The sequence below is a fragment of the Ranitomeya variabilis genome, chromosome 7 (genome assembly GCF_051348905.1).
Source record: "Ranitomeya variabilis isolate aRanVar5 chromosome 7, aRanVar5.hap1, whole genome shotgun sequence".
Taxonomy (NCBI): domain Eukaryota; kingdom Metazoa; phylum Chordata; class Amphibia; order Anura; family Dendrobatidae; genus Ranitomeya; species Ranitomeya variabilis.
In genome coordinates this window covers 210979500-211051588 of record NC_135238.1, presented here as the reverse complement: position 1 = coordinate 211051588, position 72089 = coordinate 210979500, and positions in this window count along the sequence as shown.

Sequence of the window (72089 nt, the reverse complement as noted above, 5' to 3'; positions counted from 1 at the left end):
TCAAAAATTTAAGGGAGATTCACAAGGAGTAGACTGCTGCTGGAGTCATTGCTTTAAGAGCCACCACACACAAACGTAGCCAGGACATGGGCTACAAGTGTCGCATTCCTTGTGTCAAGCCACTCATGACCAATAGATGCCAGAAGTGTCTTACCTGGGCCAAGGATAAAACGAACTGGACTGTTTCTCAGTGGTCCAATGTGTTGTTTTCAGATGAAAGTAAATTTTGCATTTCATTTGTCTAGAAGAAGAGTGGAGAAACCACAATCCAAGCTGATTGAGGTCTAATGAGAAGTTTCCACAATCATTGATGGTTTGGGGAGCCATGTTATATGGTAGTGTAGGTCCACTGTGTTTTATCAAGACCGAAAACAGCGCAGCCGTCTACCAGGAAACTTTAGAGCACTTCATGCTTCCCTCTGCCGACAAGCTTTATGGAGATGGAAATTTCATTCTCCAGCAAGATTTGGCACCTGTCCACACTGCCAAAAATACCAATATACCTGTTTTAAAAGCAACAGTATCACTGTGCTTGATTGGCCAGCAGCTCGCCTGACCTTAACCTTATAGAGAATCTATGGGGTTTTGTCAAGAGGAAAATGATAGACATCAAACCCAATAATGCAGACGAGCAGAAGGCTGCTATCAAAGCAACCTGGGCTTCCATAACACCTCAGCAGTGCCACAGGCTGATCGCCTCCATGCCAAGCCGCCTTGATTCAGTAATTGATGTAAAAGGAGCTCCGACCAATTATTGAGTGCATTTACTGAAAATACATTTCAGTAGGCCAACATTTCAGATTTTAAAATCATTTTCTAAGCTGGTGTTATAAAGTATTCTAAATTTCTGAGATAATGACTTTTGGGTTTTCATTGGCTGTAAGCCAAAATCATCAACATTAACAGAAATAAACACTTGAAATAGATCACTCTGCTTGTCCTAACTCGATACAATATAAGTTTCACTTTTTGTCTTGAAGAACTGAAACAAATTAACTTTTTGATGATATTCTAATTTTGTGAGAAGCTCCTGTATGTCCTTAACTGCTCTTGGACAGCCCATAGACATTAAGCGTCTTGGTGGTCTCGCTCCTACTCTGCACTGACGTTCTACAATGTCACTGCATAGTATAAAAGAAAATCATGCAGCTACGGGAGCAGGAATCTGGCTGTCAGCGATTGCTGGAGTCCCCATAGAGAAGGCAGAAATAGTTTAATACCATCTATATCCTTATCAATGTATCCACAGTGTGTGCAGTAAGAGGAAGTGCTGACGTGTATAGACAGGGATCAGGAGCTGCTGGCTCATAGAAAACCCAGATTGCTCTGATATATTCAGCCAGCAGGCAGAATTCCTCCTGTAACTAGAGCTAATATACGTGCCCCAGTTGCAAGGTAAATAAAATAAAAATAAACATATTGAAATACTCCCAAAAGGTCATGGGAGCAAAATAAATGAAAAATAAATGCATAGAAAATTCCAAGTAAAATAAATAAACTGCCTCTATAGAGCCAAATCGTTGTTACTAGCCCAGTCCCCTTATAATAAAAGCATGTCCAATATACAGTGTAAAAATAATTGTTTCAGAATTGGGAATAACTTTTTAAATATATTTTATTGGTTCTTTGTGGTCATTAAAAAATTGGAAAGCTGATCCTTATTTCTCTTATTTTCCTATCGATATCTCCAGATTGAAGCAAAGACAAAAAGAGAATATGACAGTGATGTAAAAATGAATCTCCATGTATAACGAAAAAAAGGGACAAAATTTACTTGAATTTCCAAATGAGAAAAACATGTACGGCTCTTTAAACCACATGTAATAATTAAAAATAATATGTGGCTAATTAGGAATTGGAGTAAATGGCCTTGTTCTCAACCAGTTTTAAAGGGGTTGTGTACCTTTGTGGCTTTTTTTATGCATGCATTTGAGGCAAAAAACATTTTTGAAATTGGATTTCATTAGAAATTTAGCACTCTTTGTCTTTTATACCTTATGCGTTGCACTATTTATTGCTGGCTGCAGAATGAGTTAATCTGAAAATCTGTCAGTGAGCCCACTATGATAAGTTTTTGCTTATGTTTCTGTCTTTTTTTGAGTTCCTCTCTGCTGATTAATGATCACAGATCACATCAAAGTTAAATCCAAGTTGAATAAGCAGATAACAAAGAGCATGTGAAAGCAAAGCAGTGCAAAATTTTAGTAATTCCCAATGGCAAGAAAGATTTTTAGCCCTAAATATATGTGTTTAAGTGAAGAAAAAAAGTCCCCAAAAGCGGAATACCCTTTTAAGACTAAAGGTTTGAGGAGATAGGGGCAAAAACCTGAATCCGAGAAAACCCCTTAGGTTACAAAGTGAGAGCACAATAGGCATTTTATACATTTATGGCACATCTGTAGACAATTTGGGGTTAATTCTCCCAGCCACCTTTTAGAAATATGTTTGCCATAATTTAGGGTAATCTGAATTGTATTAAGCTTCGACAGTAGGTTCAAAATATATCCTGCGATGGTAATATTTTCATTGTGTGTAATATGGCCATTATCAGCATTCACTGATATGCTGTATATCTTGGTTTACTCACTCAATGTTGGCTCTAAACGATTTATATTATCTGTAATAATTGGAAACAAAACCAGAAAAAAAATCACAATAACCACCACTTAAGTTGTTTTCTCATCAAATTGACCTTATATCCCAGTGCACTTTCCTTACAGTTGAGATCATGCCATCATTGGTTGAGCTGTTGCAGGAAGTCCTACCGCAAAATCAATCAAAATACTTCAGTCAACAAGAAACATGAGGTAAACCCAAAAGCTTTTACATCACCATGTCTTGTATGTGACTTCTTTCTTCAGTAGTATTCCTCGTAACCTTTTATGGATATTACTATAACAGTAATATGTTATTAATAGAGCTGAGCAAATCTCCCGAAATAGATTTGTGGTAGAATTGCCCCAATTAGCCAGCAGATGTGATCAGGTCTGGAACAAATTTGGAGAAAAATGTAAATGCTCCAAAAATATATTTTATGCTCCCTTAGCATAATAACTGGAGGGTGTGGAAGGATTTATAAAAAATAAATAAAATATTATACCAACCATTCCTAAGCTAGCCCCTCACTTGTCCTGCTGCTGATGCTCCCCTACCATTCCTCTGCTCGTTCCCTTCAGTCTTCACACTTTCAATCTTCTGGTGATTATTAGTTCTCATCTGGTCACATGTGACATGATGCATATCATTGAGGGATGGGTCTAGAACAAGTAGGACAAGAAAGTTTAATCTTTCATTTTTTTACCTCTTCCTGTACCTATTAATAATATGTCTGGATGCCATTTGGTTGGATTGTTCCTATATGAAATTTTCAAGTGATGTGTCAAAAAAGGGCCTATACAGAGTTAGATGATCATGGCACCACAGCCACATGCATGTCAGTCAAAATACCGTATATACTCGAATATAAGCCGACTCGAGTATAAGCCGACCCCCCCAAATTTTGCCACAAAAAACTGGGAAAACTTATTGACTCTAGTATAAGCCTAGGGTGGAAAATGCAGCAGCTACCGGTGAATTTCAAAAATAAAAATAGATGCTCCATACCATTCATTATTGCCCCATAGATGCTCCATATAAAGCTGTGCCATATATAATGCTCCATACCATTGATTATTGCCCCATATATTATCCATATATAGCTGTGCCATATAGAATGCTCTGCACCGTTCATTATGGCCCCATAGATGCTCCATATAAAGCTGTGCCCCATATACAATGCTCTGCACTGTTCATTATGGCCCTATAGATGCTCCATATAAAGCTGTGCCATATATGCTCTGCACCGTTCAGTTTGGCCCCATAGATGCTCATTATAAAGCTGTGCCCTATATGCTCTGCACCGTTCAGTTTGGCCCCATAGATGCTCATTATAAAGCTGTGCCCTATATGCTCTGCACCGTTCAGTTTGGCCCCATAGATGCTCCTTATATAGCTGTGCCCTATATGCTCTGCACCGTTCAGTTTGGCCCCATAGATGCTCCTTATAAAGTTGTGCCATATATAATGCTCTGCACCGTTCATTATGGCCCTATAGATGCTCTATATAAAGCTGTGCCATATATGCTCTGCACCGTTCAGTTTGGCCCCATAGATGCTCATTATAAAGTTGTGCCATATATGCTCTGCACCATTCAGTTTGGCCCCATAGATGCTCATTATAAAGCTGCCCCATATGGAATGCTCTGCACCGTTCAGTTTGGCCCCATAGATGCTCCACATAAATCTGTGCCATATATAACGCTGCAGCTGCTGCAATAAAAAAAACAAAACACATACTCACCTCTCTTGCTTGCAGCTCCCCAGCGTCCGGTCCCGGCGTCTCTCCGCACTGACTGATCAGGCAGAGAGCGCCGCGCACACTATATGCGTCATCGCGCCCTCTGACCTGAACAGTCAGAGGGGAGAGACACCGGGAAGACAGAGCGGCGCCCGGCGTGTGGATCATGGACAGGTAAATATGCGATACTTACCTGCTCCCGGCGTCCCGCTCCTTCCCCCGGACAGCTGGTCTCCGGGTGCCGCAGCCTCTTCCTCTATCAGCGGTCACCGGCACCGCTGATTAGAGAAATGAATATTAATTTCTCTAATGAGCGGTCCCACGTGACCGCTGTACAGGGGAAGAGCTGCGGCACCCGAAGACAGTGTGACGGGCAGGGGGAGCGTCAGGATCGCCGGGACTAGGTAAGTATGCCTCAGCGCTCTCTCCCCCTCACCCGCCGACCCTGCCACAGACCGTGACTCGAGTATAAGCCGAGAGGGGCACTTTCAGCCCAAAAATTTGGGCTGAAAATCTCGGCTTATACTCGAGTATATACGGTAAGTCAAAATCATTGAACTTACAGTGAGGAAAATAAGTATTTGATGCACTGCCGATTTTGCACGTTTTCCCACCTACATAGAAAGGAGAGGTCTGTAATTTTTATCGTAGATGCACTTCACCTGCAAGAGACAGAATCTTAAGTAAAAAAAAACAGAAAATCACATTGTATGATTTTTACATAATTAATTTGCATTTTATTGGATGAAATATGTATTTTGATACAAAAGAAAAACAGAACTTAACATTTGGTACAGAAACCTTTGTTTGCAATTACAGTGGTCAGATGTTTCCTGTAGTTCTTAACCAAGTTTGCTTACACTGCATCAGGGATTTTGGCCCTCTCCTCCATGCAGATCTTCTCCAGATCTTTCTGGTCTGGGGGCTGTTGCTGAGAAACATTGAGTTTCATCTCCCACCAAAGATTATCTATTGGGTTCAGGTCTGGAGATAGCCTAGGGCACTCCAGGACCATTGAAATGCTTCTCATGGAGCCACTCTTTAGTTTTCCTGGCTGTGTGTTTCAGGTCATTGTCATGCTGGTCGATCCAGCCATGACCCATCTTCAATTCTCTTACTGAGGGTAGAAGGTTGTTGGCCAAAATCTTGAAATATATGACCCCATCAATGCTCCCTTCAATACTGTGTAGTCCTCCTGTCCCCTTTGCAGAATCGCACCCAAACAGTATGGTGTTTCCCTCACCATGATTCAGAGTTGGGACGGTGTTCTTAGGGTTGTGCTTATCTTTCTTCTTCCTGAAAAAACAGCAAGTGGAGTTGATACCAAAAAGGTCTATTTTGGCCTCATCTAACCACCTGCTCCCATGCCTCCTCTGAATCATCCAGATGGTTATTGGCAAACTTCTAATAGGCCTGGACATGTCTTGGCGTTGGCAAGGGAACTTTGTGTGCCGTGCAGGATTTTATTCCAAGATGACCTAGTGTGTTACTAATGGTAATGTTCAAAACTATTATCCTAGTTCTCTTTGGCTCAATGACCAGGTCCTACTATGTAGTTCTGGTCTGATCCCCGACCTTTCTCAGAATCATCCTTATCCGACGAGGTGAGATATTGCATGGAGCCTCAGACCAAGGAACATTGACATTCACCTTGTGTTTCTTCCATTTTCTAACAATAACAGTTGTTGCCTTCTCACCAAGCTTCTTGCCTATTGTCCTGTAGCCCATCCCAGCCTTATACAAGTCTACAATTTTGTCCCGGGTGTCCTTAGACAGCTCTTTAGTCTTGGCTATGGTAGAGAGGTTGGAGTGTGATTGATTGAGTGTGTAGCCAGATGTCTTTCATACAGGTAAAGAGATCAAACATATGCAATTAATACAGGTAAATTTCTTAGCCATACGGTATTCTGTGGTCTGTGGTACATTTTTGTGATTTATAACACTCCAATAAAAAGTTTAACATTTTTGTTGGGTTAAATTTCTCACCCGTACACTATTGTGTGGTTTGGGGTATATTTCTGTGGTATAAACTCTCCGATAAAGTGTTTAAAATGTTTTCTGCATTCAATTAGTCATCCATAAAGTGTAATGTGTTTAGTGGGTGACAAATATGGCTGAAACACCCGAGACTTCTGAGGGAGTGACCAAAGGAGTATTGGAGACAGACAACACCAGAGATGTTGACACAACACCAGAGATGGCAGGAGCCTGTGGTCTTGACCTGGCCGATTTCTCTGAACCTCCAAGGCCGGACCCAGGGTACACACTTTATCTCTGGAGTTCTTGCGGACAGGAAAGCCAGGATCCGGGAACTGTTGAGTGGACTGAGGGGCCGAGGCTGGTCGGAAGGAGGCGAGCCAGTACAGGTCTGGAGAAATGTTTTTGGGCTCGCTACCTGCAAGGTACCGAGAGTTGGCATCCTGGGGGTGGTTGTTGCTTATGAAGGTCAGAGGAGAAGGGGGTCCATTGAAGAGTTTGGAACCTGTGATCACATCTCGTTCAACAATCAGGCAGTAGAGACGGAACACTTGTATCAAAGGCTGCAAGAGCTGATGGCTGGAATTAGGGTCGCGTTCCTCAAAATAGAGGGGCAACATTACTGGCATGCAGTGGGTTTGATCCCAGAAGGAAGGGAGTATGATAAACCCTTCTTGAGAAATGAATGGGTCTGAGAGAGGTTTCTTGGGGTGGCTGGAGACACGGCTACTACCGTTGAGTTCCCCACATCCTTTGCAGGAGCAAGTGATGATGCAGGTGACATAGGGGATTGTTGCCCATTTCTGTATGTCAGGGGCTCCAGCACTACCGGAAGCTGGGTCACTTGCAACCCAGACACCTGGGAACTGGGCTCCAGGAAGCAGGTGGAGGCAGTCACCTCAATCTCCTGAGGAAGGAGAAGAAGAAACCAGACACCTGAAGACGATTATTGTATTAACCTCTTTATAATTTTTTACTGGCTTTGCAGTTTGTGCTAATTCTTTATCAGTGTAGGAGAACAGCAACTACACTTTAAAAATATTTGAGTGAGGCCTGTCATTTGTTGCCCCTTAGGGGTCTAATAATGACCCTCCTTATAGTTTTTTTTCCAGGCTTTGCTCTTTCTGCAATGCCTTTGAGTGTAGAAATACATAAACTACAGTTTCAAAATCTTCTTGGGTGCAATTCGGTGGTATCTAACCTTCCAAAAATTGTTCAAAATTATATTGGTATTACAGTGGGTACGGAAAGTATTCAAACCCCTTTAAATTTTTCACTCTTTGTTTCATTGCAGCCATTTGGTAAATTCAAAAAAGTTCATTTTTTTTCTCATTAATATACAATCTGCACCCCATCTTGACTGGTAAAAAAACAGAAATATAGTAATATCACATGGTCATAAGTATTCAGACCTTTAGCTCAGTAATGAGTTGAAGCATCCTTTTGAGCTAGTACAGCCATGAGTCTTCTTGGGCATGATACAACAAGTTTTTCACACCTGGATTTGGGGATCCTCTGCCATTTTTCCCTGCTGATCCTCTCCAGTTTTGTCAAGCTGGATGGTGAACATTGGTGGTCAGCCATTTTCAGGTCTCTCCAGAGATGCTCAATTGGGTTTAGGTCAGGGCTCTGGCTGGGCCAGTCAAAAATGGTCACAAAGTTTATCTGAAGCCACTCCTTTGTTATTGTATCTGTCTGCTTAGGGTCATTGTCTTGTTGGAAGGTGAAGCTTCACAAAGTCTGAGGTCCAGAGCACTCTGGAAGAGGTTTTCATCCATGATATCTCTGTACCTGGCTTCATTCATGTTTCCTTCAATGACATCCAGTCATCCCATCCCTGCAGCTGAAAAACACCCCCATAGCATGATTCTGCAACCACCATGTTTCACTGTTGTGATTGTATTGGGCAAGTAATGAGCAGTGCCTGGTTTTCTCCACACATACCACTTAGAATTATCACCAAAAAGGTCTTTCTTCATCTCATCAGACCAGAGAATCTTATTTCTCATAGTCTGGGAGTCCGTCATGAGTTTTTTAGCAAACTCTATGTGGGCTTTCATATGTCTTGCACTGAGGAGAGGCTTCTGTCAGGCCACTCTGTCATAAAGGCCAGGTCTAGGAAGACTTCTGGTGGTCCCAAACTTCTTCCATTTAAGGATTATGGAGGCCACTGTGCTCTTAGGAACCTTGAGTACTGCAGAAATTCTGTTGTGACCTTGGCCATATGTGAGCCTTGCCACAATTCTGTCTCTGAGCTCCTTGGCCAGTTCCTTTGACCTCATGATTCTCATTTGGTCTGACATGCACTGTGAGCTGTGAGGTCTTATATAGACATATATATATATATGTGTGGCTTTCAAAATCAAGTCCTATCAGTTTAATTAAACACAGATGGACTCTAATGAAGGAATAGAACCATCTCAAGGAGGATCACAAGGAAATGGACAGCATGTGATTTAAATATGAGTGTCTGAGCAAATGGTCTGAATACTTATAACCATGTGATATTTCAGTTTTTCTTTTTTAATGACTTTGCAAAAATGTCAACATTTCTGTTTTTTCAGTCAAAATGGGGTGGAGAGTGTTAGGAGTCGAGTTTCCTCTGCTGCACAGGGGGAATCTCGATCCGTCTCTGCTGCGGTCTCCCATTCTCCATCGGCCGCAGTGGAGCCTGCCCAGTGGAGACGTCAGTCTCAGTGTCTCACTGAGTATGATTCAGTGCAAATGGTTTTTGCTGCCTCTCCAGGCTCTGCTATTGTACACTGCACTGATCTACGGCGAACAGGCTTTTCTGGGACTAAGTCCTGCTTTGCACACACTGAGCATGCCCAGGGTAAGATCTCTCAGTGGAGATCAAGGGTCACATGTTCAGGTACTGCAGCCAAGTCTATTGGTCTTTCTAGGAAGGTCCTGTAGGTACGCGGACTCAGTAGTAGTCTCTCATTGGTCCTCTTTTTTAAGGTCCTGTACGTGCTGCAGCTATTTAAGGCTCGCATAGCCGCATGGCCATGCGCTAGTATCTTCTAAAGTTACATGCTTTGCGCAACTGTGGTCATATGTGTGAATGTGTTCAGGGACCCGGCTGAAATAAGCCCCTAGAATGCTGGCACCTCCGGCGAGGAGATTATGTATGAGACTATTCAGGGACCCGGCTGAAATAAGCCCCTAGAATGCTGGCACCTCCGGCGAGGAGTGTTGTGTGCATGCATGACCACTGACTGCTCTCTTCTGGGTAGTTAGCCTGTGTCTCTGTGAGAGTTAACAGGGCACAGAGCTTTGCATTCTCGGCCGCTCTGTGAAGCTAACAGAGCTGGTTAATACCGCCATATTGTGCCGCCATTTACTTAGTGGCAGGATATTTCCTGCACGGTGGATCCCGGGTTGCGAACGCACCAATCACATCAATAAATATATTCGGTGCGTTCCGCAAACCCTAACAGAGAGTGAACATTAATGAGAAAAAATATGAACTTTTTTGAATTTACTACAATAAAACAAAGAGTGAAAAATTTAAAGGGGTCTGAATACTTTCCGTACCCACTGTATATTTCTCATTCACATCATTCATAGAGTTTTACATGTTCTTGGGTAGATTTCAGTGGTATCTCTAACCCTCCCAAAAATTGTTCAAAAATTTAGCAGAATTATATTGCTCATCCATAGAGTTTACATGTTCTTGGGTAGATTTTGGTGGTATCTATCCCTCCAAAATATTGCTCAAAAATATATTGTTATTATACTGCTCATTCATACAGTATTACATGTTCTTGGTAGATTTCAGTGGTATCTAAACCGTCCAAAAAATTGTTAAAAAATGTGTCAGTATTATATTGCTCATTCATAGTTTTGTGTGTTCTCGGGTACATTTCATTGGTATCTAACCCACCAAAAAATTGTTAATAAATGAATCAGTATTATGTTGCTCATCCATATAGTGTTACATCTTCATGGGTGCGTTTCGGTTGTATCTAACCCTCAAAAAAATTGTTCAAAAATGTATGAGTATTATATTGTGCATCCGTAGAGTTTTCTATATTCTTGGGCAAATTTCTGTTGCATCTATCCATTCAAAAAATTGGTCAAAAATATATAGGTGTCATATTGCTCATCCATATAGTATTACATGTTCTTGGGTAGATTTTGGTGGTATCTATCACTCAAAAAAATTGGTTAAAAAATGTATGATATTATATTACTCATCCATAGAGTATTATGTCATCTTGGTTGCCTCTGGGTGCTATCTAGCTCTCCAAAAAATTGTTCAAAAATGTATCAGTATTATATTGCACATCCATAGAGTATTGCATGTTCTCGGGTGCATTTGGGTGGTATCTAAACCTCCCAAACAATGTTCAACAGTTTTTCAGTATTATATTGCTCATCCATAATGAATTACATATTCTTGGATATAGTTCAGTAGTATATAACACTCAAAACAAGTTGTCATTTTTTTTGGTATTATATTGCTCATTCATACAGTATTACTGTGAGGGCTGGCGAAACGCACCTAATAAATATGGAGATAGTATAGGTGCACTCGCAGCCCGGGGTCCACCATGCAGGAGTGGAACCTGCTGCTAGTAAATGGCGGCACTATATGGCAGTACTATGCCTGAATAGACACGGGTTCCGTCACCTGGTCCGTATAGGAGCGAACTCTGTTGCTTCACAGAGTCACCAGGATTAACAGTAACGCTGTGCTCTGTTAACCTCACAAAGGATCACAGCTCACTAACAGAGCAGGTAGCATACAGTGGTCTTACAGTCAGCAACAGCACACAAACAACTCCTCTGCGGAGGTGCCGGAATTTTAGTGGCTATACGCCAGCCCTAAGTTCATACACACAAACTCCTCTCCAGAGGTGCCGGAATTCTAGTGGCTATACAGCTGACCCTGAGCACATGCTGACACAGACCACAAAGTAGCTAAGCTCAAACACACAAGAACATAAGTTGACACTAGCGCATGGCCGTGCGGCCATGCAAATCTTTTATAGAAAAAGCTTTCCAGGACCTTCCTAGTGGTCCAATAGGAATTGCTTCAGGACGTGAGCATGTGACCCCCGACCTCCAATAAGAGGTCATCTCTTGGGCATGCTCAGATAGAGGAAAAGCAGGTCTTAGTCCCAGGAGCATCCGCTCACCGCTGAACAGTGCTGGCTACAATGGCCAAGCCTGGAAGATCAGCAGCAACCAAGCGCACAGTATCTGACTGAACTAGACGCTGGGACCGATGTCTCCGCTGAGCAGGCTCCACTGCAGCTGAAGAAGAATGGGAGACTGCAGCGGAGGTGGCTCAAGTTTCCCCCTGTGCAGCGGCGGGAACTCAATACCTAACAATTACATATTTTTAGGTTCATTTCAGTGGTATATGTAGCACTAAAAAAAGCAGAGAGAAATTTGTCTAGATTCAATTACTCATCCACACAGTTTTACGTGCTTTCTGTTACATTTTGGTGTTATATAAACTGAAAATAAAATATTTAAAAAATTGTATTGATTAAATTACTGATCAATACAGTATTATGTGCTTTCTGTTATATTTCCGTGTTACATAAAAATCCTCCAAAAATTGAGAAAATGTATGTAGCTTCATTCATATACTGTAATGTGGTTCTTCATACATTTTGCTGGCATATTAAACTCCAAAATAGCCTTCCAAAACTTTTTATGGATTCAAGGATTCATCTATACACTGTAGAGTGGCTGATTCTTGCTAAATTTTGCTTGTAAGTTAAACTCACAAAAACCCTCCCAAAACTTTTAAGGGATTCAATTAATCATTCATACATTCTAACGTAGTTCTTGTTTTACATTTCGCTGGTATATTAAACTATAAAAAAAAAGCTTCCAAAACTTTTAAGGGATTCTAGGATTCTTTCATACACTGTAATGTGGTTCCTGTTACATATTTACATTTTGCTGGTATATAAAACTAACAAAATACTTTCCAAAACTTTTTATGTATTGAATGATTCATCCATGCAATGTAACACGATTCTTGCTACGTTTTGCTGGTAAAATAAACTCTAAAAAACCTTCCAAAACTTTTTATGGATTCAAGGATTCATCCATACAATGTAACGTGATTCTTGTTACATTCTGCTGGTATCTTAAACTCACAAAAATCCTTTCAAAACTTTTTAGAGATTAAATTAGTTATCAATACACTCTAACTCGGTTCTTGCTACATTTCGTCGGCATATTAAAAGTTAAAAAAAAGCTTCCAAAACTTTTTATGGATTTAAGGGTTCATCCATACACTGTAATGTTGTTCTTCTTACATTTCAATGGTATATTAAACTCACAAAAACCCTTACAAAACTTTTTAAAGATTCAATTATTCATCCATACTCTGTAATGCGGTTCTTGTCACATTTCGCTGGTATATTAAACTGTAAGAAAAGGTTCCAAATATGCGTACTGATTCAATGATTCATGCATATAGTTTAGCATGCCTTGTGTTAAACTACGGTGGATTCAAAATGGTAAAATGGTAAAAACCACTTTGCCTCGTACAGCTTACAAAATATTTTTGGTCAAAAAATTGACTATTGTCATATATACTGAAGATCCTGCTTTGTGCGAAATTTGGTTGGAAATAAAAAACAAAATTGACCTGCTACAAGTGTATACTTTCCTAATATTTTAATGAGGCCATCAAGTTGTTGATTTCAAGGATGTATAGATGACCCTTCTTGTAATTTTTGGAAGGCATTTCACTCTGCATAATTTTTAGGATTGTACAAATACCACAACTGTACTTTGCTCACAATATTTAATGAGGTACTACAGTTGGTGCCTTCAAGACTGTATGGATGATCATGCTTCTAATCTTTGGCAGGCTTTGCACTGTGTAGAACTTTTATGAGTGGAGGAGTACCACAACTATACTTTGCATACAATATTTGAATGAGGTACTACTACCAACCTGTTGGTAATTTTTGGCAAGCTTTGAATGTTTTTTTTTGTCAGTCCTTAAAGTGGAGTAAAAGTGTGACACCATTGTTCGCAGCAGGGATCTGGGAGTCAGAGATGCTTCCACGGGTCTTCTCCATCCAGTTCACCTTCCATTCGGCACTTTTTCTATCCATTTCAACATTTTCACTGCCGCCCAGACCTCTTTGTAGGGTCTGCCGGAAAAATACTCGGATTTACCATTGACTCTTACTATACTTGTTACTTGAATCAAGCATTCGAGCATTAGGAATTGCTTGGTTCGAGTACAACCTCCAATGTGATGTACATGATAATATGTATAAGGTGCCCTGGAGATATCTATATTGGGGAAACCATGCAAAAACTACAAACAAGGATGAATCTACACAGACACCCTATCGGGAATGAGCTGGACATGCCTGTGGGAAAACATTTCTCTGGACCTGGACACAGTATGACTGATTTAAAAGTCTTAATACTAAAGGGTCATTTTAAGGATGACAAAGAGAGACAAATTTGGGAGTTCAAACTGATACAAAAATTCAATTCTTTGACACTAGGACTCAATTTAACACCTGGATTTATGACTCACTACATGGATACAGTTCACACCTCCACCAGACTGACTCCAGGTAACTAAGAACAACCATTCCAACTGCCTTTCCATCTGCAGCAAAATGCCTAATTTGATTTCCTTGGCTTATCTTTAGGAGGCATCACCCCTCCCACCTCATGAACAAATGTCTTGCTGTAATAACTCTTAAATGTTGTGCTTTTGTCTTATTAATTCATTTGTAATCCTGCCTGAAGAGCCTGATGAGGGAGCCTCTGGGCTCTGAAAGCTTGCAAATATATATATATATATATATATATATATATATATATATATATATATTTTGTTAGCCAATAGTGGTATCACTCTGAGAATTTTGTCAGAAAAGTATTTACATCAAATACCAAGAACAACTCTTGGTTTAAATGTTAGACAAAACATTATTCTCCAATATATCTAAATCCTTGTTTTTGGTACCATTTTTTTATGCATATGTAATGAAATGTCTGTATATCCACTATGTTTTTAATATGTTTGTTTCAACAGGTGCTGATTTGATTCGCCCCTTATATTCATTGACTGTTTATCTGACATATGATCCCTGTCAGATGCTATTTAAAAAAGGCTCTTCGAACATAAGGCTGTGTATCAGCCGAAACGCATAGGTTTGTGATGTGTGTGGAGGCACTGCCATATATTTTAATGCAGAAATAGACATGAAGTTTTATATCTACTTACTTGTTCATCACTCGAGGATTATTTTAGTTTCTTAAACGGGGTGACTTGTGGGTGGTTTCCACTGATTAGGCACATTATCTGCTGTTTAAATTCGACATAACGCCCACAGACCATTCCATCAAAGTCTGCATTCCAAAATGTCACTCTTTCCATTTAAAGCACTGCCATGCACCCAAGGGTCTAGTTTCCAAAATGGTGTCACTTGTGGGGGCTTTTCATTATTTAGGCATATCAGGGGCTCTCCGAATGCAGCAAGGCTTCTGATATCGATTAAAGCCAATTTTCCATTCAAAAAGTTGACCGGTGCTACTTGCCTTCCGAGCTCTGCCATGCACGTGAACAGTAGCTTTCTCCCATACAAGGGGTATTGATGTACTCAGGAAAAATTGCACAACAATTTTGGGGTCCATTTTCTCCTGTTACCCTTGTGGAAAAAAATGGGACTAAACTAACATTTTTGTGAGAAAAAGTTAAATGCTCATTTTTTCCTTCTGCATTGCTTCAGTTTATGTGAAGCATCTGAGGTTAACAAGCTTCTTTATTGTGATTTTGAGCACCATGAGAATTTATTTTCGTTTTGATGTAGTGGCGGCTGAATGACCTTTATTAAACCTTTTTATTCTGCATATTTAACCCAGGATCCATCCTGGAGCTATCCGTGCATTGTTCCCTATCTGCAATTCCTCCTTTGCTGCTGAGCTGATTATTTTTATTTTTTACCCTTCCTCACATTATTTTAATTGCTATCTTTCCTGTAATGTCTTGGTACCATTACATCACATGGTATAGCATAGACAAACATAGCCTATATAAAAGCAGAGGCTGGGAATGCAGCAGTGATTTTGGGGAGGATCTGGTTAGTGAGAGGATGTCACAACTCACAGATTAGTTATAGAGATAGTAAGAGAAAGCCATAAATACTGAATAAACTGTACAGATAGTGTGTGAGGACATAGCACAATGTAGATTTGATTGATAGTGAGAGAGTTAGAAAAGTTAGTGTGTTACTGGCTACCATCCATTTACACATAGCCATATATATGTTAAATAATTTTGAAATGCCAAATCTGTGTTGCATTAATGAGCTTTAACCCCTTTCTGACCTCGGACGGGATAGTACGTCCAAGGTCAGAAGCCCTTATTTGATGCGGGCTCCGGCGGTGAGCCCGCATCAAAGCTGGGACATGTCAGCTGTTTTGAACAGCTGACATGTGCCCGTAATAGGCGTGGGCAGAATCGCGATCTGCCCGCGCCTATTAACTAGTTACATGCCACTGTCAAACGCAGACAGCGGCATTTAACCTGCTCTTCCGGCCGGGCGGCCGGAAATGAGCGCATCGCCGACCCCCGTCACATGATCGGAGGTCGGCGATGCTTGTACATTGTAACCATAGAGGTCCTTGAGACCTCTATGGTTACTGATCCACGGTAGCTGTGAGCACCACCCTGTGGTCGGCGCTCACAGCACACCTGATTTTCTGCTACATAGTAGCGAACATAAGATCGCTGCTATGTAACAGAGGCGATCAAGTTGTGCCTGCTTCTAGCCTTCTATGGAGGCTATAGAAGCATGGCAAAAGTAAAAGAAAAAAGTTAAAAAAAATGTGAAAAAAATAAAAAAATATAAAAGTTTAAATCACCCCCCTTTCGCCCCATTCAAAATAAATCAATAAAAAAAATTCAAACCTACACATATTTGGTATCACCGCGTTCAGAATCGCCCGATCTATCAATAAAAATAAAGCATTAACCTGATTGCTAAACAGCGTAGCGAGAAAAAAATTCGAAACGCCAGAATTAAATTTTTTTGGTCGCCACGACATTGCATTAAAATGCAATAACGGGCGATCAAAAGAACGTATCTGCACCGAAATTGTATCATTAAAAACGCCAGCTCAGCACGCAAAACATAAGCCCTCAACCGACCCCAGATCATGAAAAATGGAAACGCTATGGATATCGGAAAATGGCGCAATTTTTTTTTTTTTTAGCAAACTTTGGAATTTCTTTTCACCACTTAGATAAAAGAGAACCTAGTCATGTTAGGTGTCTATGAACTCATAATGACCTGTAGAATCATAATGGCAGGTCAGTTTTAGCATATAGTGAACATAGCAAAAAAGCCAAACAAAAAACAAGTGTGGGATTGCACTTTTTTTTAAATTTCACCGCCCTTGGAATTTTTTTCCCATTTTCAAGTACACGACATGGTAAAACCAATGATGTCTTTCAAAAGTACAACTTGTCCCGCCAAAAATAAGCCCTCACATGGCCATATGGATGGAGAAATAAAAAAGTCATGGCTCTGGGAAGGAGGGGAGCGAAAAATGAACACGAAAAAACGGAAAATCCCAAGGTCATGAAGGGGTTAAAATGCTTGGCTATGGTGCTAGGAGACCTCAGAGTGTTGCACACATACTATTAGTTCAATTGGAGGCTTTGTAATACTTTTGATTCTCAGTGAATTGACTTACCTTGAATCAAATTTACTTGAAAAATTCAGCAAAGCTGATGAATCTGAATTTGTACAGATTTGGAAAGGGATAAAAAATTTAAAAGATATATTTTAAGTAAAAAATATTTTGCAGTAGAAAAGAAAATTCTGCAAAGGCATCCATGGATAATAGATATAAAAAATGTCATTGTCAATGCATTAAAAAATGAAAAAAACACATACAGGGGGTTAGAAAAACTGACACGTTTTGAGCGGAGAATCGCTCATGGCATGCTATGATTAAGAGTGGTTCTCTTCTCGATACACATAATTTTTTTATGTCCCCCTGTATTTTTTGTTCCTTTTTTAAATGATCAAAAATAATATATATATTTTTTATATTACCCAAGGATGGCTGTGCGGAATTTCCTTTTTCACTGCCTATTATCATTGTAGTCTGGCAGCTGAATACTGCACCCGCCATATTGGATTATTTCAGTGGATAATTAGCAGCATTGGTAACATAAGATTTCCACCTTTTTTTTAGAAAATATTTCCTATCATTAATTTCCATTGGGTCATTATTAAGTAGATATTTATGACTGAACAATGAGTCTACCTATTGCAAGACTTGATACCTCCATATTGAAGGTATAATACAATTACATAATGATTTTCAGAATGTCTTATCTACTGTTTGAGTCTTCTTGAACCTATGGTGTGATCATGGAATTAGTAGCATAGCAAGTTTTCCAAAACCTATGGTGTGATCATAGCCTTGTACAGGCAGATTCCCTCCTTAGAATAAAATCTTTAATTAATGATTTATTAAAAATCTGTCTAAAGATGCTTTCTCTGTAAGTTCCCTCTGCATTTTGAATTAAGTTGAGTGTATAAAATAGCAGAAAGTAATCTTAACAAATTCTTCATCCTTAGGTCAACTTTACCAACAAATACAAGATTTTCTGTGTAGCTAATTAAAATAACAAGAATTCATTAGACAAACGATGTCCTTATTTTCTTGTTTTCTCTTCTTCTTCATTATATAATATTTTAATTTTAATTATCAATTAGAGGTAACTCATAACATTGTTAAAATGAAGCAGTGTGCATCTTAATCTTAAATTGACAATCATTTTTATGCATCAAAATGACATCAATTAACATGTTTGTGCAAATATAGTAAAGTAGCAGAGATAATTAAGTGTCAATATCATCTGTTGGCCAGTACCATTTATAGAAGCGAAAATAGTTCCTGTTAAAAAGGAAACATATTTTCACCTATCCGCCCAGGAATGAAATTAATTCAACAAAATGTCATTCTCAAGTTAGACTATTTGAGTTCACTTCACTGCAGTCATTGAAACACCTTAGCACATCGAGCTTCATACTGAGCGATACCTTGAAAATAACAGAAAAGGAAAGTCTTTTGAGATGAAAAACATAACCAAAGAATGGAAAATGGTTTGTGTTAATCTGAAACTGGCTCTTAGGGGGCTCACTTCCCTGCAGTCATCGAGAAACAGTATTTTCGCAGTGGAGCTTCTGTAGAAATATACCTTAAAATGAAAGAGAGGAAAGAAACTTATTTTAGATGAGAAGGATGAAAGCAAAAGACAAGGCCTGAAGTGCTCTTTTATTTGGACATTTTGAGACTTTCACTATTATTAAAACATTGGCCAAAATGCTCTATGTTCAAAAATTAGGGTGCTTAAATCCAAGAATTGATGCCACCAATACGTCCCATCATTATGAGGAACTTCTAAATATATTTATACTATATATTTTGATGATTTTTTGGTCATTGCATCATCACTCCCACTCCCGTCTCCAAGACTTCTCATGTGCTGCTCCAATTCTTTGGAATGCACTACCCAGGTAAATCCGATTAATCCCCAATCCACACAGTTTTAAGTGTGCCCTAAAAACGCATTTGTTCAGATGAGGCGGTAGGCCAAACGCTTTAACCTAACTATCCCTGTGTTGCCCATCAAAATTTTTACCATAACCAGGTTCCTCGCATCATGGTATCTGGACCCGTGGAAGTGTGAATAACGCGAAACGGACATCATCCTGTTCCTCTTTTCTGCATAATCTGTCCTTGCCCGCATAACCTTGTCCATACAATTGTTTGTAAAGTAAAGGGCTAAGGATTTTTTTTCACCAACATTTGGAGTGTTGCTGCTATTTTTCTTCATTTTGGGATTTCTTCATGTGGCTTTCCAGCAAGCACCTTCAACAGCGTGATTCAACCACTGTATTGTGTCCGTGATTCCACGTCTACTCTGCGATAATAGTAAGTAAAGTGCGCTACTCAGTGCCATTCACTTTTTTCTTGCTTTTGGATATTTATACTATATATTTTGATGATTTTTTGCTCATTGTATCATCACTCCTACTCCCGTCTCCCAGACTTCTCTCGTGCTGCTCCAATTTTTTGGAATGCATTACCCAGATAAATACGATTAATCCCCAATCCACACAGTTTTAAGTGTGCCCTAAAAATGCATTTGTTCAGATTGGCCTACTGCCTCAACACTTTAACCTAACTATCCCTGTGTTGCCCATCAAAATTTTTACCATAACCAGGTTCCTCGCATCATGTTCTCACACGCTTTATGCAGTTAATAGCCCTCTGTGTCTGTACTGTTACATACTTAGGCCAATAGCCGGTTCATGCAGCATTTATTAGACTATGGCTGGTCCGAATAACGAAAGCAATTGTTACCATCCACGTTTCGTGTCTCCCCTTTTTCCTCATAGATTGTAAGCTTGCGAGCAGGGCCCTCATTCCTCTTGGTATCTGTTTTGATCTATGTGTTTATTGTTATGCTGTAATGTCTATTGTCTGTACAAGTCCACACTAAAATGTAAAGTGCTGTGGAATATGTTGGCACTAGAGAATTAAAATATTATCATTATTATTATCATCATCTGATGAAAACACACTTTTAGTAATCAAACCAGGTCTAGATATAGTTGTCCCAAGACCAGGCGCTCCTTCCCTGTCACTAACTCTAGGGGACGCATTAGCTCGCCCTGTTCCTTGGGTTGCTTCTAATGGTGAAGATGCTGGGGCCATGAACCATGCCTTAACTCCTTAATCCGCCCTTTGTCTGTACTCTTCCACCACCCAGGGAAGAGGGGAGTATTATTGTATCGTAATACGCCAACCAGACTTAACAAGGTAACACGAACAGGGGTAATGGAAAATACCAAACATACAAATATACACACATATAACAAAGGTATACACCGTGGAATGGAGGATGAGGTTAAACAAAAGTAGGAGAAGAAAGGATATTGTCACACACTCAAAACCAAGCAGCAGTCACAAATAATTCCACCAACGATCTACTCAAATAACCACCAACACAAACCTCCAAGCCATGCAGCAAAATCTAGCTCTGACGATGTGTGTTAGCCAGGACCCAGATTATATAGGAGATGGAGGTAGCTAACAGTGCACAGCTGAGAGCCTTAGCTCCAAGAGCTCTCAACAGAGCAAATTAACCCCTGCACAGTCCAAAGAAATTTACACTGTTTAATATGAAGGTGAAGTGCTTCTATTCAGTATAGGAGTAGGAGAAATCAGACGCTGCGGTCTTCTGGCTCCTCTCTTTCATGGTAAACTGTGACAGATAGCCACATATTGCAAAATGTTCTTCCAATAATGATGGTAGCCTTCCTATTGTTGGGATCATTAGTTAGTCACCAAAAAGCGAGGTAAATTTGAAACTGACTAAATTCCCAGCTTTAGATACATTAAAAACATAAATAACTTTAAAAGGGTTTTTTTGTAGGCTCACAAGATCTAAATACTAGATATGAAATATACGGTTTTGATAGATACATTGTAAGTAAGAAAAATTATTTTATTTAAATTTAGGAAAAAATATAAAATTTCTCAAGATTAATAAACAATTAAAGGGGCATTTTAAATACATAATGGTCTGGATATCAATTTGGGTAATATACTTGCTAATCTAATTTCAATGGTTGCTACCTGAACCTTGCCTAATGACTGACATCGGATAAAAAAGACTGGGCAGAAATTTTTATGTCTGATTTTATTTTTTTTATCTTTTTATTTTGCCAAATTTTGAGATTAAAATAAAAATTAAAATGTTCTCACTTTTTTTTTGTTTCTGCAGTTGTATTCACTCCTAGGTTTAGCATCTGTGCCAGGACGTTGTCTGTAGAGGCACACAAAATGGGCCTTCAGGAAAAGGGAGAGGTAAACTTCTGCACATTTGGTCTTGAGTCTCAACTGTTGGGGATATTTATTGGGGTCTGTATTAGTTTATGGTTTAATTATAGGTATAGTTTATTTTTGTATTTGGAGTTTGGTATGGATGGAGTCTGTACATGACAAAACAATCTAATCTGTATTACTTTACAATGTCTACATTAATTTGGGGGTTTGATAATCATATGTACCATTTGGAAGAGAGTATTCATGGTTCAGAAAAATGTCATCCTTGGATTGCCATTTTGCCAAATCCACACGGGTGTGAATTACATAAAAAAGTGCATTTTAGGAAAACAAATGATTGTAGAATTCGAGATTCGAGCAGAATTAATTTCCACTTGAATTTATTCGCCCATCTCTCGTAGTCAGTCTAGGTTCGCATGAATCAAATTTCAACACTTTTGTGCAATTTGAGGTTAACGATAGAGGACAAATAGAAAGTTAAAAGACAATTTTAGCTCTGCAACATGTAAAATAAAAAATAATAAAGTCAGACTACCACATACGTAATAATACCAATCTTCCATTCTGGTCACATTTTAGCATACTTGCTGTACTCTACCATCAGATGTCCTTTGTCATGCCTTGCTTTTATCAGTAGGAACAGTACAATAAATGACTTCATTTCTTCAATCTTTCTGCAAAAAAAAAAAATCAAAGAGGATTACATTTGGTGGCAATTAAAATGCAAAGCCCATCATTTACTTTGCAGTTCATTTAAAGGCCATCAATTAAATATGCAGTTTATAGTTTTCCTCTTTTAGAAATGAAACGTGAAATAAAATGGAGATCGTTCTTTTTGTCGGCTCGGTATGTATGGTATGTTAAAAATTTCTAATGCTCGTGACACAGAAAGGTCTCCAGCTTATTCGTGTGGAATGGGGGAGTTGTCACAAATTTTCTAGTCATGGCAAAGCTAGCGAGAAATCACTTTGCTGAGCATTTAAGTATCAAATATGCAAATATGTTAGACTCCCACATTTAATATTTTAGTAAAACAACTTGAGATCAGTCTACAATGATGAACTGCATGCAGTTGCCTTGGTGTGTTGTGCTTATCTGAGGACAACCTTAACTTCAAGTGGAAACCTTTTCAGAAAGTACCAGCATCTTTTGCATCCTGAAGCAGTTTTTAGAACATTTTTCTAAAGTTTCCTGAAGCCAAGATATCGCAAACTCAGATGACGAATTCTCAAAATAACTTTCAGGTATAATTTTGACATTGATAGGGATCACATTATGTTTTGATTCCTTTTTTTTATGCCTCTCTTTTCTTTATATAAGTGTTCCTTCCTCTTTACTCACAGTTTCGCCTGTTTCTTTTGTACTTTCTGAGTCTCCCTTTCTGTCGGTCCTTAGAATCTTTGAAGAAACAGATGATTGGCCTCGGGGAGACCAAAACATCCAACACCGCGGAGACACCATCACATGTTTCTCAACGCAGTGATCCAGAACACTGCCCCCATCCCTTATGGGAAATATGCAAATGCATGTAGGATAGCTGCGGAGACACCATCACGTGTTTCTCAACGCAAGCACTGAATAGCCAGACCTTTCCCTGGGAAGGAACAACCACGGGAAGGGCAGCATCCAATAAAGGAAAACATCCAATACAGGAAAACCACCTATGCCAAGCATTGTATCCATCCACAGACAGCTGTTTTGGGGTGTTTGCCCCTCATCAGTGTGGAGTAGGAATCTGGCTATTAGGAGCAGTGCCTAGTAAAAGGCTGTGAAGAAACAGATGATTGGCCTCGGGGAGACCAAAACATCCAACACCGCGGAAACACCATCACGTGTTTCTCAACGCAGTGATCCAGAACTCTGCCCCCATCCCTTACGGGAAATATGCAAATGCATGTAGGATAGCTGCGGAGACACCATCACGTGTTTCTCAACGCAAGCACTGAATAGCCAGACCTTTCCCCGGGAAGGAACAACCACGGGAAGGGCAGCATCCAATAAAGGAAAACATCCAATACAGGAAAACCACCTACGCCAAGCATGGTATCCATCCACAGACAGCTGTTTCGGGGTGTTTGCCCCTCATCAGTGTGGAGTAGGAATCTGGCTATTAGGAGCAGTGCCTAGTAAAAGGCTGTGAAGAAACAGATGATTGGCCTCGGGGAGACCAAAACATCCAACACCTCGGAGACACCATCACGTGTTTCTCAACGCAGTGATCCAGAACACTGCCCCCATCCCTTATGGGAAATATGCAAATGCATGTAGGATAGCTGGGGAGACACCATCACGTGTTTCTCAACGCAAGCACTGAATAGCCAGACCTTTCCCCGGGAAGGAACAACCACGGGAAGGGCAGCATCCAATAAAGGAAAACATCCAATACAGGAAAACCACCTATGCCAAGCATGGTATCCATCCACAGACAGCTGTTTCGGGGTGTTTGCCCCTCATCAGTGTGGAGTAGGAATCTGGCTATTAGGAGCAGTGCCTAGTAAAAGGCTGTGAAGAAACAGATGATTGGCCTCGGGGAGACCAAAACATCCAACACCGCGGAGACACCATCACGTGTTTCTCAACGCAGTGATCCAGAACACTGCCCCCATCCCTTATGGGAAATATGCAAATGCATGTAGGATAGCTGCGGAGACACCATCACGTGTTTCTCAACGCAAGCACTGAATAGCCAGACCTTTCCCCGGGAAGGAACAACCACGGGAAGGGCAGCATCCAATAAAGGAAAACATCCAATACAGGAAAACCACCTATGCCAAGCATGGTATCCATCCACAGACAGCTGTTTCGGGGTGTTTGCCCCTCATCAGTGTGGAGTAGGAATCTGGCTATTAGGAGCAGTGCCTAGTAAAAGGCTGTGAAGAAACAGATGATTGGCCTCGGGGAGACCAAAACATCCAACACCGCGGAGACACCATCACGTGTTTCTCAACGCAGTGATCCAGAACACTGCCCCATCCCTTATGGGAAATATGCAAATGCATGTAGGATAGCTGCGGAGACACCATCACGTGTTTCTCAACGCAAGCACTGAATAGCCAGACCTTTCCCCGGGAAGGAACAACCACGGGAAGGGCAGCATCCAATAAAGGAAAACATCCAATACAGGAAAACCACCTATGCCAAGCATGGTATCCATCCACAGACAGCTGTTTTGGGGTGTTTGCCCCTCATCAGTGTGGAGTAGGAATCTGGCTATTAGGAGCAGTGCCTAGTAAAAGGCTGTGAAGAAACAGATGATTGGCCTCGGGGAGACCAAAACATCCAACACCGCGGAGACACCATCACGTGTTTCTCAACGCAGTGATCCAGAACACTGCCCCCATCCCTTATGGGAATTATGCAAATGCATATAGGATAGCTGCGGAGACACCATCACATGTTTCTCAACGCAAGCACTGAATAGCCAGACCTTTCCCCGGGAAGGAACAACCACGGGAAGGGCAGCATCCAATAAAGGAAAACATCCAATACAGGAAAACCACCTATGCCAAGCATGGTATCCATCCACAGACAGCTGTTTCGGGGTGTTTGCCCCTCATCAGTGTGGAGTAGGAATCTGGCTATTAGGAGCAGTGCCTACTAAAAGGCTGTGAAGAAACAGATGATTGGCCTCGGGGAGACCAAAACATCCAACACCGCGGAAACACCATCACGTGTTTCTCAACGCAGTGATCCAGAACACTGCCCCCATCCCTTATGGGAAATATGCAAATGCATGTAGGATAGCTGCGTAGACACCATCACGTGTTTCTCAACGCAAGCAGTGAATAGCCAGACCTTTCCCCGGGAAGGAACAACCACGGGAAGGGCAGCATCCAATAAAGGAAAACATCCAATACAGGAAAACCACCTATGCCAAGCATGGTATCCATCCACAGACAGCTGTTTCGGGGTGTTTGCCCCTCATCAGTGTGGAGTAGGAATCCACGGTGTTCGGATGTTTTGGTCTCCCCGAGGCCAATCATCTGTGCCTTTACAGCCTTTTACTAGGCACTGCTCCTAATAGCCAGAAACACGTGATGGTGTCTCCGCAGCGGTCCTTAGAATCTTGACATCATGCGATTATTTTTTCCATTGGCAGTAGAGCCCTCTCGCTCTTATCTTGAACTGCTGTAGATTTTCTCACATTTACACCATGGCACATGTATGTTTGATCTTGCTTTGAGACTTTTTTCTGCCCAAGTGAATTTCCTTATTATGCAGATAATCTCTAGCATCCCGCTCAAACTTAAAGGAGTCGTACCCTTTTAGACAATATCCTGCTCGAGCCATATTTTGGTAAAAAATAACAAACCACTCTGTGCTAACCTTCCCTGGGTCCACTGGTTTGTCTCTGCTGATGCGCTCAATGTCTTACATCTATTGCGGCGCTGATGCTACATTGACAGCTCAACAGCTACTCAGTACGGTCAGTGGATCTGAGAGCGGATATTCCATTTACATGGACTGAGCCACTAAACTCACAGATTAGCTGATTTATTGTCCATGTGATATCATCGCCAAAGCCTAAGTACAACACTGGGATCTGAAGAGGAGACACTGGTGGACACAGGAAAGGAGAGTACACTGTGGTTGTTTTTTTTAACAATCTGCAGCTGGGGAAGCTACATTTTCTTAATATTTGAATAAGGCACTCCAGTTGGTGTATGGATGACTCTTTTTATAATTTTGTATGGCTTTGCACTGTGTGCAGAGCTTTTATGAATGTAGAAGTACCACATCTACACTTTGTTCACAATATTTGAATGAGACACTACAGTTGGTTTCTTCAAGGGTGTATGAATGATCCTTCTTATGTCTTTTTTTTGGCTTTGCACTGTGTGCTGAGCTTTTATGAATGTAGAAGTATCACAACTACACTTTGTTCACAATATTTGAATTAGACCCTCCAGTTGTTACCTTCAAGGGTGCATGGAAAACCCTGCTTGCCAATATTGCAGGCTTTGCCCTTAGTGCATAGCCTTTATGAGTCCAGGTGTACCAATACATGACAATTTGAACAGAGATTCCCTTTTCCATCTAATGCTTGGAAGTTCTTGCTTCCTTCATAAATTACGCTGAAATGTTCCATTTTTTAATACAAATATCAATTCTGGTTTATTTAAGTTATTTTTTTAAGTCCATTTTAATTTTAGTCTTATATACAAGTCAGTTTACAGAAATGAATGTTTCTTAACTTTTTTCCTGTAAACTCCAATTTCTCTTTGATTTTGAATGTTTTATTGTCAGTCCATAAAGTGGAGATATATTGTGACACCATTATTATCAGCAGCGATCTGGGGGTCAGAGATGCTTCCATGGGTCTTCCCCATGCTATTTTTCTTCCATTCAGCACTTTTTCCATTATAATTGTGACTTGAAAAGAGCATTCGAGCATTAGGAATTGCTCGGTGCGAGTATTCAGGAATTTTATTGCTCGCTCATCAATAATTATAACATTCTGTGAAGCATCTGTGGGTTCAAGGTTCTCATCACGCCTCTAGATAAGTTCCTTGAGGGGTGTAATTTCCAAAATGGGGTCACTTTTTGGGTGTATTCATTTGGGTATTTTCTGTCATATAGCCCCTGAAAATTGCTTCAAATGTCATGTGGTTTCAAAAAACAATTAGTTTAGTAAACTTTGTTGGATATTATTGAAATTGCTGATCAAATTTTATGTCTTCTAACATCCTTGCAAAAAAAAAATATGTTTAAAAAATTATTCTGATGTAAAGTTGACATGTGGTAAATGTTATTTATTAAATACAGTATTTTGTGTGATATAACTATCTGGTTTAAAGACACAAAAATTGAAAGTCTAAAAATTGGAAATTTTCACTATGTTCACCAAAATTCCATTACATTCACAAATAAACACAACAAATATAGGCTTAAATTTACCACAAGCAAAAAGCACAATGAGTCCCAAAAAATTATTCAGTTAGTAAGGAGACAATGAAATAAAGATGCGTATAGTAAAACGTGTAATTGCAATAATTTTCTGGGAGAAATACTTCATTATCTGGAGCAATTTCAAGACTGAGTGCCAACAATTTCGGCCATGACTGTTGTACACCTATATATTTGTAGCGCCCCCACTGCCGCAGGGCCGAGGGGTACCCGGTACCGGGCCTCTGAGTCTCTGCTCTGGGGTTGTCACGGTGGCTAGACCCGGTCCGTGACCCTGCTGAGGGGCGTACAATGAAGGTGGAGGTATGGTGATGATGCTATGATGCTGGTGCAGGCCGCAGTAAATAACGAGGACACCAGGTTGCAGTCTCTTTACCTCTTTACTGAAGGCTTCAGGATCCTCAGTCCGGAATACGGTTAACCAGGCTGCGCAAGTCCGGCCGGTCCGATGGCACCTCCAGAGTGCCCTTTGCAGGTGGAAATCTGTGCCTACCTTCTAGCGCTTGTGTGTTGTGGTCCTCCCCTGCTGTGCTTACGGGATAGTCCCCACAACTGTTGTGTCTGTTTCTGAAGTTCCCTCACAACTCGTTTATGATGTTCTTCTTCGTCCCCAAGATGATATGGCTAGGACGCACCCGTATGACGGTTAGGCTCGGAGCTCTTCCTGGACCCTAGTTTTGCCCCTCTCCTGTTGTTGCCCCCTATGTCTTCTTAGGTGATTTGGGTGAGACAGCCCGCCTATAACTGACTGTCCTGCCATAGGTTAGAAGTTAGGCCTGGAGCTCTATACTTCCTCGGCGTTCCGGCCACCGGCTGCACGCCTCAGTAGGATGTTGCCTCGTCTTACAGCATGACTCCTACTGGTGTTTCTCCTTGTTGCGTTGATCTCGTTTCTCACTCAGCACAATAAACCTCGGTTCTTGTCCTTTCTTAGGTCACCGCCACGATCAGGTGCAGGCGCGGTCCTGTAACGTTCTCTCAGTTCGCTAGGCATCTGTCAGGATCCCACCCCTGACAGGGACCCCCCTGAATCTTCCCCTGCAACACCCTCTGCCACAGGATGTTGCCTGGTTCCAACCCAGTCAGCTTCTATCTAACTTCCTATCCAACCCCCAGTTTTACCAGATTGTGAGGAGTGGCCTAATACATAGCACACTTAGCTCCCCCTGGAGGCCAGACTGTGAAGTGTATTGGTGTCTGTGATACCTGGTCAGGTGAACTCCTTCAGTGCCATCAGACGTACCATAGCCCCCCTTAGCGGCGGAGCATCAGTACTGCAACGACCAGGACTCTGGGGCGCTGCATATTATCTTAGCTGGTCCATGTTAGTACAACTGAGGAAGGGGGCATGCCCCCTAAAAAAACATCAATTATCATAAGGGCAAAAGCAAAAGGCTGTAGATTCTCCCATCCAAGAGAATTGGGCCTATTATGCAAATTTTTGGAACCGAGTGCCAGCATAGTGTCATACGATTCTCTGGGATGAGAGAACCGGAACACTCTTTGAGGAGAAGATGGAGAACAAAATTGCTCTATCTTCTCCATTGTGTCAGTACGCAGAAATCAGATTGCACTCCAATGTCATCCGAGTGCACTACAAAGTTTTTCCCTCACTCATTGCATTGAGAAGTATGTTCTCCTGAGGAAGAAGTCCATATGACTTTGAAACATGTAGACAATTAAAAAGCAAGATTGACCATACCAAGCTTTTGGAATATGTATTTACCAGCGTAGCAATTAATCCACTCTTCCTTCTTCCTTTATTATACCACATTGGAATTCTTCTGACTTGCTGGACATTCCAATGAGCCTCCAAACCCCACAAAGTGAGCGAATATTGCAACCCATATCCGATCAATGCCCTATAGTACGCTCTTTGTCATTCTACAGTCCATTTTGTACTTTTGTTCCTCATCCTATAAATCCTATGTGGCTATTCCAGTTTCCTGTTCTAATTCCTGCCTACTAGTGATGAGCGAGTATACTCGTTACTTGAGTTTCTCTGAGCATGCTTGGGTCATCTCTGAGTATTTGTGACTGCTTGGAGATTTAGTTTTTGTCACTGCAGCTGCATGATGTGCGGCTGCTAGACAGCTTGAATACATGTGGGAATTTCCTAACAAACAGGCAACCTCCACATGTATTCAAGCTGTCTAGCAGCCGCAAATCATGCAGCTGCGTCCACACAAACTAAATCTCGGAGCACGCCGAAATATTCGGAGACCACCCGAGCATGCTCGGAAATCTTGAGTAATTAGTATACTTGCTCATCACTACTGCTTACATTTTCCATCCAACCTGGCCATGCTCCTTACTACTTTTCCTTTCTATATCTTCAGTTGCACAATTCCTTGATATGTGCTCAGTAGAAAGACTCTACTGCACATATACTGAAGAACCACAGCTATTTCTCAGGAAAACCCAACTAGCAATATCAGCAAAGAAGATCAAGATATCAAAGGAAGTCTCCACAATGCAGACTTGGGGTGTCACATGAACTGACCTGAGATCAAGGAAACAATGGCACCTTAAAATAGTAAGTATATTAGATTTCTACTTATTTCAGCAACAATGTAGGGGAAAATTAGAAATTGTGGTGGAAATCTCTTTTATGACTGACTTGGTAGCCCAGGGCACTGGTTTACTTCTTTACCGTTGTTGAAACAATGGAATATTTTAATGTACCTATATGTCCGGTCTTACATCATAAAAAACAAACTTCAATCATTTGACTCAGTTCTCCTTTAAATTTGTATAATGATATCACGCATGTCTCAGTTTATAGCTGAACCTTGTCGAACTCAGAAAGACAAGTTATCTTTTTTTGTATAATGACCCAGACATAAGGTCTTGTCATAATGAATATGTATGTTCATTTAGAGCAATTATACAAAATCTTTAAAGACATACTTAAGTCATTTTTCATCGCAGAGATATTACCGATGTATTGAAAATGAGCAAAAAGACGACCAGGGCCAAAGATGATCAATAATTACACTAATAATTATATGCATTACAAGGAGAAAAGAGATAGTGAGAGGTATAAAAAAGCTGAAGTTTCAATTGAACTCACAATAAAATTGTACTTCACTTTATTCACTGTAACTATATAAGACTTGTATAACGCAACACCGATATCCATTCAAATGGGGTCACGTACTTAAAATATAATGTACTTATCAGCAGCTCTCATTTTAGCTTTAATGGTTTCCATGCCATGTTAGTTTGCAATGACAGAGCTAATGTATCTCCTTAAGTTTCTTCTGTATATTGGCAGGGTCCAGCTTACCAAATGGGGACTAATCCTTCTTTAACATATCCCTTTATTGTGCTTTAAAATGAAAAGACAAGTTTTAAAATATTTCATTTGTACGCAAAGTTGTCAAAAATTGAAGTTACAGACAGGACTGGTGTTTTTTGGGATGCCGTTTTAGGTTTGATGTCCCCCTGCCCTCGTAATGCTATACAGTCATATAGTATGCAAACCTACAATGCCTACGAAGCAGCGGCATGCAATGTGATACCTGTATGACTGCCTCATACATTACCAATTAATACTATTGTTTAGAAAAGCATCACCATACATCATACAAAAGTAGCATAATGTACAATAAAGACCACCTTAAAAAGCCTAGAGGGAATGTCTATTACTTTTATATTGATGACCTGTCCAGAGAATGTCATCAATAAAGATAAGCGGATTAGACAAAATTAGGATTTTAAACACAATCCTCAGATCAGAAAACATGTTCTCAATCCATCATACCCTAACCTCAACGATAGGGGGGCTTTAGTAGCCAAGGATACTCTCAAGGAATATAACCACACAAAAAAGGAAAAGAAGAGCACAAAAAGTCCCAGAATAAAATAATATAATCACATTTATTTGATAACAGTACAATACAAATAAATAAGCAGTAATAATCAACAGAAGATAAAGCAAAATAGTAGATATCTTAGATGTAAAGCACTGAATCCTCCTGGTAAAACAGTGTATGTCACTTTAAGGGAACAATAAACATTTTAGATGTGCCAAGAGCTACCCTTACCCATATTCACCTCCAGGGGACCCAGTGTAGCAGCCCCCTGAGGAAACCCAGGCGAAACGTGAAGTCTCATATGACTCCTTGGTGTTGGCTTGGTCTATTTACTATTTGTAATTTCTTAATATATTCCACTAGTCAAAGGGAGCTGGAGAGGGAACAGGAGAATGAGAGAAAGACCCCTATCCTTTACTATGACTATTTTATAGCACCAAAGTTCAGGGCCCCATTGACTTCTATCGTGTTCGGTTAGAGTTGTATTACCCGATCCGAACTTTGGACTAAAGTTCAGTTGAACCCGACGAACCCAAACATTCATGGCGCCGCTCATACCTAGTTCTGAGGTCTCTCCAGATCATAGAGCATTATAAATGTAGCATATAAAAAAATACTTTTATTCACCTTACTGTTCACCTCTCCAGCCCCACTGCTCCTCACCTTCTGGTCCTTCTTGCAACCAACTACTTATCTTCATCTCATGTGCTGAAATCAATCAGTCCTATCATGTTTGGGTTTTTTTTCAAATTTTAAGACATCATACATATACTCTAGAGTCTAGATAATTCACATTTATATATAACAAATGGTCTTTTGCTGCATATTTTACATATGTGATTTGTATAAACTGTTGGTTATAATTATTTAGAGTTTTAGGCTGTGTAAAGTCACTTTCTTTCCCTATATAAAGAAGGAGGTTCTCCATAAGATACTATACGTGATGAAGGAGTCAACCCAATTTTAAAACGCGCATGTATGATTAAAGATCAAGAGAATATACACCCTTGTCTTCACTCTGTGGCAGCTTCTGGAAATCACCACCCTTTTTTCTGTGTGGTTTGAATATGTTTCTTACCAGAGATATGTGGGTCATTCTTGCAAGTACAAAGTTATGCCGAATCACAACCCAGGCAGGGGAACTTCTGGCACTCATGAGGCTGGGAGGGTTCTGTGCATGCACACAAAAGGTCACAACATCGTGATGTGCACTGTGACTGTGCACACGTACGTGATGAACAATCCAAGGTCTTATCAGAATCAAAAGTTCTGGCTTAGCATGAGAGCCCCAGAGATTTCTGCATGTGCGGAAGGGATCAGAATATGCAATGGGGACTGAACCTGTGGTGGTTAGTAGAGATGGGTGGACACCTGGATGTTCGGGTCCGGCGGGTTTGGCCGAACAGTTACAAAAAGTTCTGGTACTGGTACCAGAACAGTACCCGGACCCAAACCCAGACCCCATTCACTTGAATGGGGGGCCTTAACTTCCAGTGTTTGCCATGCTGTCATATGCATGACAGCACGGCAAACACCGCTTCTGATTGGCGATGAAATTATCCCCACCGGTAAGAGAGGCATGGTTCCCACGCTGTCAAAAGACAGCGTGAGCATGCAGCTGTGATCGGAGGTATAAAGTTCACCTCTGGTCACTGGTGTCAGCTGATGATCACTGCCACTCAACATCCCTACAATTGATGTGTAAATCGATTTGAAACAAAACAAATTCACCTTGAATTTTTTTTTTTGACGAATCCAGCAAAATGATACAGGAGAGGTATATATCTTGGTACCGTGTTAGCCAGTGGATAGAAAAATATTTAGAATTGAGAGTCCTGCCTGATGAAGAGACCTGTGTAGTCTCGAAAGCTTGCAATTTGTTACCATCTTTTCAGTTAGCCATTAAAAGGTATCAACTACTGAGGACTCTCAAGTCTAAATATTTTTCCAGCAAAATGGTCATCTGGATTACGGAGGGTTGGTAAGAAGTTAAAAAAAAAAATTACTGGCGCAGCGTTCACCTATCCCGTCACGTAGCCCTGGTTTGCTCCAGTCATCTTCTTTGGTCTGTTCTTCAGTGGTATCTTATGCACATTTAAAATGCATTTATCCCAATTCCCTCCTGGATTCTGTATCTTATGAGTTTTTGTCACAAATAAGCATTATTGATGGTGTCTTTTCTCTCCTATAGTAACCACAAAATGTTTGGTATAATTAATAGTTTATATGGAGATGTTCTGCATGGAAGGTTGAACCTCAAAATAAATTTCCACCTGTGTGGCCAACAAACACAAACAGTATGCAACATTGGGGGTAGATCATGTGTATATAGTGCAACTCTCTGTTCCGTTTTTTTAATGATGTAATTTTAATTATTTAGAAGAAAATGTTTAAAAAAATTACACTATTGACATTTTAATATGAGAATTATATTTTTTATTGTTTCAGAAATTCTAGTCTATAAAAGAAAACACTTTATAAATTAAATACCATGGGAAATGTATTTTTTTGTTGCAATAGTGCTATTACATTAGAAGAAATGAATGATGATATCATGTCAAGAAAGAAAACCCAAAGGCAAGCTTTAAGTAGCATAAATGGCTAATTTATCCCCTGTCTTCCCAACAGTTTTATTCAATATGTGCCAGCTTTATGGGAAAAAGAAGATAGTAGTTCTTGGAAACTTGAGCCTCTATCACCGTTCGAGATCAAAAATGTATTCATTTTAAAATATTGAGTCACTAAGCCTGTGTATTTCATTCCAAAAGTATACTAGAAACATTTCAATCAAGCATGTGAGAATGTGGCAGGCAGGTTATTTGGGGAAAGGCATTGAAGAGAATAATGTTGGTGATGCTCGTGACCTATAAGTGACCTGCTCTTGTAGCTAAAGTATTAATTCATGTAGAAGCCTATAAGTAAAAAGTGGTAGTCTGTTCTTAAAAAAAAGTATATGAAATTATGTTCACAGGTTTTGTACAAATTTAAAATGAACACACCTCCCAATGGAAAGCTTTACTTTCATTCCAAGTAGCATTTAGCCTGTTGACCCCTCCCCAACTGTTATGATCTGCAAAAGTAATGCATTTCTTTATTTAATCTCTTAGATCAATTATTTTCCGTTGAAGCTGTAGACCATTATTTTGTTGCGAATAAAAAATTGCATTATAGCAATCTCTAAAATGCACCTCTACCAGCAGAAAAGAGATGACAGAAAAATCAAGACCAAGATCTTCTCTCCAGAGTGGTTTTGGTGGAAACCTTTTTAGATAATATTGGCAATGAGCTATAAAATTACAACTCTTTTCCATGTACGACCATATGGATATGTGATGTTTTAGATTGATCAAGGGGTTAAAACATGTAGAAATGAGGAACAATACCGAAATTAAAAATCTGCACCAGTAGGACCAATAAATCTTAATTTCTAAGGACAGCCAAGAAGGTACAAAAGTGACCACCCTTTCCACAAATTTTGCTAAGAACTCCAACATTTTAACATCAGAAATTATCAAATCTACTGACATTCATTTTGGGCAGATTTTCTCATCTAGAACGGCAAATTTGTTTCAGTCTTCAACAAAAGTGTCTCAGTTGCAGTAAAAAAAACTTTTATTATGCGTTGATGTTTCTTCAGACACCATAGCCTAATAAACATAGGTGATAAAATGGGTAAAAAAATAATATAATTAATTGTACTCACTGCTCCTAGACCCTCACCCGTGCATATGCCACTGCCACCACAACTTGCCGGTCCTCTGAACTGGCTTTTGGTTCTTCTAGAGCAGTTTCAAGTTATTAGACTCATGTGCTTATTGACATGTATTGCATCCCCCACGTGACTGCATGAGGCCAGATACGGCCTCATGCAGTCACATGCAGGATGCAATATGGCCAGAAGGGAGCACCAGTAGAAACCGAAGACCATCTTGTAGTACTGATAAGATTCATTGTAAGGACATGTAAAGGTCTAGGACATGTGAGAAGGGCCAGCGTCTCCCCCCAGTGCACCCGGGCAAGTGCTGGGGCCCTGGATCAATGGGGGTACTCGCCGTCAGTGACACTAGCACTCTATGGGGCTCATGAGTTGGTGTAGCACTGGCACTGGCGCTCTCCCTCAAATATTTACCTCTCCTCATTCCCCGATGCTCCAGATTCTTCGGACTCTGAGATGTGTCAGGCCAGAGGGTGTGATAACATCACTACAATGTGCCCTCTGTTCTGAACATTGTAGAGAGTCAGAAGACACTGAGGAGAAAGCAGCAGTGGGGAAAGATGAGATTTAATTTTTTTATGCATAGAGCATTAAATGAGGCCCATTATACTGTATGGAGCATTATATGGGGCCATTATACTGTATGAAGCACTAGGTGGGCCATTATACTATATGGCAGACTATGTAGTGCCCATAATTCTGTATGGAGGACTATTTGGTGCCCATAATACTGTATGGAAGACTATGTGGAGCTCATAATACTGTTTGGAGGACTATGTGGTGCCTATAATACTATATGGAGGACTATGTAGTGCCCATAATACTGTTTGGAGGACTATACTGTCTGGTCTAAAATGATAAGTCTGCAGTCACTCTGTGTGATGTGTGCTGTGAGGATTCGATTGTTTCTGAGCTATTGTTGAATTTACAATAGATATCACTCATGTAATTTAAGAAGTAATTGAAATCTTTGGCATTGTACAATACCTATATTTCTCATCTGTGCATCAAGAATCATGGTATGTGTTTTTTTAGTATTTTAACACCTTCATGGTGCTCAAAAGCAAACTAGATGCATGCTAACCGGATCCCCAAAATTTTAGAATAGCCAAAATCTAAAATCTGAGTTAAATTCATGACAAATATCATTTGTTATGGATCAATTTTATCATCTGTACTCATAATAAAAAATCAAAACTTCATCAGTGCATGCTACAATATGCTTGACAAGCTACAACTTAAATCAAAACCATTGGTTGGCCATACATAAAGACGTATCCTGGAGTGGCCACATCAGATGGCAAATCTACAGTACTGGATTATTTTTTGCTATCCATTTGAAGTATCTTACATATATTGTATATTTAAGCACCACTTTAGCATCTTTTATATATTGCAGTGCTGGAGTGGTGCTACTAATCTAAGTTCCCAACCTGTAGTCTTATATTTACCAGCCACTGTCTTCATCTTTTATCCGCTTCACTCCAGTCGGTCTCCAGCAGTTTGTTACCTGCTTGATCTCTACAGTGTTTCCTGAAGCAATCCAAAAGTCACAATTCAATGTAAGTCTATGAGAGCATGAATAAACCTTTCATAGACTTATATTGAGAGCTTGAGACAGTTACCTCTGACTTACTGTAAGTTAGAAGTTGCAATCATATGATGGCAGTCTTGGACTGGAACAGCTGAAGATAGCGGCTGGTAAGTATAATACTGGGGTAAGGAAACTTAGATTAGTAGCACTACTCCAATGCAGATATTTAAAAAAAACACTGGAGGGACATTTTAAAATAAATCCAATGTAGACCAAGCCGGAAGTCATCTTCACTGTATTTTCATCCTAAACTAGCAAAAAAAAAACAAGTGAGTGGATACTTATAGGAAAGCTCATGGGAGTGCTCTTTTCTGCTTTTTTTTCCTACAATATAACTCAAAAAATGATGCAGATTTTAAAGGTGACAAAGATACCAAATTCATCTATGTCTGCATTTATTTACTGTTTTGTGATGTTCATTTAAAAAAATGTTTAAGGCTGTCAGCACACGTTCAGGATTTTTCGCGGTTTTTCGCTATAAAAACGTGATATAACCAAGAAAAAAGCATACATTAAGCATCCTATTATTAGAATGCAATCCGCAATTTTTGTGCACGTTGCGTTTTTTTCCGCGGTGGAATCGCATTCCAAAATAAATGCAGCATGTTCATTCTTTGTGCGGAATCGCGGGGATTCTGCACACATAGGAATGCATTGATCCACTTACTTCCCGCATGGGGCTATGCCCATCATGCGGGAAGTAAGCGGATCAAGTGCGGTTGGTACCCAGGGTGGAGGAGAGGAGACTCTCCTCCGGGCCCTGGGAACCATATAATTGTTAAAAAAAAAGAATTAAAATAATAAATCGTGATACTCTCACCTTCCGGCATCCCTCGCAGCGTTTCCGCTTCTCACGATGCTCCTGTTCCCAGTGATGCCTTGTGGCAATGACCTGTGAAAACGTAGCAGTGTCGCGAGACCGCTGCGTCATCTGAGCTCATTGCCGCTTGGCATTATTGGGAACCGGAGCATCGCGAGCATCGGGAACACTGCGGGGGCCGCCGGAAGGTGAAAATATCATGATTTTTTTTTTTTACTATTTTTAGCATTAGCTCTTTTTACTATTGATGTTGCAGCATCAATAGTAAAAAGTTGGTCACACTTGTCAAAAACTATGTTTGACAAGTGTGACCAACCTGTCAATCAGTTTTCCAAGCGATGCTACAGATCGCTTGAAAAACGCTAGCATTCTGCAAGCTAATTACGCTTGTAAAAACGCTAGTATTTAGCAGGAAAACGCATGCCAATTCCGCATGCGTTTTACCCACGGCACAGTTGCGGAATTGCCTCGGAAATTTCTGTGGCAATTCCGGACGTGTGCACATAGCCTAAAAATTAGTTTATTGTAATTCTCTTTTAGCCAGTGTTTTTATGTAACTTTACTGAAAAAAAACATTTACTTTGCCTCACTGTTAGTGTTTCTGCCTCTTATACATCAACTACACGTGACATAAAAATGTAGCTTGTCCTTCTTACTTTCTTTTCCTATCCTGTGTGTGGGAAACTACAGAGCATAAAGAAATGCTTAGCAGAGAGAAGCAATGAACCCACAAGCCGGTTCTTGCCTACTTCATGCTTATTCCAGCTCTAAATTTGTCTGGTCATAAGAAATGAATCCTTGGTAAAGAATGAGTTAAACTACAACTCTTAAAATGACCAATTTAATAAATACCCCTAATGTGAAATCAAGAAAACTGGCACCTGATTTGATGAAGAAGCGTGTTACAAAGTTAACTTCAGCAACTTTAATATTAATACATTTAACCTTGATTAACATCATCTGTACTAATGTATAAATTAGACTTCTTCTTCAAACTTCACAGAGCTGACATATTTCTAATTAGAACACTAAATATAAGATATATGAAAGTACTACCAAATGTTGTATTATTTAAGTTTTCACTCTAATATAAAAATGATTAAATTAATTGATTGACTGCATTTATGTTATTTTCCAGTAACATTTTAAGTGTGCAGAGGAGCTGATGATAGATTTGGTGGCCTGAAAATGGAGACATAGAGGTCTTGAAAAAAAAAAATCAACCTTGTAATGTGAACTTCTCACAGAAGTGTTGGGTCTTGCATTGTAAAGAGTTTGCTTTGGCAATAACTTTTTATTTGAAACATTCCAGACAATCAGATCATTGATAGAAACAGATAGACCTTTCTATGAATTGTTATTAGAATCCAGACTATCATAAGTTGGGATATCTGAAGGTGATACCAGCAGTAGAAAGGGATTGAGGAGTCGCCATCATTTTAATAAGTAATATGTCCTCTTTGAATCCATCCAATTAAGCATCATGGTTTTCTGAATAAACTGTATGTGCATCGCCTGTATTCTTACCACTGAGCATTTACCACTACATCCAAAATATCAACCATAACTAGAAACATTTTAATACATGTCAAATATATCAAATAAGTGTTACTCTTATTAAATAAGAATTCAAACAAATATATACATACTCAATAAATATTTTATTGAGATTCGAAAAAACATAAGTAAAAGAAAATGTAAAAGTTAATAGTGAAAACAAGGAACAATGAAAGCAAGAGGAAGCAGATGAGAGACACAAAATAGTAAAAATAAGATTATATTACAAAGGGTAGCTAACACATGAGAGAATATTACCAAGGAATAATGATAACAGGTATGTATTGGCACACATATACCACCACAAGGTTAATTACAATGCGATTCTGCAAGTTAGATCTACAGAGATTTGGTGCAATGTAGTCCACAAAAATATAAATCAGTAGTGAAAAAATAAAGATACATTATAATCAGACATACCCCCAAAAATAATAGGCCACCACCTCAGACCTCGATGCGCATCTCGACCCTCCTTCATCTGGGTGTCCAGATGTCAGCCTGGTTGAAGATGAATATGGAGCAAAATGGAGGATAGAACAATATGTGCCTCCCCATAAACTCTGCTTTGAAGTAGTTGGTGGGAAAAGGATCTTTGGGTTAAGAAAGAGTAGATATTATTATTTTATTTTTTTTAGTCACCAAAAGATATTATTCTATAATAAAGCAAGTCTATAAGGACTGTCCAATCAGAGTGCAACTACTTGATTTGCCAATTTAAGAAAAAAAGGTAATATGGTAATATTTGGTAAATTCCAACACTAAAACCCCGAGAAATCACCACTTAACTACCTTCATTATTTAGTTGGCATCCTACTCATAACTGCTAGTTATCCCATTATTGTGCTTCCTCTTTCTATCTGCTGACTGATAAATGCATGTCATAAATTTAACATATACTGTATATCTGTATATATTTTCCAGGTCTGCATTTTAACGTATAATGACACAAATGAATAGTCTAATTTCCATGGGAAAAAAAAATAATGCATTAGATCGAATAAAAAAACTCTCGGTTGTGAAGAATATGGACTTGACGAATAATATACTGTATAATAACATAAAATAATCCGCTATTTACTAATGTAGTCTACTGACACATACGAGCCTCATGCATATACTTATGAGGCCAGCTGCTCTGTGGCATAGGAAGATCAACTTTGAATAAGGCCAATGTTGGTATAGGCTACCGCTGTCAAAAAAAAATACATGCCAATAATACTTGGTGATAGTACATGTTGACTCATATGTCAATGTCAATAATTCAAGTCGATGTGTTGATGCAATTGTAATTGTGGAGAGCTGTCTAAAGCAATGTCAGTCAGGCAAGCGAGGTTTACACGCTATAAAACACATTGGGGCCAATTTATAAAATATTTGTGTTGCTACGAGCACCAATGGGAAGCTTGCCAAGATCGTATAATTTTCAGAAAAAAAATGTCTACAAATTTAAGTATAGCAACAAAATAGCAAACCAGAATTTGACTCTTATAGACCTTGACACAATGATTTAATGTCATGAGATTTGTATCCCGCAGTTACTATATAGGCAGATATGTACTGTAATATAAACAGTGTTCAATTAATGCCTTTATTATTATTTATTGTAATTGGGTTTACTTTTCAGAAATTACCAGATAATAAGATAAGATAATAACAATCTGTTTTAAGGCTTTTGAGGACATAAATCTTGACATTGACATTTCGATGTTTATCATTTTATTTGAAGTTATAATGACTGGTGTTTTGGTATATTTTTAATGATTGTGAGGTTTACAAATTTGGCACCGATAGGGCTGATTAATATATAGTTCTTTTTAGTGTTTTTACACATTATTACTAAGGTTGACTGTGAAAATCGAAGACCTCAAATTAATTGAAGTTGATGTTGAAAATATGAATCGTTTTGCAAAGTTTTTGTCCTATCACTAATCTTCATGAAATGACTCGTGTCATGTGAATTATAAAAGTTCAGTACCATGGAAACATTTTGGAAGATCATGTACAAATAAAATAAAATGATATGTACAAATTAATTAAAGGAAACTGTATCTAAAGAATATCAACATTTGACATGACCAGAGGAGTAACTAGTACTAGTACAGTACTACTGATTTATTTGTTTTACTCTCCATCTTCCCTATTTCTTATTTGCACCAAAGTGCTATTTTTAAAAAAGTAATTGACTAGTCAACAGATTTTTTTTCCAGAAATTTTACCTGACAGGCAAAACGTATAATAAGCAATCATTCTGTCAGTCTGTTACTGGCGCAGGTTTGTCCAAGGGATTTTCAGGGTGCCGGTATGAATTCTGTAGGCCGCTCATTGGATTTGTACTGGTATTCCGTACAGATAGATGTTCTTGGAATTGCAGCTTATCCTAAATTCAGCCCTATTAAATTCAATAGTCACTCCTGAAATTACAGATCAACCACTGAATTTCTCCAGCCACTAATACTCCGATACAGGAGTGTGGCCATCTGGGCCTTAAAAGCAGATTCTTCTTTTAAGTTTTTAAAAGAGGTGACCAGTTGACTTAAATAAAAATATCAGGATTATTTACTGCAGCTTCAGGTCCATGCTGTTCCTTTTTTTGTTTACTTGACTGCTGACTCAGGTTTTTGTTGACTTGGCTGCTGCAATGATTTCCTATCTGCAACACATGACCACTGCAGCCAGACACTGTGATCATGCTGAGGTAGGCAGAATGACATTGCTGAGATCAATGATTGACTGCAGTGGTCACTGCTGTAGATACGACATCACTGCTACACCCATTTATAAAAATACTGGTGGGAAGCAGTTTTGGAGATACGCTAGCTAACCAAATGCCGATATTCTTATTTTCATGCAGATCAAGTCTTTGGGGCAACTTAATGTGAAGTCAGGATCTTCTTTAAAATAATAATTAATGTAGGAATTTTGTTGCATTTTCACATGACAGAGATAGAGATAGTGAGAGAAGAAGAAACAAACATAACATAATATTTCAAAGTAATGGACATTTTATGTGATTTTGAGAGTATTATCTAAATTTTCCAAAATTGCAGCTGGTGCTATACTGCAGATGTAAATGCTTTCACGGTAACGTTGCTTTCTCCGAGTCAGAATTATGTGCTGAGATAGTTATTTATCAAGGACAAGCATAATGTGGTTCAAAGCTGAATCTATTTTGCTCCAGTCATATTTTGAATACACTTATATGCTGAAACATGACTTTTCCTTACAGGTAAGCTAGTACATGACAACAATGAAATATCATCTTCTGTCTGCTGGAAATGCTTTATTGTCTGACGTTCAATTAAAAATAAATTTATTTGAATTGCAATTTTTTTTTTCAAGATTTGAAGATCTTGCTGGAATTTTTGTGGACTATGTCATTGCTATCATTGTAAGTTCTTTGTCAAAGAATGACATTACAAAATCAATAAGCTATTAATCTTCTCATAGATGAGTAAAATCAATATACTTTAGCCCTAAGGAAAATTTACATACAGAAAACAACACAGTTTATCTTCCCCATTCAGCCGCACATGCCTTGTTGATTAGAACGAGAAGTCAGCTACTTACCTGGCCACCTTGCCCAATATTCAGCTCTATTCCCTGCTGTGCCATTGCCAACTATTTTAGTTTCTGAATATCCTTGTGTACATATATAAAGCTGGATCTGCATTTAGATCTTTTGGACCTTATGATTCTGAGAAAGTTCTTTTTAATTACTTGATTCTGACTAAACATATTTTCTGACTAGGGATAAGCAAGCACTAAAGTGCTCGGATGCTTGTAACTCGAACTGAACAATTCCTAATGCTCGGATTCTCGTTTTGAGTAACGAATATAATGGGAGTAAATGTTAAATCCAAGCATTTTTCCAGCAGATCCTACAAAAAGGTCTGGGGACAGTGAAAAAGTTGAAATGGATGGAAGAAGTGCTGAATGGATTGAGAACATCATGGGGAAGACCTCGGGAATAGAGATGGCAGTGTGGCAGGTTCGGCCTAACAGTTACAAAATGTTTGGGTACCAGAACAGTACCCAGACCCAAACCCAGACCCTATTCACTTGAATGGGGGGCCCAAACATCCAGTGTTTGCTGCACTGTAATGTGTATGACAGCGTGTCAAACATCGCTTCTGACCGGCGGTGAAATCATCCTCGCCGGTCAGAGAGCCGCGGTTCCCACGCTGCCATAAGACAGCGCGAGCACTCAGTTGTGATCAGAGGTATAAAGTTTAACTCTGGTAACTGGTATCAGCTGATGAGACAACTGCTACCATCATCCGATACCTGGTGCTGCTAATAACAGCGAGAGCAGGAGTGGTGGATAGGAGTATTTATCAGCCGCTCCTGTGCTGTAAATAAATTAAAAAAAAAGACGGCATGGGTTCCCCTGTATTTTTGTTAACCATTCAGGCAAAACTCACAGCTAGGGGAAGCAACCCTCAGCTGTCAGATTCAGCAAGGATAGTTATCAAGAAGAGGGGTCCCTAATAAATAATTTAAAAAATGGCAAGGGTACCCCATTTCTGACAACCAACCTTGGTAAAAGCAGACAACTGGGGGCTTTTATGCTCATGCTGGTAAGGGGCCATGGATATTGCCTAAAAATAGCAGCCTGCAGCTGCCCAGAAAAGGCACATATATAAGATGTGCCAATTCAGGTGCTTTGCCCGGCTCTTCCCACTTGCCCTGTAGCAGTGGCAAGTAGGGTGATAGTTGGGGGGTTGATGTCACCTTTGTATTGTCAGGTGACATCAAGCCCCGAGGTTAGTAATGGAGATATGTCTATAAGACGCTCCCATTACTAACCCAATGGTCACATTGTATGAAAACACAGACACCAAGAATAAAGTCCTTTATTTGAGAAAATGACAGACTTCTTTAATAATCTCAATTAAACCATACTTACGACCTCGCCTAAATCCTCCGAAGCCCTCATTCTCCTGTAATAAACCAAAAATAATAAAACAACAATATACCATACCCGTCCATCCATCTGGCCCATGCTGTAATCCTTTTCTAGGGAAAAAGCTGGATGGTGTCAAGATGTGACTGTCCAGGCTGAAACCACTGGTGACTGAACTGCTGCGAGCACAGCATCAGTGACTAGTGGCAACATCACTGAGGCTGCGTTCCCAGCCAGTCGGTGAGCTGGGATTTGCATGCAGCACTGGAGCAGTACCAGAGCAGCAACAACTGTGGTTGACCTGCAGAAATGGGCTATGACATGGTGTACCTTGATCAGAAGTTCTGACAAATCTGGGTAGGTTTTCAGAGACTGCAGAACTACAAGTTAAGCAAGTGGGCCTAGCATGGAGCATTAGTGAGCTTGCCAAGCTTCACAACTGCCACCATTTTATTGCCATTATCACACATGACCATGCCTGGTTGTAGGTTCAGCAGCAAGAACCATAGATCTGTCTGGTCTGTTTTTCCTTTCAATAACTCTGCCATGGTGTGCTGTTTGTATTCAAGAAAATTAGATTCAGCAGAGCCTGTTGCCGCTTCAATGAGGTAGTGCTGCAGAGCTTCCAGCTTTCTCTGCATATTTAGTTTTTGTTATTCCTGCATCAGTCTTTTTAAGGTAACAGATGTTTTCATTAACTCATTTGTCTGCCCTATCATCTTTCCGGTGCAGCTTTATATACTTTCCCTCTGCTGGTACTTCCTGCTGGTGATAGTCTCATTTGGATGTCTAGCCATCTGCTGTAGTATAAGCCATTCAGTGAAAGTCCAGCTACAATTTATCTCTCTGATGTTTATGTTCTTTATCCTGCACCAATCTTCTGTAATTTTTAGGAAGTGGGCATCGTATTCTCTAACAGATGCGGTTTGTTTTACTCACTGGGATCTCTCTCTATTTCAGCGAACTTTCCCTTCTGTAGGTAATTTGCATGCTGCTCTGCCCTCCGGTTCTTTAGGAGTAATGTGAAGCACTCGACGGCCTCTCAGACAGCATAGGTCCTAGTGCCATCATCTAGTCTGTGGTTAGGGTTATCTCAGCTCATGTAGGAACCACTAAGAACTGCAGAGTTAGGATCTCTAGTCTGCACAGGAACCAATAGGGTCAGTTGCAGCTTTTTAGTGTGTTACCTATTTTGCCAAGTGAGTTGCTACACATCATAACAATTGTGAAGCATGAGTGCCACCTCCACTACTGTTTGTCGCACCAGAACTGATAGACCTTGTGTTGAGCATACTTGTCAACTCTAATATTTTACTTGGACATCTAACTCTTCATTTTTGAATGGATGGATCAACATCATTTCATATTCTTCCAACTGTCATGGTACTCATATGATTGAGTTTAGCTGTTTCTCTTCTCTCGGGAAATCTTCTTCATGGCAACTTCTAGATTTGTAACAGTGATATTTCGTTTAGGAATCAACCTAATAACACACTGAACTATTATGGAATGTGAGAACAGGTTGTATTTTGTAGTATGCAGGAACAAAAAGTTTTCCACCACCAGGAGCAAAACAGTAACAATGCAGTGACTTGACAAGAATCTGCATAACTAAGCATATGCTAAATAGTTGCAAATCAAATTTATGTATAAAATAGCCAAGATGATTGTCTATAAAATTATGGTAGCTTGACATTTAAAGCAATGGTGGATGGTGAGATATGGAGCCTGAAAATCAAAAGTTCAAAACAATGTTGTTACCCTTTTTCTCATCAGAGAACCCAATATCAACAGATTAGGATATAAACAACCACAATACATGTTACCAACATATGTGTTGAAGTAAACGTGTAGGTGGAGCTGAGAGACAAATAATTTGGCATGGATAGTGGGGCACTGGTGCAGTAAAATACATAAATGCTTAATCATTGTCAACATATAGACTAAGGCAAACATACCATTTATTTCTTTTCACCTTTGTATAATTTTTTCATTTCCATCTGATCCTCTGTGCATCAAGCTTCACATAGTTACAGTAAATAAGCGGTCCTATTTCTGCACTGCTAATACTGTATTTCCCAGCAACAATTGCTTTTTAATGCTGCAGACACCCCTCTTCTTCTTTCCTCTTGTGTGCACTTATAACTAGTCCCACCTCTCTGAGTTAAGATCAGGGCCGGCTCCTGGTTTTTGAGGGCCCCGGGCGAAAGAGTCTCAGTGGGCCCCCCTTTAACACATACCATGATTCATGATCGCATATAACACAGCCATATAGTATATAACACAACCCATGTAGTATATAGCACAGCCACGTAGCATATAACACAGCCATGTAGTATATAACGCCCATGTAGCATATAACACAGCCACGTAGTATATAGCACAGCCCACGTAGCATATAACAGCCCATATAGTATATAGCACAGCCACATATTATATAACACAGCCCATGTAGTATATAGAACAGCCATGTAGTATATAGCACAGCCCACGTAGCATATAACAGCCCATATAGTATATAGCACAGCCACATAGTATATAACACAGCCCACATAGTTTATAGAACAGCCACGTACTATATAGCACAGCCCACGTAGCATATAACAGCCCACCACGTAGTATATAGCACAGCCCACGTAGTATATAGAACAGCCATGTAGTATATAACAAAGCCCATGTAGCATATAACAGCCCACGTAGTATATAACACGGCCCAAGTAGTATATAGCACAGCCATGTAGTATATAGAACAGCCATGTAGCATATAGAACAGCCATGTAGTATACAGCACAGCCCCCCTCCCCCCAAGAATCGCCCCATAGTCCAGTACTCACTGTTATAGTTACAAAAAAATCCAAAAAACACTCCTCACCTATCAACGTTCCCGCACCGCGCTGCTCCCTCCCTGCTCCGGTCTCGGCGGCTGCCGCTGCACTGCCTGACACACAGCGAGTGCGCGATGACGTCATCACGCAAATGCAGCGGCAGTGTCAGAGGCAGAGCGGGGAATGATAGGAGAGGGAGCGTCAGGTGACGCTCTCTCCTCAATCATTTGCTTTGAACTTTACCCGCAGACGCCGGTTAAGTTCAAAGCGGCGGCGGGGGAGTTGGTGCTTGCGACAGGTGGGCCCCCTGCCTCACGCCGGGTGCTGACGCTGGCCCTGGTTAAGATCAATCTAATCTGATCCAGTATTGTACCCTGCCTCGCTAATTTTATCTTCTGCCATCTATTTAAGTATAGCTGTCCATTTGTTTTATTTCATTGTTAGCTTGTTTCTAGCCGAGATCAACTCTCCTCCACTCCTCTAGAATGAAGCTTGTAATAACTAGGAAGTTTAGAGTTGTGTTTGTTCTCAGCAGCTGACAGTTCATTGATGTAAAACTGCAAATGCTGTTCTGCTGATGCATATGGCAGAGGATTATGTTTTTTCGTATGCATCAACAGAGCAGAATTTGGGGTTGCATAACACTGATCACTCAGCAGCAGGCAACAAACACAATTCAACTACTCTCCAACAATACTGGCACAAAGAAATAAATGTGTATGTACATTATTACAAGAACACTTTTGTAACTTTGGTAATAATAACCCTCTATACCCATGTAGAGCATTTTTTTATCCAGCTGGATAACCCTTTTAATTCTGCTTAGGCAGAAGTTGATCATAGACATAGAGCTTGACCTCTTGGAAATATATATTAGGATATATATCAGTACAAAGTTCTAGACTTATATAGATTTATGTGTGATATTGAGCTTCCTAAGTCACTTAAATACTCAATTTTATAATTTTATAATTTTCTGCATCATTTTATAAGCTATAGGATAATACATTAGGCTTAACTGAAGATGTAACTCCTAAATTTGTCAAGGTCAATTCTGCTGCATCTGTATAAATGGCTGTACAGATAGACAGATAGTTTTATTTTTGAAAGTAAACTACTTATGGACACAATACAATTTCTATCTTTCAAGAAAATTGTATCCGTATTTTGGTCTAAAAAGTAATTTTAAAGCAAACAACATAAGCTCTTTTGGTTTGTTTTTCTCCAAGAGAATATTATTTGCTCAAAAAACAAGACGTCTTCAGTAGGGCAATGAATTTGAAGGATATACTGTGGTTTCTCAGACTACCTCAACTTCTTAGAAATTGGAATGTGAAAGATATTGATTAACAAGATTTCAGCACAATATGAAAAGGTATTATAGGTGTCAAAAGTGCAAAGTTAGCAAACATATGCTTTGTTGTGGCAATTTACTCCTTATAGAAAGAGAGGCTTCAGTCATTGACACCATTGCAGAGAACACAAGTATATGTATTTTCAAACAATTAAAATCCTATAAAAATGTAACAAAAATATAAGATTGGCCTTGCCAGGGCCACGATTAGGGCAGAACAGCTATACAACTGTCCTGGGACCGGCCAAAAACATGCATCAAAGGAGCCCAACACTGCTTTGACCCAACCACTTTCGGCTGACAAGACTCCAGCCCATTACTTCTTCGTCTGTGATGCTGGGCCCTGAAAAAGTCCCTTCATGCCCATTTCTTGCAGCAGGTGGCAGGAACAGTCCTCATATGTCCGTCTGATGGAGCAACTGCAACATTTGCACGTCATCTCTCCTCCACTTTGCCTCACAGAGAAGTTCATCAGATTAAGAGAGTAGCTGCTAAAAAGCCATTACAAACCAACAAACAGACGTTTGAAGCTGCTAATGCCTCTGGAGTCCCTCGAACCTCAAGGTGTAGGATCCTTCAAAGGCTTGCTGTGGTGCATCAACCTACTATTCGGCCACCCCTAAACAGTGTTCGCAAGCAGAAATGGTTGCAGTGGGCCCAGACATACATGAAGACTAATTTTCAAAGTCTTGTTTGCTGATGAGTGTCGAGCAACCCTGGATGGTCCAGATGGATGGAGTAGTGGATGGCCACCATGTCCCAACAAGGCTGTGACATCAGCAAGGAGGTGGAGGAGTCATGTTTTGGGCCGGAATCATGGGGAAACAGCTGGTAGGGCCCTTTAAGTTTCCTGAAGGTGTGAAAATGACCTCTGCAAAGTATATAGAGTCTCTGACTGACAACTTTCTTCCATGGTATAAAAATCAGAAACGTACCTTCAGGAGCAAAATCATCTTCATGCATGACAATGCACCATCTCATGCTGCAAAGAATCCCTCTGAGTCATTGGCTGCTATGGACATAAAAGGAGATAAACTCATGGTGTGGCCACCATCTTCCCCTGACCTCAACCCTATAGAGAACCTTTGAAGTATGATCAAGCAAAAGATCTATGAGGGTGGGAGGCAGTTCACATGAAAACAGCAGCTCTAGGAGGCTATTCTGACTTCATGCAAAGAAATACAAGCAGAAACTCTACAAAAACTCACAAGTTCAATGGATGCAAGAATTGTGAAGGTGACATCAAAGAAGGGTTCCTATGGTAACATGTAACTTGGCCTGTTAGAATGTTTTGGAGTTAAATAGCTTTTTTGTTCAGTGAATGTGACCTCTGTCATGTTCTCAATGGCAAGAGAACATAGCATCAGCATATATAGGAACTAGCTCTTGGAAGACGGAAACTGAGCTGACCATGAACTAAACCTAACGCACAACTAGCAGTGGCCGGGTAGCATGCCTACGTTGATTCTAGATGCCCAGCACCAGCCGGAGGACTAAATAATGCTAGCAGAGGAAAATATTAGTCCTAGCTCACCTCTAGAGAAATACCCCGAAAGGAGACAGAGGCCCCCCACATGTATTGGCGGTGAATTAAGATGAAATTACAAACGTAGTATGAAAATAGGTTTAGCAAATTTGAGGTCCACTTACTACATAGCAGAAGACAGAAAGGACACTTTCATGGTCAGCTGAAAACCCTATCAAAACACCATCCAGGAATTACTTTAAAACTCTGGCATTAACTCATAACACCAGAGTGGCAATTCCTGTTCACAAGAGCTTTCCAGACACAGTAACGAAACTTCAGCTGTGAACTGGAACAAAAATGCAAAAACAAACATGGACAAGAGTCCAACTTATCTAGTAGTTGTCTAGGAGCAGGAACAAGCACAGAGAGGCTTCTGATAACATTGTTGACCGGCAAGCAACTAACAGAGCAGCAAGGTTATATAGCGACTCCCACATCTTGATGGGAACAGGTGAACAGAGAAGATGACAACACCAGTTCAATTCCACCAGTAGCCACCGGGGGAGCCCAGAATCCAAATTCACAACAGTACCCCCCCCTCAAGGAGGGGGCACCGAACCCTCACCAGAACCACCAGGGCGATCAGGATGGGCCCTATGAAAGGCACGAACCAGATCAGAGGCATGAACATCAGATGCATTCACCCAAGAATTATCCTCCTGGCCATATCCCTTCCACTTGACCAGATACTGGAGTCTCCGTCTGGAAACACGAGAGTCTAAGATTTTCTCCACAACGTACTCCAACTCACCCTCAACCAACACCGGAGCAGGAGGCTCAACGGAAGGCACAACCGGTACCTCATACCTGCGCAATAATGACCGATGAAAAACGTTATGAATAGAAAAGGATGCAGGGAGGTCCAAACGGAAGGAAACAGGGTTAAGAATCTCCAATATCTTATACGGGCCAATGAACCGAGGCTTAAACTTAGGAGAAGAGACCCTCATAGGGACAAAACGAGAAGACAACCACACCAAATCCCCAACACAAAGCCGAGGACCAACACGACGGTGGCGGTTGGCAAAAAACTGAGTCTTCTCCTGGGACAACCTCAAATTGTCCACCACCTGTCCCCAGATCTGATGCAATCTCTCCACCACAGCATCCACTCCAGGACAATCCGAAGTTTCCACCTGACCAGAGGAAAATCGAGGATGAAACCCCGAATTACAGAAAAACGGGGACACCAAAGTGGCAGAGCTGGCCCGATTATTGAGAGCGAACTCCGCCAATGGCAAAAAAGCAACCCAATCATCCTGGTCAGCAGACACAAAACACCTCAGATATGTCTCCAGGGTCTGATTAGTCCGCTCGGTCTGGCCATTCGTCTGAGGATGGAAAGCGGATGAAAAAGACAAATCTATGCCCATCCTAGCACAGAATGCCCGCCAAAATCTAGACACGAATTGGGTCCCTCTGTCAGAAATGATATTCTCAGGAATACCATGCAAACGAACAACATTTTGAAAAAACAGAGGAACCAACTCGGAAGAAGAAGGCAACTTGGGCAGAGGAACCAAATGGACCATCTTAGAGAAACGGTCACACACCACCCAGATGACAGACATCTTCTGAGAAACAGGCAGATCTGAAATAAAATCCATCGAGATGTGCGTCCAAGGCCTCTTAGGAATAGGCAAGGGCAACAATAATCCACTAGCCCGAGAGCAACAAGGCTTGGCCCGAGCACAAACGTCACAAGACTGCACAAAGCCTCGCACATCTCGTGACAGGGAAGGCCACCAGAAGGACCTTGCCACCAAATCCCTGGTTCCAAAAATGCCAGGATGACCTGCCAACGCAGAAGAATGAACCTCAGAGATGACTCTACTGGTCCAATCATCAGGAACAAACAGTTTATCAGGTGGGCAACGATCCGGTCTATCCGCCTGAAACTCCTGCAAGGCCCGCCGCAGGTCTGGAGAAACGGCTGACAATACCACTCCATCCTTAAGGATACCTGTGGGCTCAGAGTTACCAGGCGAGTCAGGCTCAAAACTCCTAGAAAGGGCATCCGCCTTAACATTCTTAGAACCCGGTAGGTATGACACCACAAAATTAAACCGAGAGAAAAATAATGACCAGCGCGCCTGTCTAGGATTCAGGCGCCTGGCGGTCTCAAGATAAATCAAGTTTTTGTGGTCAGTCAATACCACCACCTGATGTCTGGCCCCCTCAAGCCAATGGCGCCACTCCTCAAAAGCCCACTTCATGGCCAAAAGCTCCCGATTCCCAACATCATAATTCCGCTCAGCGGGCGAAAATTTACGGGAAAAGAAGGCACAAGGCCTCATCACGGAGCAGTCAGAACTTTTCTGCGACAACACTGCCCCAGCTCCGATCTCAGAAGCGTCGACCTCAACCTGAAAAGGTAGAGCAACATCAGGCTGACGCAACACAGGGGCAGAGGAAAAACGGCGCTTAAGCTCCCGAAAGGCCTCCACAGCGTCAGGGGACCAATCAGCAACATCAGCACCCTTCTTAGTCAAATCGGTCAATGGTTTAGCAATATCCGAAAAACCAGCAATAAATCGACGATAAAAGTTAGCAAAGCCCAAAAATTTCTGAAGACTCTTAAGAGAAGAGGGCTGCGTCCAATCACAAATAGCTTGAACCTTGACAGGATCCATTTCAATGGAAGAGGGAGAAAAAATATATCCCAAAAAGGAAATCCTCTGTACCCCAAAAACACACTTAGAACCCTTCACACACAAAGAATTAGACCGCAAAACCTGGAAAACCCTCCTGACTTGCTGGACATGAGAGTCCCAGTCATCCGAAAAAATCAGAATATCATCCAGATACACAATCATAAATTTATCCAAATAATCGCGAAAAATATCATGCATAAAGGACTGGAAAACTGACGGAGCATTTGAAAGACCAAAAGGCATCACTAAATACTCAAAGTGGCCCTCGGGCGTATTAAATGCGGTTTTCCACTCATCCCCCTGCCTGATACGCACCAAATTATACGCCCCACGAAGGTCAATCTTAGAGAACCACTTGGCCCCCTTTATGCGAGCAAACAAATCAGTCAGCAACGGCAATGGGTATTGATATTTTACAGTGATTTTATTCAAAAGCCGATAATCGATACATGGTCTCAAAGAGCCGTCTTTTTTTGACACAAAGAAAAAACCGGCTCCTAAGGGAGATGACGATGGACGAATATGTCCCTTTTCCAAGGACTCCTTTATATATTCTCGCATAGCAGCATGTTCAGGCACAGACAGATTAAATAAACGACCCTTTGGGTATTTACTACCCGGGATTAAATCTATGGCACAATCGCACTCTCGGTGCGGAGGTAATGAACCAAGCTTGGATTCTTCAAAGACGTCACGATAGTCAGACAGGAACTCAGGAATTTCAGAGGGAATAGATGATGAAATGGAAACCACAGGTACATCCCCATGAGCCCCCTTACATCCCCAGCTCAACACAGACATAGCTTTCCAGTCGAGGACTGGGTTGTGAGATTGCAGCCAAGGCAATCCTAGCACCAAATCATCATGTAGATTATGCAGCACCAGCAAGCGAATAATCTCCTGGTGATCCGGATTAATACGCATAGTTACTTGGGTCCAGTATTGTGGTTTATTATTAGCCAATGGGGTGGAGTCAATCCCCTTCAGAGGAATAAGAGTCTCCAAAGGCTCTAAATCATACCCACAGCGTTTAGCAAAGGACCAATCCATAAGACTTAAAGCGGCGCCAGAGTCGACATAGGCGTCCGTAGTAATAGATGACATAGAGCAAATCAGGGTCACAGATAGAATAAACTTAGACGGTAAGGTGCAAATGGAAACAGATTTATCAAGCTTTTTAGTGCGCTTAGAGCATGCTGATATAACATGAGTAGAATCACCACAATAGAAACACAACCCATTTTTCCGTCTAAAATTCTGCCGCTCGCTTTGGGACAGAATTCTATCACACTGCATACTCTCTGGCGACTTCTCAGTGGACACCGCCAGATGGTGCACTGGTTTGCGCTCCCGCAAACGCCTATCGATCTGAATAGCCATTGTCATGGACTCATTCAGACCCGCAGGCACAGGGAACCCCACCATAACATCCTTAATGGCATCAGAGAGACCCTCTCTGAAAGTCGCCGCCAGGGCGCACTCATTCCACTGAGTAAGCACAGACCATTTACGGAATCTTTGACAGTAAATTTCCGCTTCATCTTGCCCCTGAGATAGGGACATCAAAGTTTTTTCTGCCTGAAGCTCCAAATGAGGTTCGTCATAAAGCAACCCCAAGGCCAGAAAAAACGGATCCACATTGAGCAACGCAGGATCCCCTGGTGTCAATGAAAAAGCCCAGTCTTGAGGGTCGCCCCGGAGCAAGGAAATCACAATCCTGACCTGCTGTGCAGGGTCTCCGGCAGAGCGAAATTTCAGGGACAAAAATAATTTGCAATTATTTCGAAAATTCTGAAACCCAGATCTATTCCCCGAGAAAAATTCCGGCAAAGGAATTCTCGGCTCAGATACAGGTGCATGACAAACAAAGTCTTGCAAATTTTGTACCTTCGTGGCGAGATTATTCAAACCTGCAGTCACACTCTGAAGATCCATTACAAACAGGTGGACACAGAGCCATTCAAAGATTAGAAGGAGAAAAAAAAAAAAAAAATTCTCAGCAGACTTCTTATTTCTCTCCTTTCTCAGCCAAGGATTTTAACCCTTTAGTGGGCCGGTCAAACTGTCATGTTCTCAGTGGCAAGAGAACATAGCATCAGCATATATAGGAACTAGCTCTTGGAAGACGGAAACTGAGCTGACCATGAACTAAACCTAACGCACAACTAGCAGTGGCCGGGTAGCATGCCTACTTTGATTCTAGATGCCCAGCACCAGCCGGAGGACTAAATAATGCTAGCAGAGGAAAATATTAGTCCTAGCTCACCTCTAGAGAAATACCCCGAAAGGAGACAGAGGCCCCCCACATGTATTGGCGGTGAATTAAGATGAAATTACAAACGTAGTATGAAAATAGGTTTAGCAAATTTGAGGTCCACTTACTACATAGCAGAAGACAGAAAGGACACTTTCATGGTCAGCTGAAAACCCTATCAAAACACCATCCAGGAATTACTTTAAAACTCTGGCATTAACTCATAACACCAGAGTGGCAATTCCTGTTCACAAGAGCTTTCCAGACACAGTAACGAAACTTCAGCTGTGAACTGGAACAAAAATGCAAAAACAAACATGGACAAGAGTCCAACTTATCTAGTAGTTGTCTAGGAGCAGGAACAAGCACAGAGAGGCTTCTGATAACATTGTTGACCGGCAAGCAACTAACAGAGCAGCAAGGTTATATAGCGACTCCCACATCTTGATGGGAACAGGTGAACAGAGAAGATGACAACACCAGTTCAATTCCACCAGTAGCCACCGGGGGAGCCCAGAATCCAAATTCACAACAGACCTCCTAATGCTGCAAATTCAACAAATGAGCATTTTCAGTTCTTTAAAACATATCAAATGTTTAAAAATTCTACTGTGCCTAATAATTTGGAACAGTGCATTCTGAGTTTTTACTCATTTTGGAGATTATACTGTTATCATTGGGAGTTTTCTGCAATAAAATTTGATGTTTACTCTAACAGGTCATGACTTTTATTAGACTAACTGTCATTTGCACCGACCATTTAGGAAACTCTGAGAAAAATATAATTTGCATAATAATTTCGAATATGGTATATGTATGGCGAGAGAGGGTCATGGCTCTATATACTATATTTGTGGGAGAGTAGGACATGACTCTATATATGCTATACATGTGGGAGAGGGGGACATGGCTCTATATATGCTAGATGTGTGGGGGAGAGGGGCATGGCTCTATAAATACTATATGTGTGGAGGAGGGGGACATGGCTCCATATATACAATATGTTTGTGGGAGGAAAGACTTATCTCCTTGTGTAGCCTCCTGACTTTGTAGCCAGGTCTAATGCAGTTCTCTGTACAACTTGACCTGTGACGACAATGCAACATTTCACCACAACATTTAAGTAGGCCAGATTGCTTGAAATACGGCTGTCTATACCCTGCCAAAATGATAGCCGTATGACTATAAATCTAGAATAGCCGTATTAGCGTGACTTGAGCAGCAAGTCAAAGTTTGTCAATCAGTCAGGTTGCATAGATGCCTGACAAATACAGAAAAGAAGCAGAGGCATAACTAAAGGAGGGTTCAGAGGTCACAGTTTAGCTCTAAAATCCAAGGAATTTCGCATTTCACTTTGTCAGAGAATATGAAGCTTACTATCTCTGTGCTGTGACATAACTGTATTTATAATCTTTGCACTGTGACCATTGTATGTTTATTATTCCTGTGCTGTGATCTTGCAATGTATTTAAAATCCTTGTACTGTTACATCACATTCACTATGCTTATGATCCCCACACTGCAACAGCATTGTGGTTATTACTTACTGGATGGTAGCCCGATTCTAACGCATCGGGTATTCTAGAATATGAATGTACAGTTAGGTCCATATATATTTGGACAGAGACAACATTTTTCTCATTTTGGTTATAGACATTACCACAATGAATTTTAAACAAAACAATTCAGATGCAGTTGAAGTTCAGACTTTCAGCTTTCATTTGAGGGTATCCACATTAAAATTGGATGAAGGGTTTAGGAGTTTCAGCTCCTTAACATGTGCCACCCTGTTTTTAAAGGGACCAAAAGTAATTGGACAGATTCAATAATTTTAAATAAAATGTTCATTTCTAGTACTTGGTTGAAAACCCTTTGTTGGCAATGACTGCCTGAAGTCTTGAACTCATGGACATCACCAGACGCTGTGTTTCCTCCTTTTTGATGCTCTGCCAGACCTTCACTGCGGTGGTTTTCAGTTGCTGTTTGTTTGTGGGCCTTTCTGTCTGAAGTTTAGTCTTTAACAAGTGAAATGCATGCTCAATTGGGTTGAGATCAGGTGACTGACTTGGCCATTCAAGAATATTCCACTTCTTTGCTTTAATAGACTCCTGGGTTGCTTTGGCTTCATGTTTTGGGTCATTGTCCATCTGTAGTATGAAACGACGACCAATCAGTTTTGCTGCATTTGGCTGGATCTGAGCACACAGTATGGCTCTAAATACCTCAGAATTCATTCGGCTGCTTCTGTCCTGTGTCACATCATCAATAAACACTAGTGACCCAGTGCCACTGGCAGCCATGCATGCCCAAGCCATCACACTGCCTCCGCCGTGTTTTACAGATGATGTGGTATGCTTTGGATCATGAGCTGTACCAAGCCTTCGCCATACTTTTCTCTTTCCATCATTCTGGTAGAGGTTGATCTTGGTTTCATCTGTCCAAAGAATGTTCTTCCTGAACTGTGCTGGCTTTTTTAGATGTTTTTTAGCAAAGTCCAGTCTAGCCTTTTTATTCTTGACACTTATGAGTGGCTTGCACCGTGCAGTGAACCCTCTGTATTTACTTTCATGCAGTCTTCTCTTTATGATAGATTTGGATATTGATACGCCGACCTCCGGGAGAGTGTTGGTCACTTGGTTGGCTGTTGTGAAGGGGTTTCTCTTCACCATGGAGATTATTCTGTGATCACCCACCACTGTTGTCTTCCGTGGGCGCCCAGGTCTTTTTGCATTGATGAGATCACCAGTGCTTTCTTTCCTTCTCAGGATGTACCAAACTGTACATTTTGCCAATCCTAATATTGTAGCAATTTCTCGGATGGTTTTTTTCTCTGTTTTCACAGTTTAAGAATGGCTTGTTTCACCTTCATGGAGAGCACTTTTGACCGCATGTTTACTTCATAGGAAAACCTTCCAAATGCAAGCACCACACCTCAAATCAACTCCAGGCCTTTTATCTGCTTAGTTGAGAATGACATAATGAAGGGATTGCCCACACCTGTCCATGAAATAGCCTTGGAGTCAATTGTCCAATTACTTTTGGTCCCTTTAAAAAACAGGGTGGCACATGTTAAGGAGCTGAAACTCCTAAACCCTTCATCCAATTTTAATATGGATACCCTCAAATGAAAGCTAAAAGTCTGAACTTCAACTGCATCTGAATTGTTTTGTTTAAAATTAAATTGAGGTAATGTCTATAACCAAAATGAGAAAAATGTTGTCTCTGTCCAAATATATATGGACCTAACTGTAGTTTATTTATGAAGATTTTAGAATAATACATTGAATACACAGGATTGCACCTGTCGCTGATTGTTTGCGGCCGGCCATGTAGTATATAACAGCCCACGTAGTAAGTAGCACAGCCACGCAGTATATTGCACAGCCACGTAGTATATAGCACAGCCACGTAGTATATAGCACAGCCACGTCGTATATAGCACAGACACATAGTATATAGCACAGCCCACAGAGTATATAGCACAGCCCACGGAGTATATAGCACAGCCGCGTAGTATATAACACAGCCCACGGAGTATTTAACAGAGCCATGTAGTATATAGCACAACCCACAGAGTGTATAACAGCCCACATAGCATATAACACAGCCACATAGTTTATCACAGCCCACGTAGCATATAACACAGCTCACGTAGTATATAACAGCCCACGCACGCAGTATATAACACAGCCCACGTAGTGTATAACACAGCCCATGTAGTGTATAACACAGGCCACATAGTATATTGCACAGCCCACGTAGTATATAGCACAGCCCACGCAGTATATTGCACAGTCCAAGTAGTACATTGCACAGCCCACATAGTATATTGCACGGCCCACGTAGTATATTGCACAGCCCACATAGTATATTGCACAGCCCACGCAGTACATTGCACAGCCCACGTAGTACATTGCACAGCCCACATAGTATATTGCACAGCCCACGTATTATATTGCACAGCCCACGTAGTATATTGCACAGCCCATGCAGTATATAGCAATGTGGGCATCATATCCCTGGTAAAAAAAAGAATTAAAATAAAAAATAGTTATATACTCACCTTCCGTTGGCCCCTGATCCAGGCGAAGCGGTTACCGATGCTCCTCGCGTGCTCCAGTCTCAAGAGTGCATTGCGGTCTCGTGAGATGATGACGTAGCGGTCTTGCAAGACCGCTACGTCATCATCTCGCGACACCGCAATGCATGGAGCGGTCACCGGAGCGTCGCGAGGAGCAGGAAAGGCCGGTTCTGGATCTGAGGGGCCGACGGACGGTGAGTATATAACGATTTTTTATTTTTTTTATTATTTTTAACATTAGATCTTTTAACTATTGATGCCACATAGGCAGCATCAATAGTAAAAAGTTGGTCACACAGGGTTAATAGCAGCGGTAATGTAGTGCGTTACCTGCGGCATAATGCGGTCCATTACCGCTGCCATTAACCCTGTGTGAGCGCTGACTGGAGGGGATTATGGAGCGGGCACTGACTGCGGGGAGGAAGGAGCGGCCATTTTGCTGCCGGACTGTGCCCGTCGCTGATTGGTCATGGCCGTTTTGCAGCGACCAATCAGCGACTTGGATTTCAATGACAGACAGAGGCTGCGACCAATGAATATCCGTGACAGACAGACAGACAGAAAGACAGACAGAGAGAGAGAAGGACAGACAGAAAGACGGAAGTGACCCTTAGACAATTATATAGTAGATGTATTGTGACATTACTGTTTCTATTATTCCTGCGCTCTGACATCACTGTTTATTATCCCTGTACTGTGAAATTACTGTGCTCATTATTCTTGTAATATAACTTTACTTTGTATTTTAATTGTACTAAGACATCACTGTGTTCATCCTCTCTGTGCTGGGACATCATAGTGTTTATTATCCCTTGTGATGCAGTGACCAATGTTACAGCCAGGGGGTGCTGTATGTGCTCCTCAGGATACGCATGGAGGCTTATCTGTAATGGTGATAATGAAACAGTGTCCGGCATGATTGTAAATAGTCAGTATGTGTCGCAGAGGGAGTCTGTGCTGTAAGCCTGTAGTATTGTGTTTCTGGGACCTGTAGTCCCACAAGTATTTGTATAGTTTGTGAAAAGAGGCTTGCAGGGTTAGCTGGTGAGCTGGGCGGGACTGGCTAACAACACACACCACCCATCTATGGGAGTGGTTACAGCTACATAATGTGACCAGGGTTTGGGTCACATGTTCAGAGTGTATGGCCTGTGTGTTGGAATGTCCTGTAGTGGACTGGTTTCCTGGAAGCACTTAGGGCAGTTTCAGTGGAGTGGTGTAACCGGAAGCCTGATTGTAAGCGGTCGAAGAGGGAGCAGGAAGATAGATGGGAGGACAGTTCAAGATGGACGTGTTGTTCCAGTAGTTTTGAGGCATAGGGGAGAAGTGATATAGGGTGATAGCTAGATACAGAGAATGGGTCAAGAGAGGGCTTTTTGAGGATCGGTGTGATTGAGGCATGTTTAAAGCTTGAAGGGAAATCACCATTTGTTAGGGATAGGTTGAAGAGATGGGTTAGAGTTGGGATGAAGACTGTGGCGAGGTTTGGGATTAAGTGGGAAGGGATCGGTTCAAGTGCACAGGTGGTGAGATGCAATCTTGAGAGTAGAGTGGAGAGTCGATCTTCTGTAATGGTGGAGAAGTTGGTTTTGGAGGTGGAGGGCTGGGTAGTTGGAAGGAAGGGCTCTGGGGGTTGTTGACTAAAACTGTCTCTGATGTTCTCAATCTTCTGCTTGAAAAATGAGGCAAAGTCTTCAGCTGAGATGAGTGCGAAGGGAGGAGGTGCTGGGGGACAGAGGAGAGAGTTGAAGGTGTTGAATAACTGTTTAGGGTTGTGAGACAGGGAGGATATGAGAGATGAGAAGTAGGTTTGTTTTGCTGTGATGAGTGTGGTCTTGAAAGTAGTGAGGGACTGTTTGAATGCGACGAAGTGCTCGTTGGAGTGGGATCTTTTCCATCTCCGCTCAGCAGCCCTGGAAGCTCGCCTCAGTTCTTTGGTCAGGCTGGTGTGCACGGGCTGTCTGTTGATTTTGCGAGTTTTGGTATGTGTGAGAGGGGCAAGAGATGAGTTTCTGATTGAACTCTTGAACATCATATTGAGACGCAATTATTTCCTTTATGGGGATGACTTCTATGGGCAAAAAAGAGGTACAGTGATGGGGGCCAAGATGACCCCATGCATATGCAAATCTCGTAATGGGAGTAATGGAGGAGGATTTTGTCTATGTGTCCCACCACTTCAGGAAGGTTCAAGTGTGGTGGAGATAAATAGACAATATCTTCCTCCTATGGAAAGGTACCCAGTTAGAACTGAGCTAGTTTCATGATTATCTCAACACAATTGATGAAGCAATTAAACTTACATTGGTAACATCTGGGGAAAAATTACAATTCCTTGATTTATTGGTACATAATATAGATGGGGAGCTGACCAGTACACTATATTTTTCATCTCTGCAGTATAGCAAGATATAAGTGCCTTAAGGAATAATTGATGAATTATTGTTTTAACAAAAAATACTAATGTAATGATACTAAAAACTAATTTTTATTTTTTCCTTTACAGAAAAATTATTCACTCTGCACAATTAGTCACCGATATAAACAAACCCAGGGTGACACACCAGCATGTGGAGGATAAGTCTTTTACAACTATGCCTTTAAATATAAACAGTTTTTTCTAAAAAGGTGTTTTTCCTAAAAAAAAAATTTTTAGAGAAAACTCTTGCCATTCAAGGGTCTATTTCCAGCATTATGAAAAAAGAGGGGTATAAAAAAGGAATAGAACATATGGAAAACAAGGGATAGGGGTAAACGGAGCTGGACATCATAATAACACCCATATGGGCTTTGGTTGAGACACTTTGACTCTAACAAGTTAAATGTCTCCCGAGGATACCATTGGTTGTAGGAGGTGACCTGAATAAGGCACCGTCAGGTATACCAGGGTGCAGTACATGGTCCTTATGCTCATATGTTTTAACCCTGCTGTTTTGTTCGCATTTACTATACACTTGTAGTGTTCCGGGTCACTATGACCCGGCTTATCTTAAACCTTAATTTTAGACACTCTAACTCCATTTTTTTTATACTTTTTGCTTACTAGACTGTTTGTGAACATGTTTGGTAGTAAAAAAAAGAAAAATGAACTAGAAATCTTTTTTTTGTGTTTTTATTCTGAAAAAACAGATCAATGAGCAAAACGAAAATAGAAAAATACACATATTTTTGTAAAAAAAAAAAAAAAATCAAAACAATCAAATCAAACATTTTGAAAACTTCTGAAAACAAGCAGATAAGCCAGGAAGACAGACTTACTTAGCCCAAAAAATTATTTGCAAGACTTTACAGCTCAGATTTACAAAAAAAACCCGTCTTAGACAGCGCGTTCTGAGCAGTCCGTTCGGCGCATAATTTACACGTGTAGTGCACACCTAGTGATCTCTCCGGATGCACTCTACATTTTAGAATAGACTGCGCACCAAAATTAATCAATATAAAGCCATTTTTATGGTGCGCAGATCTCAATGCACACCCCCGGTAGAGCACGCGTACGACCCCATTGAAATAATTTAGGAAAAAAATCAATTGATATACAATAGTAGATGCAATAAATAGACCCAACTGAGGTTATAACTCCTTTATTTCACTGAAAATATGGCCTCACAGCTGGAAAAAACGATGTCGGGTCACTATGACCCGAACACAACAAGTGTAACTTTTTGGGTGTAGCAAAAAGTAAACGAAAAAAATAAAAATAAATACTCATAGGTAGGTCCCCCCAAATGAGGAAAAGTCAAGGAGTCTCAAGTTTTATAGACTTACAGAAAAAAATCTACAGGGCCGCAAAAAGTCTGTTCGGGTCACTATGACCCGAACAGAACAGCAGGGTTAACCCTTTAACGATATAATATTTACATACTTTTGGAGGTGCTAATATGCCCTATGTGATAAAATAAAAATATATGAGCGCCGCAAGATAACAAAGATCCATTAAGGATTAGATATTAGAATACATTCCTTCCCCATCCAGGATGGCACCTGAATGTCTGGAATGACACAGTGAACAAGCACTGAATGGGAAATAGACACACATAGAAATGTATTGGCTTAAAGTGTCTACTGACGCAAGGAAATACTAACGCATGCGCAATAGAGACTTGAGCACGCCGACTTTAGGGAAGAGGAGTCCTCCAAGTGCCTTGTTGTGCCCCCATTAGGGTGAGCTTCTTTCAAATATTTTTAAGCAGAGGTGCACTTTATTAATAATATTTATTGGATGATAGTCCTGTTTACAATTTATAATATAAGCTTGCACCAATGGCACTTTATGAAATCGTCACGATTCAGAACAAGTCACTATTATACTGCACATTGATTTCATGAATACAACACGATATTGTATAATTGTCAAAAAGTATTTTATATGTAATTTATGTGAAGATTGAGAGCAATCACTGTGTATATGTAAACTCACTGTTGTGTATGATTCACTGCTAGAGAAAGGCTCGACAAGAGCCGAAACATCACCTGTAGTGTTGAGCGATACCTTCCGATACTTGAAAGTATCGGTATCGGATAGTATCGGCCGATATCCGAAAAATATCGGATATCGCCGATACCGATACCCGATACCAATACAAGTCAATGGGACACAAGTATCGGAAGTGATCCTGGATGGTTCCCAGGGTCTGAAGGAGAGGAAACTCTACTTCAGGCCCTGGGATCCATATTCATGTGTAAAATAAAGAATAAAAATAAAAAATAGGGATATACTCACCCTCTGACGCGCCCTGGTTGTAACCGGCAGCCTCCGTTCCTAAGAATGAGCACGTGAAGGACCTTTGATGACGTCGCGGCTTGTGATTGGTCGTGTGACCGCTCATGTGACCGCTCACGTGACCAATCACAAGCCGCGACGTCATCGAATGCCCTTCACGCGCTCATTCTTAGGAACGGAGGCTGCCGGTTACAACCAGGGCGTGTCAGAGGGTGAGTATATCCCTATTTTTTATTTTTATTTTTTATTTTACACGTGAATATGGATCCCGATACCGATTCCCGATATCGCAAAAGTATCGGAACTCGGTATCGGAATTCCGATACCGCAAATATCGGCCGATACCCGATACTTGCGGTATCGGAATGCTCAACACTGGTCACCTGCCATGTGGGTCTGAATTAAAAACCACAAACGCTCACCATGAGCAAGGAATGCTGCTTTTTTTCTGAATATTTGTTTGATATTTCTGCGAGATGGATGGATTGCAGTGAAGGCTTGTGCACCCGTTAGTCCAAAATTGTGTTATTTCTGTTTTTTACTTTATCTATCTATCTATCTATCTATCTATCTATCTATTTATCTATCTATCTATCTATCTCCTATCTATCTATTATCTATCTATCTATAAATCTATCTGTCTACCTATCTTATTAATATTTCATTAGGATAAAAATCATCACAATTTATGTAAATGAATGCCTACCACATGTATTTATGACTTTGCTATTATCAGGGGAAAAATACCCATAGCAATAATTTTATTGCATTGATATTTCGTCCTACAAAGTTCTGCAGAAATGGCAGCGTACCAGACATCTTTAATGGCAGCATAAAATTAAACACCATTTAGTTTGATATAAACTTGATATAGTATGTAAATTAAGTAAGTTTCAATACATGTCTCCTTACTTACATCTGTTGGCAGTTTAAATAGTTTTAGTGTCATTAATTGTTATGAAAGTGCAAGATTTGCTGTATTCCTGCCGCTAAGGACCAAAGGCACAAAAGTCTAATTGAACTAAGTAATTAGTAATTTGTCATTTCCTATTGTCAGCAATTACTTTCCATTAGAAATCCACAGTGAAAATACTAATTTGAAGAGAGGTTTGCGTTTTATTGCTGTCCATCCAAATTAACTTAAAAATTGACAGTTACATTTTCATTAAAAGTTGTAAAACATAGAAAGAGGATGAGGAAACGTCTTACTGTGATTTTATAGTTTATTATTAACTGTAAAAATGTGAAAATATACCTACCTTGAGTTACTGGTAATAAACATAAATTGTTATTAATTTATATAAATGTTTCTGAAAATTTAATTTTAGAGTATTTACTTTTACATAAAATTTTAAATAGAAAAAGAGAATGTATTTGAAAAGAATAAACATAAAAAATATAAATAATCCTATGTATGCAATAAAATGTGTGTAATTTTGTTACTGGTAGGCAAATAATGGATTCTTTATTTCTTAAATCAATCTTATTACAGAATTACCCAATAGTTGAAAGTTGATCGGTTTTCTAATTCACATCTATTATTAATTCACTTTTTTTTGTTTATTTTTTTTATTTGTTTTGCAGTGGACTGATTTATTTTTTTTAATCTAAAATCTCTTAGAAATTGTTACCAACTAATAAAAATAATTATCATTACACAGTGAATGTACTGTATTTATTAACATTGTCAATCAGAAGAATGTTTGCAGAAAATGTTTTTGTTTTATTCATTTATTTAAACAAAAATTCTATCAACGTATTGAATATTCTTCAAAATTGTGATACTTTATAGGGCAATAGTGCAATATGTGTTCTTTGTTACTTTACAGACCCTCTGTGAATTCCTAAACGTAAACCTATAGGCTCATAATTGGACCGAGTTCAGACAAGTGTGTGTAAAATTGTCAGTTTTTCATTCAAAATAAATGGATCATTGTCATCCGTATTGTTTTCTGTATTGTACTCATGTGTCATTCATATGTTTGCTTTTTACATCTGTATGGCACCTATTTTTATACAACATATTTCTTCCAGACAAGTGCAGTTTCCTAAATATGGATATATCACGGATGGGCCGTATGGGATTTTTTTGTATGCACCCATGGCCTTGAATGGGCAAGTATCATCAAAAAAAGGAAGAGATAGTAGCACATGCAGTGACTTTTTCACATGCATATTTAGTGTCTGACCAGCCCTATTCAATAACATTGGTCCCGTCCTGTCTGATTTTAACTCGGAGAGAACATGTACGTAACATATGCTCATCCGGTCCTGGCATTAACTGCATTGAACTGGCCATATACACAAGATTAAACTTTTCCACACCCCTCCACCCCCATTTTTATAGGATCACCAATATTTTCATGAGTGTAGCGGCACAACACAGTTATTAGAGGAAGGTAGGAAGTATCAGGTTGATTGGATTTTGGGTGGTAATAATAATCCACTCCCAAAAAGCTTCTGACAAAGATTTTCTCTTCCTTATGATAAAATAAACTCTCAGACAAGGCGAGTCTTCCAGATTATGGAGAGATAAGTAGATTTCATGTGCAAGGGAATCTTTTAAGATTTAGCAGTTTCAAATTTTATCCGAGCAATTGAACGAAAGAATAAATCTGGCCATTTATATGAGATAGAATAATGGTCATTCTTCCGACAACTATGACTCCTGCCCCTCATAAACATATATGCTTGATCGTCTTGTTTTCAGTGCTTACATATACCCCTCATATACATGCACACTCAGGTTCAGTAAGCATGCATGTGTGTTGTATAAGAACAGGGGAATAGCCCTAATAACAGCTTTTTTTCCCACCGGCAACAAATAGTTTAGGCATTAAAAATTTTGCATGCCTTATCATTCAAATAATAATAGCGATGAGCCTAGAGGTCCCTATAAGTTAGGCCTAATGTTTCTTAATGGTTGGTGGCCTTTCAATCACTTACAGCACCACTCCAGTGTTTTGTGGGTTTTTCAGCTCTGGAGCGATGGTTCTAATCTAAGGTCCCTGCCCGAAGTCTTATTCTTACCCTTTGGCATCTTCACCTTTTATGGGCACCGCTGCAGTCTCGCGACACCAGCTTGTAACCGCAACTTCTGAGAGGTAATGGTCACAAGTAGTGATGAGCGAGTGTACTCATTGGTCGGGTTTTCCCGAGCACGCTCGGGTGACCTCCGAGTATTTGTTAGTGTTCGGAGATTTAGTTTTCATCACGGCAGCTGAATGATTTACAGCTATTAGCCAGACTGAGTACATGTGGGGGTTGCCTGGTTGCTAGGAGTTCCCCACATGTAATCAAGCTGGCTAATAGCTGTAAATCATGCTGCTGAGGTGATGAAAACTTCATCTCCGAGCAGTCATAAATACTCGGAGACCACTCGAGCGCGCTCTGGAAAACCTGAGCAACGAGTACACTCTCTCATCACTAGTCACAAGCTCTCAGTGTAAGTGTATGAGAACCAGAACATGGCTCTCATAGACTTGCATTGAAAAGTGGCCGCTGACTTGCTAAATAAACACTGGAGTTCGCATACGACTAGAGATTGTTGGGAGAGTTAGCAATAAAAGACAGCAGCAGGTACGTATGAGAGCAGGGTCAAGGACCTTGGCCTAGATGCAACATTCTAGGGCTGCAATGAAAAAATTCTGGAGTGGTGCTTTAAGCAAATTAGAGGTTTGTCTGAAGATTTCAATGTTTTGGATGAGTTTTATTCACATGGACCAGTTTTTCTGCTGACTCTTTTTTCTTTCCTTAGTCAGAAGTGCTGAAGGGTCCAGTACCTTTACTTCTCCTACTGTGCATCTCTATAAATACTCATCTGTGGAAAGAAGTACACAGACATGTAATGTTGATGGCCTCTTTCCCCATAAAATAGTATTTTTTTTTCCAACTTTGATTATTGATGTGTTATCCTTATTCTTTATACTCAATTTAAGATCATTGAGGATCAAAGGCCCTCTAATAGATATGTCTTTAGGATAACAGTAATGATATGCTACCAAGCACAAGAAGACTTCAAACCCATTACTTGGTATAAATCGGGAATAAAATATTCAACTGTGGTTGGCCTGTAGATCCAAATATTCATTAACTGGAGTTTGTATGTTCACCCCGTGTTTGCGTGGGTTTCCTCTGGGTTCTCCGTTTTCCTAACACATTCCAAAAACATACAGATAGGGAATTTAGATTGTGAGCCCCAACGGGGACAGCAATGATAATGTCTGTAAAGCGCTGCGGAATATGTTAGCGCTATATAGAAATAAAGATTATTAACAGGTTCTAAACTGTATTGTTGTGCATGTAGAAATGTGAATTTAATTAGACTTTACCCCAGCTGCATAGCAGAAGGTCTCCAATGGTCTATAAAAAAAGAAAAGAAAAATAGATACAACTTTTGTATTAAATTAAAGCACAGATGCATAATTACTCTACATGACCAAAATACATTCGTGACAGGTCAGAAAATTGCGACTAATAATATTGCTGCAAATGCTAAAAGGGCAAGGTACTTAATTAGCATTTTGTGATCAAAGAACGCAAAAGCCATCCAACCACGTCAAGGTGTACCTCTTAATATGGAAGGTCCCTAACCACTAAATGTCCCACTTCTCTATAAAAGAGCACAAAAGCCATGTCCATCCATCTTTCCCACACAAGATTTTAATTACGAGCCACGCCTGGTATCCTTTTCACTCCCCATTCAGATGAGGCTGGTTTGGCACATGATGAGGTAGAGCATTTAGTGCCTAGGGACAATCCATATTAAAAGGTACACCTTGACATGGTTGGATTGCTTTTATGCTCTTTAATCAAAAACATTTTTTTTAATGTTTGGAGCAATATTGACCTTCCCGTATTCCTTAGTCGCATCATGTACAAATAGACCTCTGCCTGCCTATGTAAAGACTTCAGAGCCATGGTTGTCTATAGGGTGCAAGATGTTTGCTAATTTAACCACATTTTTGATGTCTCCAATGTCCTTGGGAATATCCTTTTTTACACAGGTGGGAACGAGTAAGCGTTCAGTACATGCTCAGACACCAGAGAGTCTTTAGATATTTTTTTTATTTATTTTTACTGTGTTTTGAATTTGCTACGAAACTCTAATGGAAAACGTCAAACCACGGAAGTCTGGAATCACTACCAATGTGAGTACATATATCCTTCAAGAAGTCCTAGCAGCGATATGATTTATAAACTGAAACTCCTCAAAATCAATTACAGCCAAAATATAATTAAACTGTACACATCTATGTAATAATTCACTTACTATTACATATGAGGCTTTGGTGTAATACAATTTCCACTTGTAGCGAGCCAGCATTTAGCACTTGTAGAATTTATGTGTAGACATGATTAACTTGTTGAAAAACAATGAAGATAAATCTCAATTTCTTACTTAATGACCCTAAAAAAAGTTATAATTTTCAATTCACACTCTTTAATAACTGAGATTTTTCACTTACTTCAATATCCGGAGAACATTGCTGCTTAGTGACACTTTATATTAAATGGAAATTAAGTAATGTTAATTATAACAGAATCCCTATTAAGACACGCATTATGCAACTGACACCGGTAAAAAGGCAGTGTATTTATATTACTATGACGTGAGGTTCCTCATTCACATTTACAAAGATTATTAGTTAGAGTTTTGGAATATGATCATTGTTTACATAGCGAATAATGTTACTAGATGAAAAAATCTGGTTAGAAGATAGTATTGAACATTTCATAAATGTCAATTTTTATTACATGGTTGTAACAGAGTGTCACCCCAGCCTGTACACATGGACCATACGGTAATCAGGCTTACATTAGCATTCCTTGCCCTGTATCTGGTGGGGGTATGCTTGTCTTTGTTTCCCTCTGCAGGGGGCGTCTACAGTACACAAACCTGTAGAGAGACTGCAGACAGGGTTTCTGGAACTTTCTTAATCCTTAGAGCTATGTTTAAGGGGGTGGGTGTTGGGATCAGCCCCTTTGTTGGGATAGGTATCATGATTCCCCAATGGCATGGGAACATCAGAAACACAAAATAACAGACTAGCTCTCGGGTGATGGAAACTCAAGCTGACCGTGACCTAAATCTACCACACAACTAACGGTAGCCAGGGAGCATTCCTACGGCTGCCTAGATGCCACGCGCCAGCCGGAGAACTAACTACGCCTGGAAGAGGAAGGAACAGACCTGGCTTACCTCCAGTGAAATTCCCCAAAGATGATAGTAGCCCCCACATATATTAACGGTGAGTTCAGAGGAAAAGACATACACAGTATGAAGGTAGATTTAGCAAAGCGAGGTCCACTTACTAGATAGAGGCAGGATACAAAAGAGGACTTCACGGTCAGCTGAAAAACCCTTTCAAAAACCCATCCTGAAATTTCTTTAAGACTCCTGTGTCAACTCATGACACAGGAGTGGCAATTTCAGTCCACAAGAGCTTCCAGTAACAGGAAATGACAAACTGTAAACTGGACAAGAAATACAAAACAAAAAGGACAAGAGTCCACTTAGCTGATCAGCAGACTAGTAGCAGGAACATGCAACTGAATGACTCAGGTTACAATGATGACCGGCAAGGAAGTGACTGGAGAGCAAGGCTAAATAGGGAACTCCCAAAACTGATGGAAGCAGGTGAGCTGAGGCAGAAAAGTATACACAAGTCTCCAGTACCACCAGCCACCACCAGGGGAGCCCAAAAAGCGGATCACAACAGTACCCCCCCTTAAGGAGGGGGCACCGAACCCTCACAAGAACCGCCAGGGCGACCTGGATGAGCCCTATGAAAGGCACGAACCAAATCCGAGGCATGAACATCAGAGGCAGTTACCCAAGAATTATCTTCCTGACCATAGCCCTTCCACTTAACCAGATACTGGAGTCTCCGCCTGGAAATACGGGAGTCCAAGATCTTCTCTATAACGTACTCCAATTCACCCTCAACCAGCACAGGAGCAGGAGGCTCAGCAGAAGGAACCACCGGCACCTCGTATCTCCGCAACAACGACCGATGGAACACATTATGGATAGCGAAAGATGCCGGGAGGTCCAAACGAAAGGAAACAGGGTTAATAATCTCCAAAATCCTATAGGGACCGATGAACCGAGGCTTAAATTTAGGAGAAGAAACCCTCATTGGGACAAAACGGGAAGGCAACCACACCAAGTCCCCAACACGAAGGCGAGGACCAACCCGACGCTGGCGGTTAGCAAACCGCTGAGTACTCTCCTGGGACAAATTCAAATTGTCCACCACTTGTCCCCAAATCCGATACAACCGATCCACCACAGCATCTACTCCAGGACAATCCGAAGACTCCACCTGACCAGAAGAAAAACGGGGATGAAACCCCGAATTGCAAAAGAAAGGGGAAACCAAAGTGGCAGAACTAGCCCGATTATTAAGAGCAAACTCCGCCAACGGCAAAAAGGCAACCCAATCATCCTGATCCGCAGACACAAAACACCTCAAATACGTCTCCAAAGTTTGATTAGTTCGCTCCGTCTGGCCATTAGCCTGAGGATGGAAGGCAGACGAAAAAGACAAATCAATGCCCAACCTGGCACAAAATGCCCGCCAAAATCTAGAAACGAACTGGGTACCCCTATCTGAAACGATATTTTCAGGAATACCATGCAAGCGAACCACATTTTGAAAAAACAAAGGAACCAACTCAGACGAGGAAGGCAACTTCGGTAACGGCACCAAATGAACCATCTTAGAAAAACGGTCACACACCACCCAGATAACAGACATCCTCTGAGAGACAGGAAGATCAGAAATAAAGTCCATAGAGATGTGCGTCCAAGGCCTCTTCGGAATAGGCAAGGGCAACAACAACCCACTAGCCCTAGAACAACAAGGCTTGGCCCGGGCACACACATCACAAGACTGCACAAAAACACGCACATCTCGAGACAGAGATGGCCACCAGAAGGATCTAGCCACTAAATCCCTGGTACCAAAAATTCCAGGATGACCCGCCAGCGTAGAAGAATGAACCTCCGAGATGACTCTACTGGTCCAATCATCAGGAACAAACAGTCTACCAGGTGGACAGCGATCAGGTCTATCCGCCTGAAACTCTTGCAAAGCACGTCGCAGATCTGGGGAAATAGCGGATAATATCACCCCATCCTTAAGGATACCTGTAGGTTCCGAATCACCAGGGGAATCAGGCTCAAAACTCCTAGAAAGGGCATCCGCCTTCACATTCTTAGAACCTGGTAGATATGAGACCACAAAATTAAACCGAGAGAAAAACAACGACCAGCGCGCCTGTCTAGGATTCAGGCGCCTGGCAGACTCAAGGTAAATCAGATTCTTGTGATCAGTCAAAACCACCACCTGATGTCTAGCACCCTCAAGCCAATGACGCCACTCCTCAAATGCCCACTTCATGGCCAAAAGCTCCCGATTACCGACATCATAATTTCTTTCGGCGGCAGAAAATTTTCGAGAAAAGAACGCACAAGGTCTCATCACTGAGCAATCGGAACTTTTCTGCGACAAAACCGCCCCCGCTCCGATCTCGGAAGCATCGACCTCAACCTGAAAGGGGAGAGAGACATCGGGCTGGCGCAACACAGGGGCAGACGAAAAGCGGCGCTTAAGTTCCCGAAAGGCCTCCACAGTGGCAGAGGACCAATTGGCAACATCAGCACCTTTCTTAGTCAAATCCGTAAGAGGCTTAGCAACACCAGAAAAACCAGTTATAAATCGACGATAAAAATTAGCAAAGCCCAAGAATTTCTGAAGACCCTTTAGAGAAGTAGGCTGCGTCCAGTCACAAATAGCCCGAACCTTGACAGGGTCCATCTCAACAGAAGAAGGGGAAAAAATGTACCCCAAAAAAGAAATCTTTTGAACCCCAAAAACACACTTAGAACCCTTTACACACAGAGAATTCTCCCGCAAGACCTGAAAAACCCTCCTGACCTGCTGAACATGAGACTCCCAGTCCTCAGAAAAAATCAAAATATCGTCCAAATACACAATCATAAATTTATCCAGATATTCACGGAAAATATCATGCATAAAGGACTGAAAAACTGAAGGTGCATTAGAAAGGCCGAAAGGCATTACTAAATACTCAAAGTGGCCCTCGGGCGTATTAAATGCGGTTTTCCACTCATCCCCTTGCTTAATTCGCACCAAAT